Below are 72089 nucleotides of genomic sequence, written 5' to 3'. Positions count from 1 at the left end.
AGAAGAAGAAGAGGAAGAAGAAGAAGAAGAAGAAGAAGAAGAAGAAGAAGAAGAAGAAGAAGAAGAAGAAGAAGAAGAAAAGAAGGAGGAGGAGGAGGAGGAGGAGGAGGAGGAGGAGGAGGAGGAGGAGGAGGAGGAGGAGGAGGAGGAGGAGGAGGAGGAGGAGGAGGAAGAGGAGGAGGAGGAGGAAGAGGAGGAGGAAGAGGAAGAAGAAGCAGCAGCAGCAAAAAGCTGAGAGGAAGTGGGGAAGAGTGGAAGAAGAGTTAACAAGATCCAAATAAATTGTATAAAAATTTCAAAGAACTAATAAAAACAGAAAAATCTATACATATATACATGCATATACATACATGCATACCAAGAGCTGAGAATTTCCTAGGTTACATCTAATACGTGAACTTTTCATTTTAAAAATCTACTCACATAATGAGGTAGCTTGAACCAGTATGGCTTCCCTAGACTCGTGTGTTTGAATGCTTAGCCATAGGGAGTGGCACTTTAAAAGTGTGGCCTTGTTGGAGGAAGTGCGTCACTGTGGGGGAGGGTTTTGAGGTCCCCTGTGCTCAAGCTACACCCAGTGTGTCAAACAGTCCCCTTCTGCTGCCTGCAGATCAAATGTAGGGCTCTTAGTTCCTCCAGCACCATGTCTGCCTGCCGCTGCCATGCTTCCCACCATGACAATTACAGACTAAACCTCTGAAACTGTAAGCCAGCCCCAGATCAATGTTTTCCTTTATAAGAGTTGCCATGGTCATGGTGTCTCTTCACAGCAATAAAACCCAAAATAAGAACAATGGCATGTATTTTTAGATACTGTTCACTTATTGTTATAAATCATTATTTCCAACTGTCACTAAATTATGAGAAACTTAACCAAAATCATCTTGAATTTAGGATCCAAGACACATCTATTCTAAGTAAAATTTGAGAAAACAATAAACACTGGCTACTCTATATAGTTCTTATGACTAGGAACTAAATATCTGTAACCTCAGTACTAAAACTGAGACATAAGTCTCAGAACACGCCTTCAAAATAATACATGGTGGTGCACAGCTGCAACCCCAGCACCAGCGGGTTGAAGCTACAGAAGTCTGGGGTCAGACTGAGCTGTGTAGACAGGACTTAAATCAGAAAGTTATATGTGGTGCGCATATGCATGTGTGTGTGTATGTGTGTGTGTGTGTGTGTGTGTGTGTGTGAGTGCATGTATGATATATACATGTAACTGGCTTTACCCAAAGCTTAACTTTTATTGTGTACTCAGTGGATTCAAGTGTCATTTTGATGCCTTTAGAATTTGAAGGTAATGCCTATGATATGTGTAAACATTGTTTTCTCAAAGCAACACACTTTTGTTAAATGATTAGCTTCCTCATCGAGAATAGATTCTTTTTTGAAGCTACGGAAACAGGACAAAAACTATGATTTATTTATTTTTTTAATTCTGAGTGAATTCACATGACAACAGGTTCATATGTTTTTGATGGTTGATTAATGGCTTAAGTCTATGCAGAATTGTTTTCTACCTTGCAGGCAATATTGGGGGGAAAAAAGAGATGAAATCAATGTTCTCTTTTCAAATCAGCATACGAGAGAGAGAGAGAGAGAGAGAGAGAGAGAGAGAGAGAGAGAGAGAGAGAGAGAGAGAGAGAGAGAGAGACAGAGAGAGACAGAGAGAGACAGAGAGAGACAGAGACAGAGAAGAGACAGACAGAGAGAGAGAGACAGAGAGAGAGAGACAGAGAGACAGAGAGACAGAGAGCACTGTATTTCAGTTTTTAAAACAGCACTGGTAAATATACTCTTTTTAGTCTGGTGTAGCTGACAGCTAGACTGTTTAAGGTCAGGTATTTCTAAGGGCTCTCTGAAACTTAAAAAGCCAAAGATAGAAGAAGAGTGCTAAAGGACTGGGAGTGGGAAGGTGGCTCAATGATAAACGACTTGCCACACTGGCATGAAGACCAGAGTTCAGATTTCCAGGATTCACTCAAGAAGCCAGGTGGATGGTCCATCCAGAGTCCCAGAGCTCACTCATGAAGTGGAGCTGGGGTCCATAGGCAAGCTGACTAAGTGGACTAGTGGGATGAGCAAGCTCCGGGTTCAGCCAGAGACCCTGCCTCAGTGAACAAAGTGGAGAATGGCAGAGGAAGACACTCACCATCAACCTCTGGCTGCCACATGCACTTGCAAATATGTGCACACCCATCCACATGCACACACACACACACACACACACACACACACACACACACACACACAATTACAGAGGAGAAACTATTCACACGACAGGCAGAACAGAGGTATAAATATAGCTTTAAACATGTTAGAAAACCATGTGATGTGAGGTTTCAGATACTTTAGTTCATTATCTAATTTACTTCCTAATTTTCCCCTAGACTTTTCAGCTTAATGTTTACATGGTTTTTTATAGTGTGTGTCTGTGCAGACCGGAGCGTGGCCTGTGAAGCTGTTCTCTCCATCTTACATAGGCCCCATGAATTGAACCCAAGTCATCAGGCTTGGTGGGAAGCAGCCTTTCCTGCTGAGCCATCTTGCCAGGCCCCAGGTCATGTTATAGAAAAAAAAAAAAAAAACCCATATGGGACTGCATTTGTACCTTAGTGTGCAAGGTATACTTTGTGTTCATGAAGCCCTGGGTTTTATCCCAAGCAAAAAAGAAAAAGAAGGGGAGAGAGAGAGACAGAGAGAGAGAGAGAGAGAGAGAGAGAGAGAGAGAGAGAGAGAGAAGAGAGAGAAGGAAGAAGAAGAAGAAGAAGAAGAAGAAGAAGAAGAAGAAGAAGAAGAAGAAGAAGAAGAAGAAAAAGAGGAAGAGGAGGAGGAGGAGGACAAAGGTGTCCACTCAAAGAATACAAGAACTTCCATAATTTGTTCCTAAAGCCACAGCACTACGTAAATCCTCTCAGTAAAAAAAAGAAAAAAGAAAAAAGAGAGAAATATGGGGTAAGGAGCACAATACTTATTTCATTGATACATTTTTAAAAAGTATTTCCTTATATTACTTGATGAAAAGGTGACATGCGTGGACAGTTAGAACAGGCTTATAACATTCTGGCAACAGAGCACACACTCCTCTCAAGTATGCATGGAGCGTTCTTTAGGGTAGATCACACGGTTGACAAACCTAATGCCAGTCATTTGAAAGGACTAAAATCATACAAAGTATGCTCTCCAGCTACCACAACTAAACAAACTATAGCTATTAGCTAAAATTTTGAATTTTAACTCAAATTAAATGATGGGCTATTAAATAAATAATGGACCAAACAATCCATAGGAAAATTGAAAGCATTTTAAGATGAAAAAAAAAAAGCTATTATAGCACAATACATGAAATTCTATCCAAGTAGTGTTTAAAGGAAATTTTTTAGTCTTAAGTACCTACACTAAAAAAGAAAACAGCAGCCAGATGCAGTGGCACATGCTTGTAATCCTAGCACTTGAGTAGGCAGTTCTCTGTGAGTTCGAGGCCAGCCTGCTCTACAAAATGAGCTCCAGGACAGCCAAGGCTACACAGAGAAACCCTGTCTTGAAAAACAAAAACAAAAAACAGAAAACAGAAAACAAAAACAAAAACTCTTCCCTTAGACAGACTACTAAAACTCAACAAAGAATCAAAAAATACCCAGAAAAAGAACTTAAGACCAAATTGGCTTTTCTACAAAGATTTCAGAAAGAATTAATAGTAATTCTTGGTCAACTCTTCTAAAAACAGGACTGAGTTCCTAACCCAGCCTATAAGGTCAGTATTGGCTAAACACCAAAATTATAGACAAATACCACAAGAATGAAAATTATATCCTCAATAAAGTATTAACAAACTAAATTAATCTATGTATTAAAAAAGTGTTATGCAATGTAACAATGTGGATTTTATCCCAGAAATACAAGGTTTGTTTAACCTTGTATTTTATGTCAGTAGAATAAATAACAAAGTCTATACTATCACAAAAGGTGTAGAATGAGCATTTATTAAAAATTTAAAGTCACTTCACAATAAACACATAAACATATATACTTTGCAAACTAAGAATACAAAATACCATCAACATGGCAACGAACATCTATTCACAGCAAGCATCATGCTTAGTGGTAGGAAATATGAGTTGCTTACTCCAAAGAGCAGAAATACAAGGATGTCCACTCTGGCACTTTGTGAAACATTGTCCTAGCAGTTCTATCCAGGGCAATTAGGAAGGAAAATAGAACAAAAGACACAGATTTAGTAAAGTGGTTGGTGGTTTGTAGATTCTCCGCCAAGATCCACAATGTTATTAGCCCTGTATAGTTGGTTAGGTCTCTAGTACCAACCACGGTCTCTTTGTTACGTAAGTCTTAAGTCTAATTAGAGAGCGCTGGTTACCACCCAGGTATGTGTGCCACTACTACACCCTTAGGGTTGTCACACCATGCTGGTTGTTGCTGTGACTCGTAGCCAACATAGTTCCATAGGACTATTGGTTGTTTCCCATCTTTGGAAGCTTGATAGCACCTTCTGGTACCATGAAAGTTAGTCCTCAGGACTAGAGTTGGCATATTAGTTATATTGACCCTTACACTGTGATAGTGGGTGACTTCTATACCTCACTCTCACTAAAAGACAGATCATCCAGACAAAAACTAAACAGAGAAATGCTGGAGCTAACTGATGTCAAAAACCAAATGGGCCTAACTGATATTTACTGAGCATTTCACCCAAGCATAAAAGACTATACCTTCTTCTCAGCAGCTCATAGAACTTTCTCCAAAACTGACCGCATACTTATACACAAAGCAAGTCTCAATAGATACAAGAAAATTAAAATAACGCCCTACATCCTATCTGACCATCATGGGTTAAAGCTGGATATCAACAACAGAAAGCTTCAGAGTCATGGAAACTGAACAAGTGAAATAAGAACAACATATAATAAATCAATAAGTAAAGCAATATACCTCACCTCAATAAAAGTGGGATTTCTTATGACTTTCCCCCATAAGAATTAAAGTCTACAGAGGCAGATGGGCTCAAGGTAGCATACCTAGGGAGGGTGAAGCTGGGACACAGCCTCCCTCTTTCGTTCCCTCAAATTTTTATTCCTTTTAAAGAGCTAGTCATCAGCTTTATTATTTTAGTGTGGACCCACTTTTCAGATGAAATTTATTCTTGTCTTCACATTGGCAAACGCCATTTTTATTTACACATAAGTTCTGTTAGTTTGAACTTCAGTTGACAAGCTATTGTCCATCTGATGCAAGCCAATACACTTCAGAACATGAGAGCCCTTTAAAGCTCCATCCTACCTGGCTCTCAGCCCGCCAGCATCAGGCTTAACCAGCATCTGTATCATCTCTCCTCCCCATCAAGGCACTTCCTCTGAGTTACTTTGACCTATGAAAACGGAAGCATTTTTTTTTTTTTTTTTTTTTTTAGAATTTTGCCTAATCTAAAACTTAAAAGGTGATTATAAATTAAAAATATGGAAAATTTAAAAAACAAATTAAAACAAATCTGGAAGTCAGCCAGCTCCTGGGTGTGACCAAGTAATAGATTTAAATTATGACTTCCTAAGGATGAATCATCTTTTGGTCAGTCTCATTTGGAGACAACCAATGACAATACTTGAGAAAATTATAAGACTTGGCAAATTGCTCTCTACTTTAAAGTACAGGATGAAAAAGTGTTTTAATCTTCCATCACACATCTAATCAACAGTGTGACTGTTTTGGGCTGGCAGAAAAATGGCCCTGCATATTAACCGTCATATGTTAAACTGTCATGCTGTGCTCTACGAATTTGTAAGAATAGGAGCCACTTAAAAATAGCAGAAAAGAGCCCGTGACCTCACAGACATCAGTGGAAAGGTGTATCATTTACTGTGCTGTGGGGTAATGAAGCACCTGGTCACAAGGGGCACCACAGGCTTGACGGAACATCCCATCGTGACAGAGAAGGCATGATGGTGGAGCGGAGCTACCTGTGGTGGGATCATGAGGCAGCTGGCCACCGGCTATCCGATGAGCCACCATGTCTTGTCTTAGGTACATATCAAACAGTAATGCATAAATAGTCACCAAAGGGGCTGGAGAAGAATGTTGATAAGTGTGGTGGCTTGATTATGTAGGCATGACACATGTGAACGAACAGTAGCATGGATATTTATGACACATTCACATGAGATTCTTTACAAGGACTGCAACTGCATACAGCATGGATGAACTTCATAACTATTCAAAGAATGAATCCAGTCAACCTCCCAATCCCATTTTTAGCAGGGTTCAGAAACAGGCAAAACAGAAATCACAATAGTTTTAATTTGGGGGACAGATTCTACTAGGATGAACAGAGGGATTTCTGGGGCGCTGACCTGACCCTTTTTTTGGATCTCGATGGTAATGTGTTCATTTTGGAGAAATTCATCAAGTTGTCCACTTACTAATTGACCATATTTTCAAATTTATATTCTACATCAATAAAACACTTGACTCCTGAGTAACATTAGCAATGCACAGCTGCATACAGTTGGTTTACAAGTGTGTTCATCACCACCACTCGCTCATGCTCTACTGTAGAGAAGTGGCTACTCACTCTTAAGAGATGTAACAGTTACATTCCGCAAAATGATGTATTGGCAACGCCATAAATGTTTATCAAAGGCCGAGTAACACATATATGAGGGGGCACACACAGCTAGTACTTTGAGTTGAATACAGGTACTAATTTCATTTACTTACAGCAGACATTTAATTCAAAGAGCAGATGAGGGTCTGTCTAAGTTTTGCTCTCTTGCTGATCATCTGTTGGAGTCACTGTAATGTTCCTTTGGGGAAATTTCTTCTACTGCATGATGTGTGTTCCTGGTGCGATTATCAATTGTGTCTTTGCCTAGCCAGCAGGTAGGCATGCAAAGTAAACTGGACCAATTGGACTCTCTCCTCTTGGAACTTAGACTTTGTGGGACAAGGTCACAAAAGAGAGCTTAGCTGATTCACTTGCCAGCTGCTGTCTGAGGTGACACTCCACTAGTTTCTGCAACTTAGATCTTGTGGGGGATGGTCTGTTTTTTGGACTTTCCCAGTACCAGTCTGGCCATCTTTTCCACCTGTGAGATCCCTCCATTTCTGTTGAGGGTGGCTAAACAGCAACCATGATACAGCTCTGTGCACCCAGACTCAGCTTCCATTAGACTCCACATTAGTTTGGCCACATTCTGCTTCCAAAGCCCACAGTGTAAGCTGACCCTCTTCTCCCACTGACACACACCTGCAAACTCGCTTAGTGACACAACTTGTTTTCTCAAAGCATAAGACTATAATACATAGTAGAGTATACTACTAGAAAGGCTCCAAAGAAAATGGCAAGTAGAACCAAAGATGTGAAGAGGGTATAATATTCATATATATGGCAGAAATGTTACAAAAAAAAAAAAAAAGCCATAAAACAAACAACTCTGCAAGCTTAGCAATTCACATAATTTATTTAACAATAATTTTTAAAATGAGCATAATTACCTACTACAATGCCAATTTTAGGTAATAACATCCATTAAGTTGTCTTTATGTTCTAGTCATACTTTCCTGCGAGACATTACAGGTGTACCTATTTGTTTCTCCGCTTATTTTGTAGTAATGGAGATGGGATGAGCCAAGCTAGGCAAACACGCCACCATTGTGTTGTACTCCAGGCCTCTTATTGACTGACGTAAAATATGAATCACTTACTATTTTTTATACCAAAGATTACTCTGGCATATGCAAAATACTAGACTTTTCATTTAACATGTAGACTTCTTGTTCATCAATTTAAAGTGACTGAAGCATTGGACATGTAGAGCCAAGATGTCTCCTTTCCTCCTATCTATTCCCACCATGATCATAGATAGTACTGTATGTAACTGGTATTATAAATAGTAGAGGGGGGCAGATGTCCACAGAGGAGTGAGGGGGTAGTCCCTACAGGTGCCTCAGCAGGCAGGGAAATGAACTGCAGAGGGTGCGAATGAAAACTCAGTACAGATTTACCTTGTCAACCTGGATCCAAGTTTCTAGAGAGTCTGACAAGTGGTTTACTGTAGACACATTTAAACACAATAGAAATTGGGGAAAGATTTCCAGGCAACAGTCATTCCAATTCCAGGGGTGACTACATAGAAACTCCTTTACAAACGACAAGTGACCACGAGGATGGCTTCTATAGCTTCAGGGCCTAGGGTGTGGGGTCCCTGACCAAGATAGCATATAAACACATCTCCCCTACGGATGGCTTCTATTAACTGGGAGCTAAAGATAAAGGTCTAGGAAGAAAGAGTCTGGGACAAACATTCCGGGGGTTTTGGATGAGGCCTGACTCTATAGCAAAAGGTGGGTAAGTTCTACCTCTGCAGGTAGCAAAAAGGTCACCAGGTTCTGCTCTCCTGGACGGAAAGCAGCTCTTTCCCCCTGAGGAAACACCCCTGTGTGTTTAACATTCCTGGTTTCCCCAGTGATGTGTGGGCACAAGGACCTCCCCCAACAAGGGAGAAGGAAAAAGAAAATGTAACAAATTTAAATTGCCTTAGGGTTTACAGGACATTAAAATCTTTCTTCAAACGTTTCCTTGTATTTCTCTATCTATTTAACAATATTTGAAGTCTTCTATTTGTTAAAATGTATTTTTCATTTGCCAACCTCTCTCTCTGTCCCCCACCGTGTGTGTGTGTGTGTGTGTGTGTGTGTGTGTGTGTGTGTACACACACACGTGCCACTTAAGAGGACAAGAGCTCAAGAGCTGGATGGGATTGAACAGTGGCTGCCAGGCATATGAGCAGTGCCTCTGTCCACTGAGCACCTTGCTAGCCCCCAAAGGATTATTTCTCTTCCTCTGCATATGCTCAGATAAGATATTCAAACATATTCTCTATCTTTATGAGAATAAACTACAGCCTTATATCTAAGAAAAATTAAGTGAAAACACCAACTTCTTATTTAAGCGTCAATATTCACATGTTCCTTTTTGTGGCCAATTATGTTTCTAAACCTAGATTTCTCCAAGTACAGATGATTCTGTTCATTATTACATGAAAAATATAGTTATTAAAGAAATACTAATGACTCTCAATGCTTAGGTTAGAATATAAAAACAATGGGTTTGAAAAATAAACCTAAAAGCCTGTTGTAATTATTGCTCTGTTACTTTTTAAGCTTCTTAGGTTAAGTTGTATGACAAACGGGATTGCATCATCAGAGAGGCGAGTAGGTAGAAAGTGGAGGAAGCACACCAGAAGAATGCCTAAATCCGGTTGATGTGCCAGTGGGTGCTCAGGGTTTTCTTATCTTACTTTCTCCATGCTTGAAATTTTCTATAACAAAATTTCAGACTTCAAAGTAGTGCTGGACAGCAGCTGTGTGGTAAGGAGCTCCTTGCTCTTCCAGAGGCCCCAAGCTCAGTGCCAAGCAATCATGTTGGACAGCTCACAGCCATCTGTAATGATGCTGTCTTCTAGCTCTGTGGGTCCTGTTCAGGCAGTGCACCTGCACACTGTACACATAACACACATACCCAGGTGTACAAACGTAAACAAAAACATGTAAATATCCTTTAGACATCCAAAGAAACCCCTGATAGAATTTTTAAAAGCATCTTCCCTAAAACAAATCTCCAACACACAATTACTTTTGCTATTTCATTTTCAGTCAGTTGGGAAATCAACTCACCAATCTACAAGCATTGAAAAGGTATATGAAAGGCTACTGTCGCCACCTACTGGACACTGAGTTTGACTGCCTGATATAAAAACTTAAAAGTGTCTAGTTTTCACAAGTTATGAAGCTTGTCTCTCTTGTGTGTTACATTAGCATGCTAATTAATGTCATGCTACATTACCTTAACTACATGCCACTTGGTGAGAGGTGTACTGTTCAAAAGTGATCATCTTGTCATGTTCCTGTCTGTCTCACCTGACAACAGATGGTTCATAACTATCTGTAATTCCAGTTCCAATTCGACGCCCTCTTCTGGCCCAAACATGATGCAGACAAAAATACCCATATACATAAAATAAAATAAACATAAGTAATTTTTAAAAAAAATATTTTAAATTGACTTGTACTACAAACTTTGCAATCTTTTATAACTTGGTTAGTGAAATACAACATTGACTTTCAATCTGTTACTTGGGTTGGGATCACTTGTGGAACTTTAGAATAAACTGTTGTTGGTATGGAAATCAGAATTTCTTTTTAGTACAATCAGGGTTGACAGCCTTGGTAGTTGCCTGATGAGAAATGCAAAATTCCAAAATCAATCTCCTACTCCCAGGTGAAGACCAGTTATTTGTTCTATGCAAACCTTCTAAGTAATTGATATGTAAGCCAAAGTTGTGATTCATCAGTTTTAAAAAAACCAATGGGCTATCGGGCGTGGTGGCACACCCTTTAATCCCAGCTCTTGGGAGGCAGAGGCAGGCGAATCATTGTGAGTTTGAGGCCAGTCTGGTCTACAAAGTGAGTCTAGGACAGCCAAAGCTACACAGAGAAATCCTGTTTTGAAAAAACAAAAACCAAACAACAACAAAAACCCAAAAAACAGAAAAACAATGGGCAGGGGATCTTGAAACCATTTAAATGTTCAGCAATTGAGGGAATATTGCAATAAAGTAATGAAATGTTACTCATTTTCTGTGAGATTTGAATAACAGAAATGATTACTTTCAAACAGCATAAATGTGGGGCTAGAGAGATAGCTCAGCAGTTAAGAGCACTTGGAAAGGACGTGGGGTCAGTTCCTAGCACCCAAGTGGTGGCCCATAACCATCTGTAACTTCAGTTCCAGGAAATCAGATGCCCATCTCTGACCACCATGGGTACATGGTGTGTGTTTGTGTGTGTGTGTGTGTCTGTCTGTCTGTCTGTCTGAATCATACAATAAAGTAAGTAAATCTTAAAAATAAAATAAAATCCACCAGTATGTAGGTGTTCTTTCAATTTTCCCCTTTATCAACTGAAAATGTCAAAGGAATGTTGACAGGACAATTTTTTTTCTGGTCATCTCTAAGTGGTTTCTTTATGTTTATCAGTGTTCTAGATTTTTCCATACTAACATTAACACTTAGTCCATGACTCAGAAGGCAATTGGCAAAGCAAGAGGAGCTTTGGGCTCAGTACTAGAGCCCTTGCCTAGCATGCACACAGGCCTTGCATCCAGTCCCACATGTGATGGAAGTTTACAGGTGGACCAGGAGCTGCCCAGTTGGTAAAGAGCCTGTCGCACAAGCATGACCACAGAGATTTAATGCCAGCACCTGAAGGGGTTGTAGAGGCAGAAGGGGCCCTGGCTTGCTGGCCAGCCAGTCCGGTGAATCTATGAACTCCAGGATGAGACCCTGTCTCAAAAAATAAGGTAGAGGGCTACTGAGGAAGACACCTGGTGTTGACCTCTGCCCTAGACCCAAACACAGACACATGATTAAAAAAAAAAAAAATTACAGATCAAAACCAAACCAAACAAACAAACAAACAAAAAAAAAAAAATCAAAAGCCTGTGTTCTTTGTAAATTGAGACTTCAAATAATATTGAATCTTTGGGTTTCAGAATCCGCCAATTGTGGGAAATGGCTTCTCCGTCATGTACTATTTTTCACAATCCATTCCTCACCTTTCTCTTAGCTTTCACATCAGCAGTGCCCAAGAACCAAGAACCTTAAGTACTTTAATTCAATACTTCAAAAATGTGAAGCCTACACTACATGCTAAGTCTATCTCAGAACACATGAAAAAGCAGTGACTTAGCCTGATGGTTAAAACAGTGGCTAAGAAAGCGCAAGGCCAGGTGTGGCACACCTCTGTGGAGCTCGAGCAAGAAAGATCTCCAGCTCAGCAGACTGATCTCATTTGCCACGCTGGACCTCACACAAGTGCAGCTCCTTCTCCATGAGCATGCCATTTCCCTACTGAATGGCTATGAGGATGAAACGGGAGCTATAACACAGTCAATAAAAGATGGTCACTGTTAGTGTCTTGGCCTGCGCCTCTTATTTGGTAAATGGTGCCTAAACTTTGATTTTCCAGTGGGACAAAAGCTTTGTGAGGTGCAGAAGTTGTTCCTGGTTATTTGAGCTTCCCAGGGCACTAAAATTCTGGGGACTTGAAAGTTGCGGACAGCTGGGTTCCTGGAGCTCACTGGCCAGCCAGTCTAGCCACCTGGGGATCGCCACACTTAATATCCAAAAGTCACAGTAAAGAGTGGCTGAGGATGACACCCAACTTTCTACATGCCACAACCGCACCCCCCACCCCTCTGTCATACACACAGAAGCAAACAGCGTGATGGTGATCAGATGGGCAAGGAAGGAGGCTGCTTCGTTACCTCATATGGCCATGTCTCCCAAAGAAATGTTACAAAACTAGAAACTGCTTCTAGGCCTACCTTCTACCAAAATACAGACCACTAACGCTAAGGAAGAAAATGCAACAGGATCCAAGAGTAGAAAAATATAAACAACACCAACAAAAAATTAAAACAAAGGAAACATGACAAGATTTTTAGAAACTGACATTTCTTTCCTTATTTTTGAAACTGTTTTTTTAAAAAGTGTTAAAATTTACTTCTAAATGTACTGAACAAGAAAACACAGGAGCCAAACTAGAAATTATACAGTTTTATAGATTCCTCTGTTATTTCTTGATCCCACCCCCAATAATTTCACAGTACAACACTTCTAGGCAGCTTCTTTGGTTTCGGCTTCTTTGGGCAACAATGAGTCGGTCTTCAGGAGCAAACCTTCGCTGGTTGAACTACGAAGGAAGGCTCGCACCACAAACGGACCTAGAACAAAGACCAGAGCCGACTGTGACTTCCTCACTTAGATCCCTGCGGTCAGATACACACAGCCGGAAGAAAGCTTGCTGGACTCAGTTTCCCCTGCAGAGCGCTCGGCTGCTATCCCAGACAACTCTCTGCACGAGGGTGCTCCTGGAGACGCACGCTCACTGGTAACTCACTGCTCTCCTCCAGAGATGAGCACCTGGAATCTGTTCACTACAAAGCCCACAGTGAAGGGAGCAGGCGGTGACGTTCACACCGGACAGAAACGCTCTAAATAAAAGCAGTCAGCACACACGGTAACTCTGAGTTACCAAACAGCTGATAAAATTCTCCACAGATTACAAGACCCTTCCTAACAACAGTTAAGGGCTTCACCTAAAGTGGCAGCAAGAGAAAAACATGATTTTTAGAGAATTTATTGCCCATTATCCTTCTTTAGCTATCTCAGAAGAGCCAAGTTTCCTATGGAAGAAAAGGCTATATTCTGGATGAAAGAATTAACAAGTGGGCTATTCAATCACCAATGTGTTTACTTCTCAGAGATGGCAAACACAGCTCAGACGCGTGTCTTAGTTAACTTGATTATTACACTACTCACCTCTGGGCACCCAGTGTGCTTAGTGTGAGGAACACAGGCCTCGCTAAAGGCAGGGAAGTAGCTTGCGTTTCAGCCACCACACTGCTCAACTTAGTGACTCTCCCCATGGCAAAAATCACCCACTTGCAAAAGGTACCTCCTCCCATGACAAAAGCGCCTCCTTTTTCTTATAAAATAAATATTAAGAAGGCCAACTGGCTTCAAACTACTATTTCATACATGGCTTTCTCCCCAATTTAACACCATTGTACTTTAAAGCAATGAGTTTTCTTTTAAACCTTAGTATATTTAGCAGTAGAAATAATATGCAAATATACAAAAGCTTGGGGCATATTCTTTGTTACTGATAAAGAAGTCCTATTCTAAAACCTTATGGCTCATAAATAGGGTAATTAAAAATCCTTTGGGGGGAAATTTTATCTTACTTAAATAATCCCTGGAAACACTGTGGCTATAGTACTTGTACATTAACTCTTTGTCGTAATATTTCATATTTGTGAAGTATCACTGGGGTTCTAGAAAGCCTGCTCTCCCAAGCTACTCACCCAGATCCAGTGGTCTGTGTTTACAGACCTCCTTTATAATTGCTTGAAGATTGGCAGCTAACTGGTCACTTGGCATATCCAACTGAAAGAAATGGACACACAGACATCACAATTTAGTAACTGCATCCGCTTGTATTCTAGACAGTCTGTTTCATGTATTTACCTAATGCAATGACATATTAAGAAACTCTACTATAAAAGCAAACAAGAACTCTGTAAGCCTTTTAGAAGAATTTACACACCTTCATATATTTATATATCAAGAGTTGCTTTATAGAATGTACCATAGTGAGCCATTTTTAAGTTTCCTATGAGGATCTACAATTTTCAAGTAATTCCCCCAAATACATCACAAAGACACATACAATTCACTCATCCCTCAACTAGGGACTTCTCTCTTACTCACGTGTGTGTGTGGAGGGGGGTGGCGTGTAGTGCATCTGTGCACACGTGTGAGTGGAAGCCAGCGGTCAGTGTTGGACGTCCTCCTCCACTGTGCTCCATCTTGCTCTTTGAAACAAGCCTCTTGATGAACATGAAGCTCATCAGTTTGGCTAGGCTGGCTGGCCAGCAAGCTCCAGGGGTCCTCCTGTCTCTGTCTCCCCAGTGCCAGAGCTATAGACATGTGACGACAGGTGTGACAACAGGTGTGACAACAGGTGTGACAACAGGTGTGAGGACTATGTGTTATACTATTTATAGCATACAAAATATACTCTTAAACTTTGTAGATCATGAAAACTTGCTCAAGAAAAATGCCTACCAGTACACAAAAAACTGGAACCTCTGCTTTCAGGGTCTTCGGGGATTTCTGACTTAAGAAAAAAAGTGACGAGAGAAGAAAGACTTCCGAAGAAACAGGACCCCTGGGCCAGTGTGAGACTCACTTGACTAAGCTTGTCTGGATATTTTGTAGGATTATGGATTGCAGTGGCAAAAACTATTTCTACCTCTTACAGAGAATAAAAAATTTAAAAACAAAACACACAAAAGTGAGCTTTAAACAATGCATAATCCTTCCACTACAGCCCGTTACTGTACTCTACGTGTGATATGAGCAAACTAAAGACAGAGTCTGTTCAGAACGGTGACTTTACACTACTCCTCAGAGTCACTCTCTGAGAGGCTTTCAGTTTCTAGTTTTTGAAGTGAATCACTAGACAAGAAAAGCTTTGACGCCCCATTTTGCTGGCTCAGTTTTCAGTCTTTTTAAATTTGTGTGTATAAAGCAAAGTCTCTGGGCTAAAAATTATCACAGACAAAAGAACAAAATGTTCCACATACACATGGCACACACTGTAAGTAAATAGTATGTATCTTTAAAAGAACAAAAATCATAAGCAGTTTTCCAGAGTGACAGTTTTACATAAAGCACTTTTAAGGCAATAGAAAGCATACAGTATCATACCTGATACCAATGTATATCATTGAGTTTAAGGCAGTTTTACCTCTGTGAAACCTTTTAGAGGTCAACTTATTATTTTTAAAGATTTATTTATTTATTATGTATACAGTGCACATTAGATCACATTATAGATGGTTGTGAACCACCATGTGGTTGCTGGGAATTGAACTCAGGACCTCTTACCGCTGAGCCAGCTCTCCAGCCCTCTGAACTTATTTTTTTAATGAGTAAAGACTGAATGAATATAGCTACAGTATAAATGTATTAGGTACCTAAATCCTGCTAAGGGAAACGATAGCACGCCAATCTGAAAAGCTCCTTGATGTATGCTGATGCCTTTCTGGTGAAAACATACTGAATAGTGTTTTTGTGATGCTGTCTAGAGTCATCACGTCATGATATAAGCACTACAGTGAGGTATATGACCATTCTACATTTTACAGGGAAATTAAGATGGTATAATTTTTAACTAATTTAATATCCCATTTGAAAGTATTATGACCAGTTATTTATTATCTGATTATTTCACAGTGTGTTGCATCCATGTAGCTTCTCCTCTCCTTCTCTCTCTCCATGTATGCTACAAATCTGGGTCTGTGAGATGACTCAGCAGATAGACACTTAACCCCCAAATCTAATGACCTGAGTCCAATCCCCAGATCCCACATTGAAGAAGAAGAAAGCTGACTCCAACATACTGTTCTATGACCTCCACAAGTATGCTGTGGCATGTTTGTGCATGTGCACATACACAAACACACACATATAATACATAAGTAAGTATAATAAAATTTATAGATTTTTAATGCACCTTAAACAAAAGGGAACAAAATCAAACAAAAGTTTGGCTGCATTTTCACTTAAAAGTAGCTTAGCAGTTAAAGCACTGGCCACTCTTCCAGAGGACCCAGCTTCAATTCCCAGCACCCACATGGTGGTGTACATGCAGCTGTGACCACAGGTCAGGGAATCTGATGCCCTTCTGGCCTCCGGAGCACTGCAGACATGTTGTACAAAAGCCTACCCAAATATAAAGTAGGAATAAGTATTTTTAGAGTGGCCAGCTTCTGTGACTAAAATGTTATACTGCAGTTCTGACAACAATCTGTAGTCTTCAGGTGACTGATCACCTGTAACTGGGAACTGCAGGGGACCAATGCCTTAGCTAAGCACTTTTAACCATCTGACCTCCCAAACCCCTCCACATACAATACTGTAAAATTAAATCAAGTGTGGCTTAACAGAACGCTTTTGCTTTCTGTGACCCCTGACAGGGTAAACTGAGGAAAGGAAGGTTGATACATGTTTCTACAGTAAAGCTGTTAGAACAGTAATTGATTGCTTAACTCCAGTGAACGGGATCTTACTTTGGGTTAAGCTCTTAAGCCTCTACATAGAGAGACTCATTCATTTCTTCTAAGAACTCTATGAAACATATGATTATTATTATCCCTGAGACTCAAGAAACCAATCATTTTATCCAAGAGTATGTACAAGTCAGGATTGAAGGCACATTACACAGTGCCAGCCCTGGGGAGGCTGAGGCTACAGCATCATTAGTTTGTCCTACACAGGGATTCTAGGCCATCCTATACTACGTAGTGGAGCCCCAGTTTCAAAAACAAAGTAAAACCAAACACCACAAGCACACACATGTGAAGGGGGCCCCGAAGCCACATGTCTTAGTCTATATGGCAGGCAAGTATTGAGGAAAACCCCCTCAACCCCATCACTTATTGGCTTGTGATCCCAGCACGGTTATCATGTGCTAGTGATCTGCAAAGCAGATGAGTCTGCTGTAAGCCAAGGAGGGAATAGGGAACTACGTGTGCAGCACCCAAAGGAAAAGACCGTGCATTTAAGAGGGACAGTATTAAGTCTGTCTCATCCATCCTTTACTGTCTTCCAACTGTTCCGATGTTATCACCATACAATTGAGAGAATTCATGTAGCCTCCACTCTTGTCAAGCACCATGCTAGGAAGTAGGAACAGGAGGTGACAAGGATACAAATGGCGCTGAAAAGGGACTTACAGTTCAGTCACTATGTGTCTCCCTAATTAGGTGAGTAAGTACCACAAGGGCAGAGAGGAAGATGTGACTGATATACATCACAACAAAGCTGAGTCTTAATGGATGAGGAGTTTTGAAGGACAAAAGGGATGCTCTAGGCAGAGGGACCGACAGGAGGTGGATCACGTGACAAGATCTAGAGGCCAACATGACTGAAGAGTGGGTATAAGCGCTGATGTTCATGCCACTTAATTCAGGGTGTGCAGAAGTGGAGGACTGTCATTCTAAAGGCACAAGCTAACACTTAACACAAGAGCTGTGGGACTGCTGCCACTCCAAGTCTTTATTTGTCAACAACAAGTACCAACTTGGACTTGCATGTGAGAGATAGTTTCTAGCTTTAAAACTCCAGCAAACCCAAAGAAACCACTATTTGGGCTCAACAAAGTAAGTCTGGGCGTGGTAGTGCACGCCTTTAATCCCAGCACTCGGGAGGCAGAGGCAGGTGGATCACTGTGAGTTCGAGGCCAGCCTGGTCTATAGAATGAGTCCAGGACAGCCAAGACTACACAGAGAAACCCTGTCTCAAAAAACAAAAAACAAAACAAAACAAAACAAAAACCCAAAGTAAGTCCAAGGGCCAAACGTTAAAACTGGTCTTCAGGCTATACGTGGAAAAGTTAGGAAATAGAGAATTAGATATTAATACAGTGGTTTGAGATTGCTTGCAAGGAGAGTTCAAATCAAAGACTTTGGGATTTATCTTACCAACAGTGAGTGGGAATTTAATACTGCTAAGCAAATGAGTCACATACCTTATCTGCTTTAGAAGGAATTCTGGAGGACGCATATAAAAAACCAGACTTGGCGTACTCTCTCTGTAAATGGTAAGACAGTAAATATGTACGGCTTTGTAGGCCATATGGGCTCTGTTACAACTGCCCAGGGCTGCTTCTGGGGCAGAACAGAAGTTAAAACAATACATAAATGAGTGCAGCTGTGTCCCAACAAAACTTTCCATATAGAAACAGGTGGAGAGCTGGGCTTTGCCCAGAGTCCACTTTGCTGGTCTATGGCACTGACCACAGAACTGAGAGACACTGAAGAAGTGATTGAGCAAAAGCGACCATTGCTTTCTTCCAGAGCAAGAAAGAGTTTTGTTTGTGTCGTTTTATTTAAAAGAACACTAGACTAATTTTTAATTTATATTTTTAGAACACTTTTTAGGCTTTTTATCCAGTAGACTTTTAGTTTATTATTATGTGTCTGTTTTGTAGATGAAGCAAAATATGTTTTGTTTGGCTAAGAATTGCATTGCAATTTAAAAATGACAGTAGAAAAAATTCCTAGCAACAGTTTCAACAGCTGTTATAAATTTTATGCATGCATTTAAAACAGGTTCTTTGGGGTTGATGACAGGGCCCAAATCTAGAAACAAAAATAGAAATGTAGTATCATACGTTCTACATTTAAGAAATATACCAATAGTTAAGGCCGCCCTACTGTCTTCTCTATCAATTCCAAGTAGAATCAGAAGCCAGGAGAGATGGCTAAGGCTCCAGACACCTCACTTGTAGAGATTGGGGACCCCTGCAAGAAGAGGACGCTGCTGGTAGCATGTGATATGTGGACTTCAAACCATTAAGAGATGTTCAGAAAGCACCGACAATCCAACAGTAAATACTCCCAGGTACACAGAAGGCTCCAGCCTTCCCCTTCACACACTCTGCCAGGTCTAGCTATACCCAGAGCCCAGAGGAATTAGGCCTGAAAGAGGCACTGTAGCCAAAGGGAGCTTAGGCCCATGTACTCCAGGAGAAGGCTGAGAACCCAGGAACTCCCTATTTCAGGTCACTAACATCACAGAAGCCTGGCATTAGACCGGCATTTGAGCCTGGACTAACTGCTCTTTCAGCTAGTAACAGCCATTAGAGCCTTGATGGCTGCTTGTGCCTAAAGAGAGGAAGTTGTCCTGAACACAGCTGGAAGCAGTGAATGGGAAAAATATTTCACGTTTTCATTTCAGTAAATGCAGACTTCTTTTCAATAAACTACTCATTTGTACACAGACACAGAATATGTTCTGTGTGTATGAGAAATGAAAATTTATGTTCATAGAGGCAATTTCATAGCAAGGAGACATTAGCAGCAATCTAGTACCCAACAAAATGAGTAAGGCTGAATAAATTATGATATATCTATCATAAGAGACAATAAAACAGCTACTAAAATTCTATGCAAGAATTTTTATGACATAGAAAAGAGCTTAAGCCACAGTGTTAAGGATACCAAACTCAGTACGTAACAGGAATACAGAAACCAAAATAGTGCATGCATGGAGAAAGGACAATAATGAAAAGTGTTAAAGTGTTTGTTACCATTGATCACAGGAATTTTGAGTTTTCTTTGTATTCTTGCCTAGGCGATAATTTTCTAAATACCTTCCTATATACATATATTCCCACAACAAACAACTGGCTTTTATTCAGTATTTGAAATCATAAAACTCAGGGGCTACAGAGGTAGCTCAGCAATTAAAAGCACTTGTCCTTCAGAGGAGCTTGGTTCTGTTCCAAGAACCCACACAGCAGCTTCCATCCTCACCTGGTCTCATACACACAGTTTCTCTCCTATGACCACATTTCTAGAATCAGAAGTGCATAATGTGCTAATTCTATGTAGCCGTTCAAGGAACTGACTTATCATTTTGGTAGTGATTGAAGCATTTCAAATTCTCAATTCTCACTAGCAACATGGAAGACTTGCAGTTTCTATACATTTTCACCATTTATTTTACACACTTAAACACACACATACACTAACAATAGCTATCCTAAAAGTGGTGAATTGGTGTCCCACTGTGATTTTAACCAGTACTTTCCTGATAGCCTGAATGTGTCTTCATTGGCTTTGGTCATTTATATAGCTCACTTTAAAATGGAGTCACTTAGAACTCTATTATTTAGTTGCGAATTTTTCTCTATATGTTTTAGAGACAAACACTGTATACATGGAGGTTGCAAATACTTTCTCCTTTGCACTAAGCTGGTAGTGCCAAGCATTAATCTTTATAAAATCAAATTTACTCTTCTTTTTTTGTTTGTATTTTTTTGTATCTGTCATGTAAGCTTTTGAGATTTATCTGAATGTTTGTGTATACCAACAGTTTCTAACTTTTGATTACTGAATAGTGTTGTACTGTATGAAATTACCTGAAGGTTTTAGTCCATCTCAACAGGACATGGGTTTACAGTTACAGGCTGAGCACCGCTGATCATAAAACCTCAAGTGTGGAGCTGGGTTTGTAGCTCAGTGGTGGAGGTAAGTCTCAACAATCATACACAAGGCCATGAATGAAATCTGAGGCCCTACCTAAACCCATCATGGCGGTCCCTCTCTCACAAGGGTGAGTCCCAGCATTCACAAGATGGAAGCAGGAGAGAGAAACAGGAGCTCATAAACAATTTCAGATGAAAAGTTGTTTTTAGGCCACTCTGACTACATACAAAAGACTCTGTCTCAAAAACAGTAAAATAAAATACATTCTCCTTTTGAGACAGAGACAGACATGCACAGCAGCCATGGACTCAGCATGTGGCCTAGGCTGGCCTTCGGCTCTCAGAGACTCTTGCACAGCGCTGTCTCTTGAGCGCTAGGATTGCAGGTCAGACACCTTCACACCCAGCTAAGAGATTAGAAACCTTGGAGCACAAAATGATGATGCTTTCCATTTTGCATTTTGGAACATTCTAGATCTTCAGGTTACGGAAACTCATCTAGTAAAGTCTCCAAACACTCCTAACTTGTTAAAAACAAACAAACAAATAAATCCTGCTGGTTGTTAAGTATTTCAGGTTAGTGTTAAGATATCTGTGAACTGAGTTTTGCGCTCATTTTAGAAGGCTTATTTCTGTGGGTAAACCCCTGTGGAGACCAGCTGTGCAGCACTGCCTGCACGTGGCTGGCTCTGGAACACAGCGCCACGCTGCTCTCCAGAGTGGCTGCCCTCTGCTGTGAGCCCAGCACAGGCGCTCTTACTACTCCATAATCATGTTAATTTCTTCGAGATGCTTCCTCCTTTCCTTCTGGGACCCCACTGACAGGAAACTTCCATCTTTTGTCATTGTCCCACAAGCTCTCCTTTTTCTTCTTTTTTCTTTTTTTTTTTTTGGGAGGGGGGAGGGGGTCTTTCATCTGTAGTCCCCATTTTTATCTTCAGGAGTTCGTATAAGCTTAGGCCACACTCATGTCCACTGCCTGGAGTCAGGCTCTGCTGAGAGCTGGCCTGACAGGCATGGGAGGAGACAAGGAAGGCCACTGTCAGCTTGGTGCTCCTCCAAACTGCTCCTGTGCACGCAGCACTCACTGTCCAGGTGTCCTCGTAGCTGCACCCAGTGGGAAAGGCAGTGTGTACTACAAGATGAGACCCTCGCAGGCTTATGTGCACGTACCTAATATTTTGGGGTGGCAAGCTTTTTCAGTAAAGGGCTGGATCATATTTCAGTCCCAGACCTTCAGTTTTAAGGGTCATATATGATTATTATTTTTGAATTTGTTAAGAGACCACTTTTTAGATTGTTTTATTTTTTAGGTTATGCATCAATTTGTGTGGCTGTGCGGCTATGTGCACATGAGTAGGGGCGCTCCTGCAGACGAGAAGCATTAGCTCCCCGAGAGCTGAAGTTACGAGAGCTGTGACTACCCAAAGTGGATGCCGGCATCTTAGGGGAATATAGCCTCTCCTCTGTCTTAGCAGCACACCCTTGGAGAGCTCAGATCTACTGCCGACATGCTCTGCCTCCTGTACTTTACATTCTAGGATACATTTTCTTCTCTTTATAATCTCATTTATGATGCATACACTGTACTCCACTAAAAACAGTACAAGGAAAAGCTAATTGGCCAGAGAGAGTGAGGGGAAAGAAGAGGATGTGGCAGTGACCTGTGAGCCAATGGCTTGCTCCCTTTCACTGAGACACTGATTGTATCTGACAAACAATATTCCTTGCTATCTATCTGCTAGTTTAATGTATGGACCTAGTTTCTGTAAAAATAAACCTTCAAATTCCAAATCCTACAACATTCACACTGTGTTGAACTGAACTCCAACACGTTAACTTTTCCTGTTTAACCAGTTCACTGCCCTGAGAGCTCTCGTTTCAATAGGAGATCTGACCGTGTTTATGTCCCTACCTTACACTTGTTTATTTTTGTTATAGTACACTTCAGCTTTTATCAGATGCCAGAACAAGAATGTTCTTGCCTCAAGACATCTCACTATTATATAAACAAGCAGAGCAATGCCCATGAACAGATCATGTCTACAACTTCAAACATGTCTTTTGCTTTAAAAAGAAAGTAAAAAATAGCACATCAAAGGTGCTACCTCTATACTACACAGTTCAAAGCTCCAGATACATTTGAAACTCAGACAAGACATATACTAGTTAAACCAGGGCTCGACATCCTCTGGGTAAACAGATTTCAGTCGTCTGCCCTCTTTCTTTTTTCACAGAAAACAAGCTTAGGTTTGATTATAATCCATTATATAAATACATTAAAAGCATATTCTTCATAATTTCATCCATTTCTAATAAAGTTTTTGCAATTTATTCTTAAATATTCTAGATTTGATTACTAATTCTATAACAATAAATCAAATAAATATAACTTTTGCAGTAAAAACACAATTGCATTCATATTTTTAAAATCCTTTCCTTTTGTTCTTTTCAATTTTTTGAGGCCGAGCTTCATTCTGTAGCTTTGGCCGTGCAGAAGCCTCTGATTCTCCTCCATCGACCATCTAAGCATGGGATTACAGGCATGCACCAGCATGCCCAGCTCAGGTAATTTCTTAATAATATTTTATTTTCTATTATAGACAATTTTATGTGCATATGTGCGTATATGTTCAGGGGTGTGTGTACATATGGGCTTCTGTGTGGAGGCAGTCAATGTTGACTGTCTCTTTTAATCCTGAGCCTGAAGTTCAACACTTTGGCAAGACAAGGTAGCCAGAGCCCCAGGAGTCACCAGAGTCTCCAGCTCCCTGCACTACAATTACAGGCATGCATCACTATGTCAGTCGGCTCTATGGTACTGGGGAACTAAACTCAGGTCTTCATGCCTGTACAGAAAATGTTTACCAACTGAGCCATCTTCAGATCCCCAACTTAACTCAACTGTAGTCCACTAGTAAGAATCTGTCTAGCGATATAAGAAAACAATGGAAAACTGTGACTTGCTACAGGAGTAAACAGGCATGGCGTCACTGTAATCAAAGCTGGCTAAATGGCACATCACCCAGAAGGCAAGATCTACTGTAAACTATGAAGTAATACAAACTTTATACTCTTTCACATGCATTTCCCCATAAATTTAATTCTTTCATGTCTTTTTAGCATGCTGTTGGACAACCAGAAAAGAGAACAGTACAAGTGGAAAAAAGTAGACAAAATTCAGAAGGTTATTAAAAGTGAAAAAAATGATTGAGAAGAAGAAAGCTAAATTTAATATAAAGCTAAATAATATAGAGCTAAAATAAATACAAAAATTTATAAATTATAACAATTATATTTAATGTCAAATAATTCTCAGAGTACCAGAAAGAGCAACTATCTCTTCTCTGGAGATAAAAGTTACAAAGAGAGCCAGTATAAAGCTGGTTCTTTTAGTCTCCTCTGAGCCAGAGGATGAGGCCTCGCTACCCATCTTGAGAACTAAAGACAAAGGGAAAGGGTACAGGGGAAAGGAAAAGGAACCTCTCAGCCTTTCCTATATGTGATATGCGTATGGGGGCCACAGTCAAGGTTCATACGTTCTAAATATATGGGACATGCACTTGGGGGGCCATAGTGAGGGTCATACATTCCACATATATGGAATATGCATGTGAGGATTAGTTATGGGACCTACATACTATAAAGACAGAGGGTTTTTTTAATCTATTTTATTGATGAATTTGCCTCTATTGTGTAAACACTGATATACAGTAGGCATGCAGTATGTAGTAAGTTAATGGCTAACACAACCACTTGGTCAAGAGAAATGCGTGTACAAATACTCTGCATGCATTCTACGGTCTACTGTAGTCCCAAAGGCATTCACTGAGGTTTACTGAGCATTTCCTATTAAGAGCCAAGGCTTTTACTATATAGAACTGTCTGGGGACATATCCTAAACATATTCACAACTCCAGTGTCAAAACAGTTCCTTGCTTTGTGTCCTAAATAGCTTCTCAGAACATCTGAGCACGTCTCCTTTATGGATTCTGTATCACCCAAGCCTTTTCTTCCTCAGAGCCTTCATATCTGTTCCCTCACCCAAGAACACCTTTTCCCATGACTTCATAATCTCCTCTTTTAAATCAGCTTCCATGAAAATGCCACCTCTGAGGGATGGATGCCTTTCCTAACCAAACCCATCTGAATAACACACCACACATGCATACATACCACACACAACACACATACCACACATACACCACACACACACTCACACACCACACACTCACACACCACACACACTACACACACACACACCACACACTCACACACCACACACACTACACACACACACACCACACACTCACACACCACACACACTACACACACACACACTCACACACCACACACTCACACACCACACACACTACACGCACACACACCACACACTCACATACCACACACACTACACGCACACACACACACCACCACCACATACCACACACACTACACGCACACACACTCACACACACACACACACACCACACCCACACACACACTACACGCACACACACCACACACCACTCACACACCACACACTCACACACCACACACTCACACACCACACCACTACACACACACACCACACACTCACACACACACACACTACACACACCACACCACACACTCACACACCACACACACTACACACACACACCAACACTCACACACCACACACCTACACACACACACCACACACTCACACACCACACACACTACACACACACACCACACACTCACACACCACACACACTACACACACACACACCACACACTCACACACCACACACACCACACACTCACACACCACACACTCACACACCACACACTCACACACCACACACACTACACACACACACACCACACACTCACACACCACACACACTACACACACACCACCACACACCACACCACACACTACACGCACACACCCACACACTCACATACACACACACTACACGCACACACACTCACACACCACACACTCACACACCACACACACTACACGCACACACACCACACACTCACATACCACACACACTACACGCACACACACCACACACTCACATACCACACACACTACACGCACACACACTCACACACCACACACTCACACACCACACACACTACACGCACACACACCACACACTCACACACCACACACTCACACACCACACACTCACACACCACACACACTACACACACACACACCACACACTCACACACCACACACACTACACACACACACCACACACTCACACACCACACACACTACACACACACACACTCACACACCACACACACTACACGCACACACACTACACACACACACTCACACACCACACACACACTCACACCACCACCACCACCCCTGCTGCTGCTGCTTAAGCACACACATATTTTATGTAGTATCGATAGTCTCAGCATACTGTACCCACAGTTAGGAAGTTGTTAAAACTCAGGAGAATTGATGGATAGCTCTGTGTGCTTTGTGGTGGGGGAAGGAGCAAACACTGAAGGGCCAAAGAATCAAAGTGGCACCAGCCCACGTAGCGGCCACTAAAAAGGTCCTTTTATCTGTACTAGTATTCCTGAGCTACTAACACATGAGAGGAATGGAAGGAAAACAGGCATAATGGAGGGATGAGAGCAAAACAACAGGGAGGGAATAAAGTTAGTTTTGGACATAACATAATATGTGCTCCTAACAGAAGCCAGACTCCCTGAATCTGCATATCAACTTCTTGCTCAAAGCACACCCAGGTGAAGAATTCTCTCTGCTCAGCAGTCTCCTTTTGGAACAGAAAGAAATTCACTAGCGTTAAGGTTTTATAAAGCAACAGATTCCAAGAAATGTAGGGTGTTTCATTTTACTCCATTATCTGAAATGTTGTGAGTAGGGGTTCTTTCTAAAGAATTGCCGGTAGTCTGAGATAAATGTAACAAACATGAATATTCTGATCTTCTATGTTAGAAAACAGTCCAGTGAAAAATCTTATTAAAAATTGCATTTGTGTGGAAACTCACATTTGTAAAGAAATTAGAGGTTGACTGTAATAAAAACAATATGACATTGGCATAAACACAGACCAAATAATACAGGACTAAAGACCAAAACATGAGTATACATAATTTCTGCCATTTAATATTCCACAAAGATGCCAAAAACATAGACTGAAGAAAAGAAGTCATGTAGCTATCCTCAAGTAGACCTTTCAGCGATTAAAAGTGCACATGGGGCTCAGTATGTTATTTAGAAGGGGAAAGAAAGAACATGAAGCTGAGCGGGGAAGACCTGGGGGAGTGAGAAGGGGAGGAATATAATCAAGGTTATTATGTACATGCATAAACATGTCAAAGAATAAAGCAGAGTTTAAAAGTATATGTGACTATTTTACTTATCTGGTATCTTCTAAAAAAAAAAAAAAAAAAGCAATGACCAGTTACTATTAATGATAAGCCATCTGCTCATTATAAATGTGAGAGTTAACAAGTAACTAATACATAGAACATGTATTCAAGTGTCTTTTTCCTTAATTGTTACTTGCTAGATTATTGAATGCCTGGTCTATTTTCCACAGTGCTGTAGAGTAACTCTTTAAGTAAATTTGAACTTTAATTGTGAGGCAAACTAACATTTGAGTATGATTTGGTAGCTTTCTGACCAGGGAAGCAAAGACATGTTAATTTATTTAAAACATTTTTTTTATACAAGCTATATTTTTTTAAAATAAAATACAGTGTCGTTTATTCTAGAAAGGCTAGAAAATTGGGTTTTGCTTGTACACTGTGTGTGCGTGGGGGTGATTTTATTTTTTTGAGACTATATGATAAGTTATGCCTTGTATTTTTAAAGATAAAGACAAACATGAATTTATACCCATATCAATCACACATAACCTACAAAACTGGCACAAATGTTTAAGTCTGTTAATATCCAACAGCCATGAGAAAAAGAAAAGAAGTGCAACTGCATTGTTGTATGGCTTATATTATTTAGTGTGTGCATTCCAGATCACTATATGGAACAATTATAACATCTTATGTGCATATGCTACACTTCAAGAAATTTTGGCAACATTTGTTTGCAAGAATTTCATAACAGTGTCATCCATATAGCAAATACTGAAGACACATGAAAGGCCCACCAACAGGAACTGGTTATGGTGCATAATGGAAAATACCAATACAGGTATTAAAAAAGAACACAGTATGGGTTGGTCCCCAACACCACTAAGGAAGTGGCAACTGGTACTTTCAGCCATACCAAAAAAGTTACAGGACAGCGTTGTGTGGCACAGTAACATAAAAATTAATTTTATAAGAGGGTATTTATGTTGTATACCTAAATACTGCCAGGATAAAAAAAAATACACGTGTCCATGGGTTGGCTCGGGAATTCCTGTTTTTTTCCCCTGTAGCACTTTCTTTCTAGTGTTATGCCTTAAGACCTTCTCCTGAATTGTGGTATTTTTATTTCCAACCAAGTAAGCTTTATGCCAAGGCATAAATAGGTGGTGATCACAGGACAGCTATGAAACCACTCACACAGCTCAGGGAGGAGAGGCTGAGTTTATGACACTACCCTGTAAGAAAATATAACTATGACACTAACCTGTAAGAGAGTAAAGACAAGGCATTCAGCTGGTTGTATTTATCACTTTGATACAGAAGAAAAACTAGTTAAAACTAATTTAAACTACTCAAGCTGCACTCCACGTGACAGTTCTAGACCTGGCTCTTGGAGCAGTGTGCCCCTGCGGACCTCTCCAGATCCTTACAAGGGGCATTAAGATGGCTGAGCTCATGACATAGCCTCATTCCAGCTAATAGAAACAAAATAAATTCCCTCCTCTCACACCCATCACACCTAATAAATAAAAACATCTTTCTAGATGGAAGTCAGAATTTTTTTCTGTAACAAAACAAAAAAGTATTTTCGGTTTAGCAGGCTACAACCAATTTCTATTTCTTTGTGTAACTGTCTAACACTGAAAAGACCATTATTAACTCTCAGACTATATAAAAACAAGCCTTAGTCATGAGCAAATTTGGCATACTGGCTATTCTTTATTGCTACCCTGCTTTTATCCAAAGTGAGGAGGCTCCCAGACATGTGTTATGTGATGCTGCTAGTGTCCTTTATTCTGCACTCATTCTAAATCATATTCTCATTAGGATACAGGATGGGGGGGCGGGGAAAGAAGCCACATCTTCAGTATTCTCAACCATATAGTAAAAATAACACCATGCATGAAAACTCTATTACATTAGTTTGATTTTTTTTAAAATATTAATGTTATCTCTGATAATTAAAATAATTTTTACTAAATTGTTTTGTAATCAAATATAGTAGTAAATAGTTGAAAATCTTTAAAACAATTTGTAACTCCTACTTCCTGCCCTCCCATCTCTGTATCCAAGGTAACCTCTAGTTGTCTATCAATCTAAATTAGCTAACATTTGCTAGAATTTTATATAAATAGAATCATATATTATATACTCTCTCTTCCTGGCTTCTTTCACTCAGCATACATTAGCATATATGGAGTTCATATATTACTTTTGCTTATATGGATCCTGTGATGGATGTTTAGAATGTTTCTAACTAGGGAATATTATAAACATATCTGTTTCAGAATCTCTGTTTGAACATATGCTTCCATTTCAAAATACATGGCTAAAAGTGGAATAGCAGAACTGGGCAATAAAAGGAAGCTCAGCTTCTTCACAAAGTATCAAACTGCTTGCCAATAAGGCTGTATCATTAAAAAAAAACAATTTTCCCATGAATAGTGTGTGCGTGGTCCAGTCCGCTATGTCTGCTCCGCATGGGGGAGCAGTTTCATTCATCCAGTAGATATGTGCTTTAACTTATACTGCCCTGATGACTAAAGATACTTCATGTTTTGTTTTTCATCTGTCCTATCTCTTTTAAGTGTTCAAATTTCCTGCCAATGTAAAAGTAGTGGGTAGTTTACTGAGTATAGAAAGCTTTTTTATGTATTCAGGACTTACCAGACATGATTTGCAATTTTATTTTACAATCCATAGTCTTTGCATTTTCTTTCCTTTGTCTTTTAAAGGTCGGGAGTTTTCAGTTTCTCTACAGAACCACATATCAAGTTCTTCTATGAGTCACATTTTTGATGTCACATCTTTAAAAAAATCATTTCATAACCCAACTTTTTCTTCTAAAGCAATCAATATTAGGGTTCATATTTAAATGTTTGCATTTAGCATTTTTATACACATTGAGGCATTATATGTGCCTTGATATGAGGTTGATGGTGATTTACTGCAGACAACTATCCAAATGTTTCAGTGACTTTCCTTGGGAAAAGTACGGTTTATCCACTCAAAGTGTTTTAGTTGACTGAAAATCAGTTGTTCACACACTTCTATCTTTTTCAACTCTCTATTCTTTCTATTGTTTTATTTCTTAATATCAATACCATAATGTCAAAAGAGCTTTTTAAGTAAATTCAATTTGTTATTTGAGATGTTATCATTCTGCAGCCTGGCTTACCTGAAGCTCACAGGGATCCACTGGCCTCCTGAGTGTTGGGATTAAAGACGTGTGAACACGACCAGCAAATTCTGTAAATCGTCAGCTTTGTTCTTAATTCTAAGCTGTTCTGACTACTTTAGGTTCTTTCTATGTTTGTGTGTGCACGTGTGTAGCGTGTGATATGTATACACTTGTGCATGTAAGCTATGTGCATGCATATGGAGGGCAGAAGTCAATGTTAGGTGGCTGCCTCAATCACTCTCTGTCTAATGTTTTGAGACAAGATCTCTCACTGAAACTAGAGCTCAGCAACTGGGTGAGGCAGATGGCCCAGCAAGCTCTGGGGGTCTCCCAGCCTCTGCCTCTAGAGCACTGGGGAAGAGACATATGCCACCATGCCAACCTTGTATGTGGACACTGGGGATGCAAACTCAGGTCCTTGTGCTGTGCAACAAGCAATCCATCAACAGAGTCACCTCTCCAATATTAGTTCTTGTATGTCTATATGAATTTTGAATTAGTTAACTAATTTTAAAAAATCTGACTGGGCCAGGACAGCCAAGGCTACACAAAGAAACACATATCTCGGGGGAAAAAAATCTGACTGGGATTTTGAAAGCGTGACGAGTCAAGCAAGCTTATTTTCAGTAGGACTGTTATTGCAATTCATTCTACACTTGCACAAAGTATACTTCACCATTTATTTCATCATTGATTTCTCTCAACTATTGATGTTTTCAGTATATGGACTACTCACATCTTTAGATTTATTCTTAATTACTCCTTTTGATATTATAATTCAAGTTATATATTTAAAATTTTAAATTTAGAATGTTTATTGTTATACAGAAGCACAGTTGAGTTTTATACTTTAAACTTGCATCTCCAACCACATATAACCGCTTTCTTTGTTTTACTAGCTAGATCATAGTAGCTGTAAATAATGAGTCGCACTTTCTATTCTAGATGACTTTAACTCTGTGCCTTGCCTTACTGTACTGCCTACAATATTCATCAATGTTGAAGGAAAGCAGATCTCAGGAAGAAAGTAGGATTCAGTTGTTTATCGCTAAGTATGATCTCAGCTGTGCGTTTGTCTGAGATATCTTTGTGAAGTTAAGGACACTGAGCTCAATGTTAGGACCTGAGTTTGGGTCTCAGCACCCACACTGAACAGCTTACAACTACCTGTAACTCTAACTCCAGGGTGTCTGACGCCTCTAGCCTCTGCAGGCACCTGCACTCATATGCACATACCCCTTCACACATATACATATAAGTAAGAATAAAATCATTGCAAAAACTTAGAAAATTAAGAACACTGCCTTTTCGGTGGGGAGCTTCTGGGACTGAGCACAGGACCTTGCATATGGTAAGCATGTTCTACCACCACATAACACACTGGCTCCAGCTGATTTATTTATTTATTTGTTTATTTATTTTTTTCCCAGCTGGTTTCTATCCCTGGCATGCTGACACTTTTTAACCAGCATTTTGATTCTAGATTCTATGAAATGACATTTGTGTTTCAGTTCATTAATATAGTGAGTTATAATAACTATTAAAGGTTAATCCAACCTTGAATTCCTATAATAACTATTTGGCCAATACCACAAGTTAAAAAGGGTTAGTCCCCGCCAAAACTCCTGTTGAAATTTGACTGCCCCAGTGGCAGTGTTGGGCGCTGGCTCCCATGAAGTTACACTGGGGTAAGAGGGTAACTGTCTTACAGGAGTGGATTCATTCTCCAGACAATGAGTTGCCAAAAGGCAAGGCCCCTCTCATGCCTTGCCTCTTCAGCACAGCTAGCACAGCCTTCCATTCTTGTGCTGTGCTGTAGTGTGAGGTCCTCACCATGTATCAACACTGTGCACTTGGAGCCCACCACCTCTAGAGTCACGTGCTCGCAGAGTCTCAGGCACTCTCTTACAGCAGTAGAAACGAACTTTCTGTGTATCACTCGGTCTCAGGCACTCTCTTACAGCAGTAGAAACGGACTTTGGCAACCAAAAGATTTGTTAGAAGTAGGTTAATTTTTTTTACGTCTGTGTTCATAAATGACATTACACTATAGTTTTCTTTGTGTAGTTTTGATTTCAAGGAGCTTCCCAGTGTTGTGGGAAGGTAAATCATATCTGCTACTCCATCTTGGCCAAAAGTATCTGCCCCAGAGTTGTTGTCCTTGTCACATCCAATCCTTCCTAGTCAAGTAGTTCCTACTATTATTATCACTCTACATATGAAGAAACAGGAAGTGGGGGAAACAGAGGCCCAGAATGCACTGAGAAACAGTTGCTGTTGTTTCAAAAGAACGAAACTAGATTTGAATCACAACAATAGGAATCTAAGTTCCACTCCACTAATCTTCCACTATAGCAAAGGATGTCAATAGCATTTAGCACATTTTCTTTAAACAATAAACATCTTTTTTTAGATCATGACAGAAAGTCTGCGAAAGAGTTACATAATATGATCAGAGTCTATATTTTAATCACAATGATATCTGTTAGAGAAAAAAAGAGACACTGGTTTCTTATACTTTACAACCTATTAAACTATTAACTACAGAATATACTAAAAATATTCCTTAAGAAAAAGCATATTTAATTTAGCTAGGAAGAGTTTTATAAGGTTATTCTATGATCCTTGAAGACAAAAACAAAATAATAGCAGCTATGATAGATGTTACCATTTAAAAACTGTATCTAACCCGCAAAAATACACTGTGAAATAGGCATTTTATACTATATGGACAAAGACATTTTGAACCTCAGCATTGAGAAACTTGCCTAAAGTCCGCCACCCTTTACACAGAATGACAGCTATCAAACAAGTCTCTACAGATCCAGGAGGATCTCGGGAGCTTTGCATTTGGGCTTTTGTTTGTTGTTTGGATTACAACACTGTCAACCTTAAGAAACAAGAAGCTCTGCCAAGGACCTTTGGGAAGAAGGAATTTCAACATTGGAGTCTAGCAGAGCTCAGGCCAAATAAGTGAGAGCTGAGCCTTGAGGATACTGAGACAAGTGGGACTTGGCCATGGCTGCGGAGACCCGCTCTGCTGCCTTTCCAAGGCACAGGTTCCCACAGCAAGACTAGTGGAGCACTTCGTCTAGATTTCTGATAAGCTACAGCAGATGTGGTTTGGTTAGCCTGGACTACCAACTGCTGGCTATGATGAGCACTTCCTCTTGAGAGTAAAACAAGAGGGAAGAAACAAAACCTAACAGCTATTCAACATATTTTAACTCTGTGAGCAGAGTAGTAAGCCTACATGCTTGAAGACATTGCCACGGCTCAGATACCTACACTTCCCCTCATTTTAGCTGCCAGACCTCAAAAGTTTTCAACCCTGTGGCCTTCTGTACTTTTATCTATAAAATGGAGGTGATGGTTGTACCTCGTCTGTGCTCGAGTCCCATCTGATACACAGACAGCACAACTGCTGCGCCTGAGGCTCACGAGTCATTGTGGAAGACAGGGTGGAAGGACTGTAAGAGGCAGAACAGGAAGTCTGCGGTGAAATTGTGTTTCCTAGAAATGTCACGGAAGCAACAGCCACGAAGTCTCACCAATATAGCTGCCTAAACATGACCTGAAGAAAGGATGACATCAGCAGACATGCTAGTGTGGAATGGCAAAAGCCATGAGGCCCCAACACATACAAAGAACTAAAGGCAACCAATGCTGAGGGTGAGAGAACAGTCCTCCCCAGAGAGGAGCAGGCCAACCGCACAGTCAATAACCAACAGTCAGCCCTAAAAACACACACACAGGTAACAGTGTATGGACTGAGCAGGTTGTATTCATGTATTTAGGAATACATACACACACGCACACACACACACACACATACACACACACAAAGAGGCCATGAATTTGGGGAAGAGTGGGGGTAGGGGAACAGTGCATGGGAGGGCATGAGAAAGGAAAGGGGAGAGGAAAATGATGTAACTTCATTATAATTTCAAAAAATTAAAAAGTTATTAAAAATAAAACTCAACAAATGACTTAAGAAACAAAAATCATTTAGAATAGCACCAGACACTTGGAAGGCATTGTTGAAGCCTGTTATCAGTAAGTTACTGCTATTCCTACAGTAATAAACAGGGAAATTTTATATAAATAGGTACTTTTGGAAATTCTTCAGTACAAGGAACTGAATGTTTCCCAATGTTTATTCAGTTAAAAACAGTTCTGTAATTCTAACACACCTATATTAATGTCCTATAAAGGTATTAGAAACTGACACCAAGCAACTTCTATAAGTATGCAAATAACTTATAAAATATTAACAGAAATAATCGAACACAATTAATTATACAGGACTAAACATGTTACATACTCAACAACATGCAATGTTCTTCACACGATCCAAGCCTCACAACTCTTTGTGTGAGTTGTAGGTATAAACATACACATACGTGCGCATGCATGCACCTGTGCTACAGCATACTCTGGAGGCTAGCGGTGGCCTGCAGTTGATTCCCCCGGGAAGGAAGCCACTCTCAAGCCACTGAGCTCGGTAAGCTCCACCTACAGGGTAAGGGTCTTCATGTGTGCATTTGATGTCGGGGCATCTGAACAAAAGAAGCAGCTCTGACTTACTGTTGCTATTTTGGTGCTGAGGAAGTTCGGCCTTTCTTCATCTACCATAATTTCATGTCCAGTTTTAAATAATTCAAGCATTTTGGGGATGTCACGACCAATGGAATCTGGTTAGAAAAATCAGGGAAATCTAAAATTATTACATTATATAAACAAGTAGCAAAAATTAATGACTGAAATAAACACGGATCCCATGTGAAGAAACAGTGAATACTCCATACAGAGACGCTATGGTAGTTGCTATGGGCCCCATTTCTAGTTCATGACCTCAGGTACTCTTCTCCCGCTAGGTGTGGATGAGGCCTGCAACTTGCTTTCTACCCAAGAGACAGAACGCTATGCACATGAGGTTGCGTCATATAGCGCCACAATGCCTGTCTTGGAGGAGACACTTCCTTATTGGCCTTGAAGAAGCTGCAAGACTGTGCCAACATGCAGCGAGAACAACAGAGCAAGGAAGTCTGAATCCAGCAAGGACAATGGAAGCTTCAGTGCGACAAAGAACAGACTTTTTGCCAATAACCATGTGAATCTGGAAGTAGCTTCTCAGTCAATCTGGAAGGAGAGAAGCAACTCTTCAGAGATGTCCGCTGATGTCCACACACACACACACACACACACACACACACACACACACACACACGAGCTCCCTTATATCACCCACACATGTACAATGATTAAAAACAAAGTGAGCAACTAGTAAACAAAAAGAAACTAAGAAAAAGGCAGGAGAAATACATACCCTTGAGTACATTTTGCTTCTGGGCCTCGGGCCTGCTCTTATGTGGTCTATATAAACCTGGAGAAACTGTTCCTTCCTCTCTGAGAGGCTGTTAATTGAAGATAGCTTCTTGACTGGGGATGGGGCTCATGTCTACTTTGGCATCTCAGCACTGGGACCCGATCTGTTTTGGATATGCACAGGCCCTGTGCATGCCACCACAGTGTCTGTGAGTTCATGTGTGGCAGGCCCTGTGCATACTGTCACAGTGTCTATGAGTTCATGTGTGGCAGCCCTTTCATGTCAAGAAGACGCTGTTTTCTTGATATCCTCCATCCCCTATGGCTCTTTTGACCTGTCTGCCTCCTCTTGTGCATAATTCCCCCAGCTCTGAGTGGGGGGTTTCATAGGCATCCCATTTAGGACTGACGTTCTGAGGTCCCTCGCTCTCTGCACACTGTCAGTCGTGGGTCTCTGTGTTAGCGCCCATCTGCTGCAGGAGGGAGCACCTGTGACGATGGCTGAATGAGACACTTCTCTATGGGTAGAACAGCATCCTGTGAAGAGTCATTCTATTCCTCCTTTTAATTCTTTCTGATACTGTCTCATATATTTTGGGGCTCTGTTTATAGATGAGTGCGTGCCTTTATTGTTATAGATTATCCAACTTCTCCAATATCAGGTCTCATCTTAAAGATCTAGTTTTTCTGGCATTAATACAGCCAATGACATTCTCTTACTCTTGTCTGCACAATTTATAATTATCCACAATTTTACTTTAGTCTATGTGTTTAAAGTGTTTCCTCTATAGACATAGTGCAATTAGCTTGCTTTCTCACTACTTCATAAATCACCTTTTGGTTGGAGTATGTAGTCCATTTGCAACTGTCGTAACACATGGCTGGCTGGATCAGAAACGTGTGTTTCCTACTAGCTCATCATGTTTGTTCCTCCGTCCCTCCTATACAACCATTTTTTTTTTTATCTTAAACAAAATCACATCTCTTTTATGCCACTATATTTAGGCTATGTGCCTTTTCAAGGTGCTCTGTGGATTACAATGATCACCTTTTTTATATCATAAACTACTCTACATTAATACATGTACCAGCTAACCTTCCTTCCTCTGCCATCTTTACTTCATAATCACTGTCATGTTGAAACCTAGTTGACTTCCTGTAGATTTGTTTTTAAGACAATATCCACTAAGCTACTTAACCAAAATTAGAGAATCATTCCAGATTCCTTTAAACTTCATATTTAATCAGTATTCTACCTCTTCTCCATCCCATAATAACCTTCTTTGTCTTCACTGCCATTCTAACATTTACTGTCCTCCTGTTTCTGGCCCACTACAACAGCCTTTACAATGTCCTCCATTTAAGTTTCCACATCCTTGCATGTCTGCCCATGACTTACATACCCCTAGGGCATTCATCTGATAAGAAAACCATAGCTCATGGTTCTGAACATGGTTTTCAAGGGGTCTCTTCTACAAAGAGGATAAAATCTAATCTCAGTGGAATGGCACAAAAAGACCCAGCACCACTGCCTATCACTGTCTAGCCCCATTAACCACCACTATCTGATAACACTCCACATCCACATTACAGAAAGCAACTTAAAACTTCCTGAATACACTCACTCTTGACTGACTTTTTTACATTACTGGAACCATTTCTCAGGCCTAGAATGACGTCTACACGTTAGGAAAGCAAACACCTATTCACGATTAACCTTTCAACTGCTATCTTCTTTACACAATGTGATTCTAAGAAGTAGTTACTCACCCCGATAAACAGGCTGCACATTTCCCAACACCCCAGGCACTGTAAGGCTTCAGTTTATTCTTTGCTGTCTCTTCTATTAACATGTATATTCTGAAAAATGTGACCTGTCTTTTAATCTTTCAATTTTCAGAACATAGTGGGCACTGAATAATTACCCACATATTTAACAAACGGGCTCTAATAGTAGACCTGACATATGGAAGCACATATAAGTTCTCCTAAAGCAACTGTGCAAATGCAGAACCACTTTTAGGAATCTTAGGAAGTTGGTCTACACATAGTATGAACTTTTTGTATACCCAGTTTGTGCTAAGCTCTGCTTTCGTGGTGTGTGTGTGTGTGTGTGTGTGTGTGTGTGTGTGTGTGTGTGTGTGTGTGTGTGCATTTGTTGACATGAAATACAGCTTGTAGATAAGAATTGATGGTCCTCAGTGATTTGATGCCTCCATTTCCTTGTTGCAAAGTTCACTTAGGGTCACAGTAAGGGATACAGCCAAGGCTGAGAGGCGTATGCTTTCTGTTACTCTATTTTGGTTTTCAATAGGAGCAAACATCAGGTTCCCGTGGCTTTGGTCTGTACAACTGACCTATACTTGCTCTCCATTTTCTTTTCTCTGTGTGTTTCTACATCTTCCATGCTGTCCTCTCCCTTGAATACTCTGCCCTGTTTCCATAATGAGCATGAGTCAGTCCTTCACTGTAATGGAGCTTTTCTTTTTTTCCTTTACTACAGAAAACAAAGAAGCAAGGAAGGAAGGAAGGAAAGAAGTTAGGAAGGAAGGGAGGAGGAAAATTGGAAGGAAGCTAGGAAGGAAGGGGTGAGTTAGAATTGAACATGGTTAAGTTTTAGGAAACTGTGAAAACTAAGAGCTAACATTTGAGTGTGGGGGAGACAGGATCTGTGACTACAAACGGGAGCACTAGCTTAGATAACTAGGAGAGGTGGCTCCAAGTACAAATAACGTTTGGTAAGCTAATTTTAAAGACTAATTTTAAGGACTGGTATAAAGACAAAGAACTAAAATTGTACAAGGCCAGCTCAACCAAATGAAGGCTTGAATGGCAGGTGCACACTCCATTTGATGAGACAAATCTGCGTGTAATGACGTGCTGAAGTTAGCTGCTAGTTCCAGGACATCAAAGACTTTCCCCCTGTGTTCAAAGCCATCACCCATCCAGTTAGGCATATACCAGGTGTTTAATTAGCATAAACACAATTATATTTTAAATGTATAAATTATACTTAATCCATGGTTCAATCGAGTTAGTAACTTTGTATCTTCTTTCAACTGAATCCTGCATTAAATGGTGATTAGGAGTGCACACATTTGCAGAGTGACTATCCTGGGCCAGATACTATTCTAGGACACAAGACAATAGCAACAGAAAAAATATTGAGATGTCTTTAGTCTAATAGTAGGAATTGAACACATATTGCAGATAGACACAAAAAGTTAATTCAAAGACCCAAGAAAGTAAAACACTCAGCATATATATGTGTGAGAAACAGCACAGCAGGCCCTAGGGCTGAAATAAAGAAAACAAAGTTCACAGGAGGATTATCCATAACACACTCATAATTAATCTACTAGTATAATAGTACCTACTTCTTAATGACTCTCCCACATATGAATAGTTTTAAAACTAGTATGGGAGGGGGTAGAAACTTGTTTTTGCATTTTTTCTCATATACTTCAACTTCAGTAATAGAAGTAATACTTGGAAGCATAGAATGTTATTTCAAGACCTAAAGAGTACTTTAAATTTTTACAACTTTAGCATTTATGATACTTGCTTTGCTTTACAGGAAGCAGACACAGGAGGGTGTGTGGAGTTCACTGCCCAGCCACCTAGCCAGTCTTGGTGAAAGACCATGGCTCAAAACGTAAGGTGGATAGTGACTGAGGAAGACGCAAGACATTTACCTCTGGCTTCCATATGCATACACATATATGTACACACACACACCTGAATATAGGTACACATGAACACACACATGCATCACATAAAAGGAAGCATGTCTATATTGACAATGAAGGAGATTCACAGAGTTCTTGGCGAAAAGGGGCAGCAAAACCAAGCCAAATTCTTTTCAAGCAGGTTTTAAATATTTTTCATAAAAACAAAAAAAAAAAAGTATTGAGACAACAAGCAAACAAAAATTTGAAAAAGTGAAATTGCCTATAGTTATATAAGAAATTAAAATAAAATATGCTATGAAAAGTGCACACTGAACCCAGCCAAGATGGTCACACCCACTCCTGTTAGCAAAACTGAGACAACACGTGAACTAGTGAGCTGCAGTGGCTGGTTCTTGCTGTAGCTTCCTAACTCCTATTTTCCCTTAGTGGGTGTTGTTGGATCTAAGAGAAATCAAACACTCTGAAACGAGCATCTGAACAGCCTCTACCAATGCACAGTACAAGCCCCATCTGCTCTCACGCACATCTGGTGTGTTCATTTTGAACACTGACAGGCTAATAGTTTGTTTTCATGCTTAAAGAACACAAATGTTTTGCTGGTTCTGTTAAGCAGACGCTGTGGGGGTGAAGTAAAACATCAGAAAAAGGGATGCTGCCATTCTTCCTGGTGCTGTGTTAAAGCACACAGTTGGAGGAGGGGGACACACACACTAAAGGCACACAAAAATGGACAGTAGAAAGGATGGCTCATTATGAAAGTAGAAATAAAGTAACTCTCCCTGGTAAAAATAAAGACTTAGACAGGAAACTTGCTATTTGGAATAACAAGGTTATTTGAAAACCTTCTAGAATTAGAAAAAACAAAAAACAACACCAGAAATGCTAATGAAAAGAGTAAGAGAAATGGAGCCAGTGAGTTACAGAGAGCTACAAAGGCAGCAGCTAGTGCCTGAAGCCTAGCTGAGCGGGACAGCTGTGGTTGAGCTGCACAGGCGCAGGTGGCCTGTGCTCTTCACCTCTCACTGCCCCCACTAGTGCTACTGGCTGAGACTGGAACTTAATTAGAAATAAAAACTGTTTTGGTGAAATACTTTCTCTAAGTTTGACTGCAAATCTGCCCCCCTACCAGCCCCAATAATATTAAATTTCAGGCCTGACTTAGGAAAAATGTGAGTCTGATTCCTTAATAACAAAGGTAGCTGTGATGGAAATCTCTATCAAAAATGCCAAGTCGCCGCCTACATCTAATATGGGTGTGACTTAAGGTAGGCTACAAAAATAACAAAGCCGTCCTACAGTGAAGACCTTGAGTCCATTTGAATCACTTCAGTTAGACCATGACTAGATGATATCTTGGCGGCTAACATGGATGAAGAATCGCAGTTAAGCTTTGTTTTTCTTTAGCTCTCCTAGAGTTGAAACTTTAAAAATTACCAAAACAAATTTAAAATAATTGTTTTGTTTGCAACACCTAATAGGAAGCACCACCCACAACAAGTAAGCCTGTTCTGCGAGTGTGCTCAGAAATGCACTGCTGGTTCATTCAGGACACTTGCCAGGGGAAGCCTTGTGTTCAGACCTCAACGCAGCTCCGCTCTTCATCTCCTCAGCCACTCCCCTCCTATTCAGTCACAAAATGGAACTGTCTTTAACACCGTACTCTTCCTCGGTTCTCATCACACAGCAGTACGTGAATGAAACATTACCTGATTAGTCTCTTGTCACTGCAGCCTGACTGGGGTCCTGTCACTGCAGCCTGACTGGGGTCCTGTCACTGCAGCCTGACTGGCCTCCCTACCTGTAGTTTCAATCCAAATCCACTCTAGAGAGCAGATGATGTCACAGCATCTGAATGACTCATGCTCACTAACTCCTAATTCAAAGACTTCCTCAGAACAGCATCGATCCACCCCAGCATCATTTCCATCACCCACTTCCATATCAACACAGGGTACCATCTCTACAGCCAAAAAGGGCCTGCCTGACACATCTTGGAGCCAGCCTACTTTAGTGCCCGTGGTTAATATATTCTGTCTACTTATTTTTCAATCAGGTCATCCAATTAAACTGGTAACAGCTTAAATGTCTCCTCAGTCATAATGCATTGCTTTGCCCCCATCTATATTGTAAATAACCCCCAGTGAATATCCATAGTACCTTAGGAGCTGATAAGCCATGTCTCTCATTATATAACATTTATGGCACTTTATGTAACAACATTACTTCCCTTACTATATTTCTTTTCTTATAGTGATTCTGGGTTTTGTTTGCTTGCTTATTTGTTTATCAAGACAGGGTCTCTCTGTGTAGCCCTGGCTGTCACGGAACTACATTTATAGACCAGGCTGACCTCAAACTCAGAGATCTACCTGCCTCTGCCTCCCTAGTACTGGGATTAAAGGTGTGTATCACCACCACCCAGCTTCTCTTACTGTATTTGTTAAGAAGTACATATTCAAAAAGAAAAATTCAACTAAGCAGGAATACTTATAGAGCCAAGCATCATATGTGTGCATTTATGTACAAGCTGAATGCTTATATGAGCCTATATATTATATTGTAAAAGTAGCTTTTATTCTCCTGGCTCAATTGTTATCTAGAAGGCCAACTGCCTCCTTCTGCTAATTGTGGTTTAGTCTTGGAAGCTTCTAGCCTCCATACAATCTAACCTAGGACTAGAATGTTTTTAGCCTCTGAGACTTACCACTTAAATAAGCCCATCCTTTTTTGTTCTTACTGTGTCTGGGCTGGCTGTTTCAACTCAGCTGTTCTGGCTCAAACTCTTCTCCCAGCTGACTTATTTAATCTGGTTTCTCTCAGCCCAGAATTGCTCTGCTTGGCCTCAAACTAACTCAGCAATCTGCTCTATTCTGGCTTCTTCTCATTTTCTGGCTCATTCCATCTTCACCTGAGTTCTCTCTCTGCAACCCATCTCTCTATTGCTGTCCTGGTAAAACCGCCTCCTTTCTCTGTAAAACTGCCTCTTAAGTAGCTTCCCTTTCCTCTCTCTTCTCATGAGAGTTAGGCGTATCCTATTCTGTTAAATCTTCTCTGATTTGTCACCTTTTCTGCCACTCAATTAGACAACATTTTCAAACATTGGCGCTTTCTTCTACAAACTAACTTTACCTTTGTTTGGTATTAAAGGCATGCACCACCACACTTGGACCTAAGCTTTTCTTTATCTGAAGCTTGCTCTATACCAGGCTGGCCTTGAACTCAGATCTGTTTGCCTCTGTCTCCTGGAGTAAAGGCATGTTTGTATTCCAGCAGGATGGCACAGACCTAGAAGGTCTTTGAATGTGATCTCTTGCCAGAAGAGCCATGTTCTGAATTGACATTCTCTACATTATTTAGTTAAAGTATAAAAGTCAACCAAATGGTGCGATGACAACATCCTCAATAGCTATTACATTTCACTAACATACAGCTGAACTACACTCTAGCAACAGCCAAATGGGAAAATAAAGTCTACATGTTCTTAAAACGCCCATCTCAAATAGCAGCCGTACTGTTGGCCTACAGACACGCTAGCAGCTTTGCTTTCTTACAAACAACTCTATGAAGAAAGTTGTTGAGAAGATATTGAAATAACAAAAATTCTCCCTTACTTCTAGTAGCCTTTGGAAATCTTTTCTTCAGTTTCTTCCTTAATGGGTTAAGCTCAGTCATTATTTCTGGAACAGCTACATAGAAGTCTGCAACAACTTCATCATCCAAGATCTGACAACCAAAGGGAAAAAAACGTGAAGCAACGTTACCCTTTTGGACGTAAGTAAGTTTTATCATGATTCGAGAAAGAACTATTTTTAGAATGTTTTTTTTCAAACACATATTTTTCTTTAAACACAGAATTATATAAATACAGTCACCAGTTATGAAAAACATCAGAAGCAAAACACTTTGTTATGTTTTTTAAAATAGCTGCATGTATTTTTACACAAAATTAATGGTTTTAATTCTATCATGAGATTATGCTAGGCAAAATAGAATTATAAGCTAGAACACAACATTGATATGTGTCCAACTGACACAAACCTCCCACAGCCACATTCATATCTATTAAAACTGAAGAGAAATGAACACTTCTCAATAGGTCATATGCTCCTAGCTGCCAAACTCACTAGCAAACCACTAATTTTCTAAATTTAGTGCATCAGAAGAACTGAATTTATTATTATTTGTACAAAGATTTGAGTTAAAAGTCTGCTTGTTAACATTAACTAAAACCAAGAGGAGCGAGGACAATGCTCTCTTACAGTTCACTTACGGTTTATCAGACATACCCTATCCCTTTCTCAGAACAAAAGGATTAATAATCAGGCTTTAAAGGATTTGTTGATAAATCCAGGCTGGCACCCAAAATATTTAGCATACCACTATACTATACTCCACTTAAATATTTAATTGATGTTATAGTAAAATAATTTAAAAAAAACATTGCCAAGATACAAATCTTTCACCAGTAACATTTACTGTTTACATGAAGTATTAGGCATTGAAAGTCTTGAGTGGGGTTAATGAATTCAGAAAAGCTATAAAGTCTGGTAAAATTAGGTAATATTCTGGGATCTTGTCTTCCTGCTAATAGTGTTTCATTTTTAAAATTCTTCGATCTTTAAATAACATTTTGTGTTCCTCTTAAAAATAATGACATATTAAGTGAGGACTTCTTATTTATGTATCGTGAATTCTGCAAATATTTTATACAGTTTAATTCATCCAATGCTCACAGCAATCCTACAAGGCAGGTATTAAAATTAACTTCAGATGAGGAGCTCAGGGCCTCAGTGAGAAGCGTCAGCATTAAAGCCCCGGCAGTAGGGCTCTGGAGCCAGGGTTCCACCCAAAGAACAAGGAGGGGAGACAGACAACGTCCAAAACACCTGAGTTCAATCCCCAGCACCCACATGCCGAACAACTGTACCTAAGGCTTCCATCAGCAGCTTCCTAGACTAACTCTGCAGCATGTTCCTTTAAGTTAAAAATCACCCTGTGAATATAATGCTACAGTTCGCTTAGCAACACATCATAGCAGCTCACAACTGTCTGTAACTCCAGTCCCAAGGGATCTGACACCTACGTACCAATGCACATAAAATAAAACGAAATAAAAAATACTAAAAAAAAAAAAAAAAAAAAAGAAAGAAAGAAAGAAAGAAAAAGAAAAAAGGTTTGGTTGGCTTTTTCTTAGATTTGAAACTTAAGAAAGTACAAAAAAAATTCCTGGTTTTATAAAGCCTGCTAACTGATTTGGGGATGACACAGCCCTAGTGATCATGTGCAAATGTAATCAATTAATGTATAGGGTTGAGAGATGATTCAGCAGCTAAGAGCACTGGTTGCTCTTCAAGAAGATCTGGATTCAATTCCCAGCACCCACATGGCAGATCATAGCTGTCTGTATGTAGTTACCTACATAGCTGTATGTAACTCTGGTCCCAGTGAACCCCACACCTCTTTCTGGCCTCCAAGGGCACCAGGCATGCACAAGAGGCACAGACATGCATGCAGACAAAAAACACATAAACAAAACCCAATAAATTAATTATGGACAGCCAAGCTATCAGAACAATCTTTATAACCAATAAAAATAAATGTAGTACCTTCTTAACCAGCTCTGCTCCTCCTGCAAACACAGCTCCATTGTCTTCTGCTATTTTAATCTCTGATGCATTCTACCAAAACATAACAGTTTGAACATTACTTTTAAACAAATTCATTATGCTGTTAATAACTGTCAGAAGTATCAATTCAAAATCAAAATTGTTTTATTTTTAATTGAAAATAGACTGATTTTCAATTATCTACACCAGATATATTACATTCTGAAAAAAACCTTCAGTGTATGCCACTGGAGTATTTGACTGACAGAAGAAATATATCTTGATGTCATATAAAGAATCTAGCAAGTTCTGGGAGTGGTGGTGCACATTTTTTTTTTTAAAGATTTATTTATTTATTCTGTACACAGTGCTCTGCCTGCATGTATACCTGCATGCCAGAAGAGGGCATTAGATCATATTAGATAGTTGTGACTACCATGTGGTTGCTGGGAATTGAACTCAGGACCTCAGAAGAGTATTAATCCCAGTATTCAGGAGGCAGAGACAAGAGGATCTCTGTAAGTTCAAGGCCAGCTTGGTCTATGTAGAAAATTCCCTGACTGCCAGGACTATGTAGAGCTACTCTGTCTCAACAAACAGAAAGACAGAACCTAGCAAGTGACAAGTAGCTGGTTCTATCAATATACACACCTTCTAAAAGTAAAAACTTAAAACATGGTTAGTTATACTAACCTACACTTTATGAAACCAATATGAGGGGGAAATTTTAATTTAAGAGATCAAAAAGTTAAAATTCAACCACACCTGAAAACTTCAAAAGAAAAACAGTATTTGTGCTTTTCCTCCCCTGTGTCTCATCTCTGTCCCTTAGTTACTGCAGTACTGTGGCACCCCAACAGCTATAATCCCCACGTACTGCAAAGAACACAGCTTCTTCCTCCAGGGGAAGCAGAGATTTAAAAAGCCTCAGGGAGGAGATTCAGATGGTCGAGAAGGGGAAACTAAGCACAGGAATGCTTTATAAACAAATGTCAACAACACAGAAGTCTGCCCAGCTGGGCTCCACGCCTGCTGTGGCCTTGCCTGCTGGCTCTGTGACCAGGCATTTGATTAAGCTGTGCTCTTGGAGACACAGCACTGGTCACTGCCGTGTAAAATAAGCCTGGTGCTTCTGAGGAGCCTGAGGAGGCTGGAGAGCCATGATGCAGCTCATGTCTCTCTTCAGGTTCTTTCGAACAACACCACTGTGATGGGTGGCAAGGACGGCAGGAATGCTGTGTATCGCTTTCTCAGACTAGTGGCACAACCACAAATAAGTGATCTTCTCTGAGCTTTCAAAGACTGGTGTGAATTCTGAACTTTTCTCCAATTACATTCTATTGCTCTTTATTGGCTAGTGTAATTTCTTAATTATAAAATTATTAACAAAGTTACTTACCCCTGTAAACACAGCAACTTTGTTGACTTCTGAAGCAAAAGGGTAAGGTAAACCAATAACACTAGAAAATGGCTCCACTTTTTTCTAAACATATAAAGGGAAAAATAATTACAAAAAGTTCGTATTTTCTATTATTTTCTGGATTCTATAAAACACAGAACTGACATGTTTTTAATCTCTGAGGTTCATTGGCTGGATACGTATGGCCTTTTTCCTAGCTTCAAAATCAAGATCCTCCTGCCTCAGCTTCCTGAGCGCATCACCATACTCAATTCTTGCTTTTAATTCTTTCAATCTACAATAGGTACCCCCAGTGATTCCAAACTATTCTCTGATTATAATTTAAAGCTCAGGAGATTATATATTTCTTTTTTTGAAAAATAAAATAAGAATCTAAACCTCTCTTGTTAGCTCCACACCCTATTGCACGTGGTTTTATCTAAATCATTTATCACAGTTTCTCAAATACTGCAATATACATTCATATCTGTAACTCCCTAGCACTTAGTGCAACAGTTTCCATTTTCTGGGTGTCAATAGATGTTTGCTAATTTGAATTAAAATTTTAAATTAATTTTCAGACTCAAGGAAGATGATGAAAATTGCTAGATGTCTTAAACAAAGAGAGTAACCAATGCTCTGCTCAGTAGTTCATCATGGCTCGGGGCAATTGTAAATATGAGCCCGTGATCTAGACAGAACGCCAGGTTGGAAAGGGTCTGCTCAGTGCGCCTATTTTAGTGCAATCAAGAGCCCCATCACTTTCATATATTTGGGCAGTAAATTGAAAAATCCAAAATAAATAATGTATCATTTAACCCACATACACAAGCACAAACCCCATAAGACCTCAGAATTCATCTCTTCAGTCACTTTGGTGAATAACCTACCTAGATCTGAGGATCAGATCTGAGTGAGACTTCATATGGAATGGGTTCTGGGCCCTCCATGAGCTTGGCAGAAGAGAAAAGGGACTGTTCCTCTGATAAAACTAATTAAAACATTATATTTTTAGAAAAGTTTTGTTTCTGTTTTCGTTTTTCCGGGTAGCAGCAGCCTCCAAGGATTTTTCAGACCAGAAGGCATCAATTCTTGAGTCCTCTTTATACTATGCATCCAACTTAGTTTTATTGGCATTCCTTTTTTATTAACGTGCCACAATCGATTCCAGCAAGGTTTCTAATACAAGCCCCATACTAGCACCCCTGGGGAGTACTGCCGGAACATTAAATGAGAAGCATTAACAACAAGCACAGATTGCTTGCCCACAGTGCTCAAGGCCCTGGGCTCAGTTCCCAGCACAGAGGCAACCAAAACAGAGCAAATTAAGAGAAGTACCACAGCACTCATACTATTAGTGTGCCAGTAAATCCTACGTTCAGAGTGGCACCCACGGCCCTACAAAGGCCTTGCTGTGAACTACGTCAATGACGAGCTAAGAGCCTCCTGAGATTACTACAGATTTAATGAAACCGCGAATGCCAAGTACTGCTAACTAAAGTGGCTGACCTGCAAGAAGTTTCCAGTACTATTGACTGTTATTATTATACACCTACTAAGCTTTTGTATGTATTGGCATATTTAATCTTGAATGGAGATTTATAAACTAAACAACAAAAGTGAGCATGCTGTAATGTAAAAAAGCAGAGCAAGGGGTCCAAGGAGAGAAGCCCACTCCCCAGCACGCTTTCAACACATTTTATACTTAGGAAATACACATTTTCATGCTGGACTACAAAGACCATCAGATTTTCTAAAAAGTATCAAAATGGAATTTTTAGCGGGGCAATGGTGACACACACCTCTCATCCCAGCACTCAGGAGGCAGAGGCAGGCAGATCAAGGCCAGCCTGATCTACAGAGAATTCCAGGACAGCCAAGCTACATAGAGAAACCCTGTCTCTAAAAAACAAAACAAAAAACAACAACAACAAAAAAAGGGGAGGTGGATTTTTAAATGTTACTTATAAATTAACTTACATGAATTAGCTCATAACGCATAGCTGGTTTCCTTATAGCTTTTGACATATCCTTAGTTTTTTTGTTCTTCTCCACTCACCCCAACTTTTCCCTTCACCAACCTCCATCTTTATATAAACTACTGTTCTCAATCTTTCCAATGCTACAACCCTTTAACACAGGTTCCTCGTGTTGTGGTGACCCCCAACCATAAGACTATCTTTGTTGCTATTTCATAACTGCAAGTGTGTTACTGTTATGATTTGTAATGTAAATATTTGTGTTTTCTGACAGTCTTCTGTGAAAGGGTCATTCAATCACAGAAGGTCTCGACCCACAGGTTGAGAAGCTGGTGTAGAGCTTCTCACTTCAGCATCTGCACTTCCACTTTCAAATCCCATGTGCTCTCTACCCCTCCCCTGCCTAGAATTTTAAAAATTAAAAACATCAACAACAACAAAAAAATCAATTCATGTATCTACTTTAATAAACACAAGTCTACATACCTTTTTCCCCAATGCCATATCTAATGTTAAATCAAGATAAACACCTTGCTTTGGATTGGTAAAGTCCAGAACTTGAAATTTCTTAAGTAAGTGAATAGCTTTCTCCACTTCATAGATCCGCCTCGGGTATAAGCGTTTTAAGTAGACATCATCTTCAGGCTCACTTTCCATGTAGGTATATGACTTTATTTTCTCTATATCATCTGCTTTTTCATCTGCTGTCTTTTCCTTGGCATCTTTTTTATTTTTTCTTGCAGGCCTTAAACAAGATACATTAATGTCAGTTAAGTCAGAATATATTCAAGGAGAGCTTTTCTAAAAAGCCTTTTTACATAAGACAGAAAACTAAGAGAAGATAGTTTAACTCAAAAGCGCTCACAGTTTTACAGTTTTCCAACTCAACAAAAACCAACGAATATATACTGCTTCCAGTCAGTACAAGGCGACTGAAGCAGTGTTGCTAGTCTCCAAAAGCTTACACAGGAGCAAGAGGAGTATAGATGTAAAGCAATAGCTTCCTTTTGTCGTTTTGTTTTTGAGACAGGGTTTCTACGTGTAGCCTTGGCTGCCCTGGACTCACTGTGTAGACCAGGCTGGCCTCGAACTAACTAACAGCAATCTGCCTGCCTCTGTCTCCCGAGTGCTGGGATTATTAGAGATACTTAGCAGGGTCTTATGAAGACCCTTAGCTCCACCTAGGGAGTTAGGAAAGAGTGGTGGAAGACAAGACTGAAAGATAAGAAAGATAATCTTGAGATAAACCTAAAAGAATTGTTCATACAGCCAGGCATGGTGGTGCACATATTTAGTTCCAGCACTCTGGGGGCAGAGGCAGAAACAGGCAGATCACTGTGATTTCAAGGCCAGCCTAGTCTACAGAGCTAGTTCTAGGACAGCCAGGACTGCACAAAGAAACTTTGTTCAAAAAACAAAAAACAAACAAAAAACGAAAAAAAGAAAAAGAAGAGGAGGAGGAGGAAGAAGAGAAGAGGAGAAAGAGGAAGAAGAGAAGAGGAGGAGGAGGAAGAGCAGGACGAAAGGAAGGTTGGAGGAGGAGAAAAAAGAAAATTCTCCATACACAAACCAGTACATAAATATTCCTAATGGCAGTGTTCATAACAGCCCAAAGGTAAAAATAACTCAAAGACTCATCTGTCAATGATCAAAACATAAGATATGACATTACACTATATGGGATGCTTCTTTTCATTTTGAGTTTCAATGTCACTTTCACACAGATATACCACTATATTTTCCTTTTAGTCATCACCTTCCTACACTGCCCAGGTACTCCGCTTTGCCCCCTTTGCTGGTCTCCATTCCTCCTGCAGTCTCCCTACCCCCCAAACATAGTAATTTTATTAATTATTTGGGAACTTCATATAATGAACCCAGATCACACCTGCTTCCCATTTGTCCCAGGTCACCCGCTCACTCTTGCACCCTCTCCAAAACCCAAAGAGTCCAATTTGTGGTGCCCATATACTCAGGCCCTTAAAGAAAACTGAGTATTCCACCATTCCACCCCACCCCCTCTGCACCAGAAGCCATCAAATTTCTGCTTTTGTGTCACATGTGTTCCATTGCCCTCTCTTAACACAATAATCTCCAGTTTCATCATATTCCTGCAGGTGTCATGATACCTTTTTTTTTTCTTAATGGCTGAAAAAAATTCCACTATGGATATGTGCCAGATTTTGTTTTATGCATTCATCTGTTGATAGACAAGCAGGCTGATGTTATAGCTTAGCTATAGTCAAATCTCTAGTGTGTTGATTTAAGATCCCTTTGGGTAAATATCCAGGAGCAGTATAGCTAGGTCTACTAAAAGAAGTTCTAAATTTCTTGTTATATTTTTTTCTGTGTGTGTGTGTGTGTGTGTGTGTGTGTGTGTGTGTGTGTGTGTGTGTTGGTGTGTATGTCACACATATGGAGGTTAGAGGACAACTTTTGATAGCTGTGTTTTTCCACCATGTGGATTCCAGGAACTCCAGTTGTCAGACTTCATGGCAGGGACCTTTACCCGCTGAGCCATCTTGCCAGCCCTCAAAGTAGTTTTAATTTGTTCTTTCCTGATGGCCAAGAAAGTTGAACACTTTTTCACTTTTTCAAGTATTGGCTCTATATATTTCTTTTGAAAACTGTCTGGTCAATTCACTAGCCCACTTGTTGATTATATGATCTTTTTGTATGTTTTATTTTATTTTTTAAATTCTTTATAGATTCTAGATATTGATTCCCCTGTCTGATATTTAGCTGAAAAATACTTTTGTCCTATTCTATAGGCTGTCTTGTCACTCTGGTGATATTTTTGTTCCTTTGCAATGTACACAGAAGTTTTTAAATTTCATGTAACCTCATATGTCAACTCTTGGATTAATTTCCTATGCTACTGGAGTCCTTTCCAGGAAGTCCTTGTCTGCATGTTGAAGTATATAATAGAATATTAATCAACAACAAAAAGAACCAAATACTTGGTTCATGCTACAACATATATTAATTTTTAAAAATATTATACATAGTGTGGAGTTGCCTTATTACATAATGAGAGAAAACTCACAAAACAACATAAATGACTTCATTTATATGAATTAGGATGGAGAGAAAATTAGTAAAGTCCTTCTGCACAAGCTTGAGGACCAGAGCTCAGTCCCCAGAACACACATTAAAAAGCCAGGTGTAGTGCCTGGCTCTTCTAGTCTCAATGCAGTGCCAAGGAAGCAGACCAGAGGACCCCTGGGGCTCACCGGCTAGCCAGCCTAACGAATCAGCTCACTCTAAATAGGGCTTATTCTGGGACCAATGAGACATTCTGTCTCAAAAAACAAGAAAGATGGCTCCTGAGGAATGACACCTGATAGTGATCATACACAAACTAAAATAAGTAAAACAGAAACCCCATTAGCTGCATAAACTATGCAAAAATAGATAGTAAATCAGATCTGTCCCACTGGCCACCATTTGATGATTCTGGAACTCAAGACATAAAATAGAAAGCTGGAAGTTGGAAAGTAGGGATGGAAACTCCAAGTCACAATGAGCCTGATTTAAAGGCAAAGAGAATCCAGAGAGCAAGAATGATAGGTGGATGTCAAATTGTAAAGTATCGCAGCTACAACAGAAGACACGGACCTGAAGGAAATGAGGTGAGAAGCAAAAGTGTATTCCTTCCCTTTCTTAAGGAGGTAGGCCTAGGCCGAATAAATAATGATAAGGCATAAAAGATGACAGAATAGAAAAAATGTTTACAAGGTCAACACAAAAGATAGGAAACGCCTCTTGTGGTTTAGCCAGGGGAACCAGGTGTGGAAGGAATAGTATATCATTAACTAGGACCAGGAAGGAAAAGAGAGTTCTCTGGAGAAACAAGTAGTCAAAGGGACGTTGAGCTCAGTGGCCAACAGTTTAAGTGTTCTTTAGCTGCCTTCTCTCTACTCAAGTCCCCAAGCAACAGAATGCATCCCCCACTTGGCAATGTCACTAGTTTGCACTGATAGAATAAAGAAGTGACAGTTTCCCTACTCTTAAGTTTAGGCCAGAAGAGGTTTGATATGTCTCCATTCATGTTTTTATTTGTCATTTTTTTATAAACACAAGCCCAAGCTAAAAACATGACAGACACATGGACCAGAGCTGGCCCCACAGAGCCCCAGGCTAGATGAGACGATGCTCAGCTGACTTGCAAACTTGGCAGCACAGCAAGTCTGGGTCATCAGACACCCAGCCTCAGTCAGCTCACCCACAGATGTGTATGCAGTAATGGATGATTGTGGGGAGGTTTGCTGCATGCAAAAACCAATGAGGGCTTACAAAGCACTTAAGAAATAGTCCAAAAGGGAAGTGCAGATAAGAGTTTAAAGCTAAGAAAACAAAACTAGAGGTAATATAATTTTTCAACATTTATTCAAATCACAAGTCTTAAATTAGTAAAACACTATTTTAGGAAGCTATTTGGGTTCTGTGGCAGACAGAATAGCATCCACTGATGTGGCTTGTGTGTCAGACCTCCTACAGGCTCATGTGCTCCCAGCTGGTGGCCCTGTTGGAGAACACTGGGGACCTGCCAGGAGCTGGGACCCAGCTGGATTAAGTGGTTCCCCAGGAACAGGTCTTGGGGTTTATAGCTCAGCTCTGCTTCTTGTTCTTTTGAAGCTTCCTAATCAATCCAGATGTGAGCAAAGCAACCACATCCTCCTCCCAGCAGTCAAAGGCTGCTCCTCCCATCATGGCTCCCTACCAGGCTGTACTGCACTCAAACCATAAGCCAAAATAAGCCTCCCCACACACTTAGGCTGCCTTCTGTAAGGTATTTTGTAACTGAGAAGAGAAAAACAATTAAACCCCCCCCCACAGACACTCACGTCATGATATGTGACAAAAAAGATTCTGCATGTGATCTAAGGTTAAAGACCTTGAAGTGGAGTCCTAGATTATCAGTGTGCACCCAAGCACATAACCCCTTCAAAGTGAGACCTTCCCCTCTTCCCAACTAAATCAGATGGTGCTAAGAAGCTGACAGCAGGAACCCCAGCATGAGCGGAATGCGACCTGCCACTGCGCTGAGAGAGAGAGGAGGCACACAGGTCAGGGGGTGTCAGTGTTGTCTCAGAGATGGGAGGGACTAAGAAACTGAGTCTCCTTACAATCTCCAGAAGACACTCACCAACATCCTCAGCCTGGCCAACGTGCTCCAATCAAATTCTGAATCTAGAGAACCATAAAACAGAAAATTGTGCCATTTTAAGCCTCAAAGTCTGCACTTATCTGCTAGGGTAGTAACAAAATAAATATGAAGCCTCATAAACCATATGCAAAAGAAGTAACAGCAGTTTTTAAAATGTTTTAAGTCTCAAAACCAATCTAATATAAAATTTCATTCTTGCTCTTAGCGCTCAACAAATGCTATTATCACCACTAATAATAGTATCCACCCCACTAATAAGCAGCTGAGCACACTAGCAAACAATGATAATCTTCATTTTAATGGTGAAGGCATCCTTTCAGACTGCTGACAGCAATCTAATAATCAAGTGCCCAAGTGGAAGGATGTGCTGTGTCTCAGTAGCTCTCCCAGTACCTACCAAATTCTCAAGCTTCCCAAACTGAATAAACCATATTTTAATCTTATATTTATCAATGGAGTAACAAAGCCAATAGAAGACCAGAAAGCCAGTTTAGGAAGAGAGTGCTCTATTTAACATACACAAAGGCTATAGCTATGGCTATCAAACTTACATTAAATAAAACCTTGATTTTACAGGTAAAATTTCAATCATTTAATATTCAATTAATATGGCATATCCAGTGGATGAAATGACTTCTTTTTATGTAATTACAAATATCTGTGAATGAGATCATGATGGTTAAAGAACAATGTATTTACCTATGGTTGGGACTTAACTTCAGAAAATATTTGAGTTGTTCAATGAAAACATTTTTAGGTTTCAAATGGAAGCATGCTATAGGAAAAACTAAAGTCTAGATTGACATCAGCATAGTATAGACCAAATGAGAATCCCAGGACACTGGCACCATAGAATATAAGCTTACAATGCCAGCCCTTGGTGGGCAGGTGGATGGGGGAACAAGGGAAGGTCTTAAGTTCAAAGCCAACCTAAGTAAGCTACACAGCCAGGTCCAGCCCAGCCTAAGCCACACAAGATGGTACAGTCTCATTTGTTCTGAGGGTAAAGTACTTGGGCACCCAAGGTCCTGAATTTCATCTCTACCACAACAAAAGGGAGGTGTGTTAGGAAAATGCATTAATCAAAAAAAGTAGAATTGCAATTCCTTCAGCAATATGGTATAAACTAATCTCACAAACCCACTGCTTTATTCCCACAACCCTCTAAAACCCATGAGTCTTTACTCAAAAGAGTCACATTAAGATGTTTTGTTGTTCAAGAAATTAGGTAAAACTGTAGGAAGTGCTTAAGAGCTGTGATTTTCAGACCAATATAAATCATGTTGGAAGGGGTTCCAGGAGGGGGAGGGAGAGAACACCTGGCAGGTTGCACCAAGAGAACAAAATTATCTGTAGTTACCTGGGTAACTAAACCACACAGACTAAATGAGTAACCAGAGACTGTATTTAGCTAATAACTTTCACCCTGCCACATCTGTCCTCTAACTACAAAAACATGAAAGGAAAGGTAACCCACAGTTAGCCCCAATAAAACAAGACAAGAGAAAACAGTGCTATAATGAAGTTCACCTCAGGACTTGAACATCTGGGACCCCAAGAGAGCAATGCAAGTATTTCAAAAGCAAAGAATCTTTTACATTGAGGTGAGGTTTTCTTGTTTTGTTAAAACTAAGCTGAACTAAATAATTATGTTTAAGGCTAAAATGAGATAAACTCATTAACATCTGATTGTGATTTATTCATTGCTTTTTAAACTAAGCACAGTTCTGCTCCACTTAAAATATAAAAGCTGGAAAGAGCACTAACAAGGAGGAAGAGAGGTACTGAAAATTTTCCAGCTTTTATTGATCCCACCATACAGCTGAGCCCACCACTGAGCTGAGAACACAAAGCTGAAGACACAGGCAACCCAGTAGCTCAAACCAGGGAGACCAGCCCCTCCATATTGTCACCATTCACCATGGCTCCCCAGGGTCAGAGTTTGAGATAAAGACAAGCAAGTAAGAGAAAACTGAGGCTAGTCGGTATGGCACTGTTAATGCCTCTGGAATTCCACACATGGAGTTGGTACTTTGATAGGCCTTTCCACACACCTCCATGTACTCCCAGGAGAGGCGCCGCACGCTGGAGACCAGAGAGCCTCCCTAGAGGCGCAGGCAGGAGGACAAGGCAGAGGGAAACACTGTTTCTGGTAGAGAGGAAGAAACCTCATTAAAACTTCAGCCACTAGAGTCCAGGCAGGAGACAGTACAGGCCCGCCTGCTCTCTATTCAGAGGGAGGCCCAGAGCTTCCCCACATCCTGCAGTAGATGCAGACACAGGGAGAAAGGAAAGGTGTGTTCAAAAAGCCCTCTCTGCAAAGCCCAGCCTTAGTGGGCCTACCAAACCTAACTTGGGAATCTATACTGCAGAGACTGCCTCATGCCACCTATTTCCAGCCAGGCAAGCACTGAGTAATAACATAGCCTACTGAAAGGGTAGGGTAAGCGCCTTCCCACCCCCTCATCCCCCACCCCTTCCCCTGCTGAGATGCAGCTGCACAGCAGGACACAGCACCAAGCACAGCACCAAGCAAAACCCAGAAACCCAGCCCCACACTGAGCTCAAAGTGACTGCAGGGATTTCTGCTGGTGGTAACCATGGAAACTACGAAACCAAAACCTAGCTCAGCCCTTGACTACATTGGCTCAACATGACACATTAAAAGGTAAACCTATTTGCTATATAAAAACTATGTGCTTCAGTCTTGACTATTCTATGCAGGACGTTTTAGAAGTTAATAATTAATAAAACAGAACAAAACATGAAGAAGCAAGAAAAGACCTCATTGTTAAGAGAAAAACAGAACCAGACTCAGATGACCAAGTTGGGGAAGAAGGAGGAGGAGGAAGAGGAGGAAGATGAAGAGGAGAAGAAAGTAGCAGCAGCGGCAGCAAGATCTGCTATGGGAAGCAGCGCATGCTATTTCAAGTATGGATGTCCCAGCGTTGAGAAAGCAGAGGCCTCTGTGAACTCAAGCCAGCCTGGTTTACACAGCATGTTCCAGACCACCTAGGACTACACAGAGGGACCCTACCTAAAACAAAAGAAAACAAGGAACTGCAAAGAGGGTGGTGGGAGGTGGGGATGGGAACAGGAGGGATCAGGGTGGGGAGGACAAGCTAGAAACCTAGGGCGATGAGAACTCCCAGGAATTGATGAGGGTGACTAGCTCTGACTCCTTGTGATGGAGGATACAGAACCTAAACCAGCTATCTCCTGTAACCAGGCAAAACTTCCAGTGGAAGGATTGGGACACCAACCCACCCACAAAACATTCGACTTATAATCTGTCCTGCTTACAAGATGCGCTGGGTAAAGGGGGCGCAGAAATTGTGGGAGTGACCAAACAATGACTGGTCCAGCTTGAGACTCATGCCATGAGAGGAAGTCTACTCCTGACAACTTCCCAGAGGCCAACAGGCAGAGGCTGGATAGCCCAGAGAACCACGATAGAACCAAACGTAAGTGGCAAAAGAAAAAGGAAGAGAAAAGAGGAAAAAAGTTAGTGAAATGATTCCTAATGGTATGCTACTATTCTCATAGATTAGTGTCTAGCCCAACTGTCATCAAAGAGGCTTCACCCAGCAAATGATGGAAACAGATGCAAAGACCCACAGCCCAACAGTAGGCAGAGCCTGGGGAATCCTGAGAAGAGGAGGAGAAAGGATTGTAGGAGTGAGAGGGGTCAAGGACACCACAAGAAAACCCACAGAATCAACTAACCTGGGTTCACAGGGGCTCACAGAGACTGAACCACCAACCAGGGAGCCTGCATGGGACTGCCCTAAGCCCTCTGTACATATTTTACATGGGAGGCTGGCCCTCTTCTGAAGAGGAGTGGAGTGGGGGGTGCCAGGAAGAGAGAAGGAACGGGGTACTGCAGTCAGAAAGTAAAATAATAAAATTAAATTTAAAAAAAAATGGGAAAAAAGAACAACTAAGAGAAGCAAGCACTACCATGCCTCAGATCTTGACTCCACGAACTATTTTTAGTAGATTCTGATGTCAATGCATTAAAAATAAAGATTACAACTAAAATTATACACATCTCATCAAGTTACTAAATAATCTTAGGACAAACTTTTATAACTTTCTAAAGTGGGTGTATTTCTTATGTTATAATTTTTAGGGTAGTAAAAAACTTCAAACTGCATACAGTAAACTTGGGGATATAAGAATTTTCTAGAGGATAAATAAAAATGTTTTAAAGGTGTTCTTAAAATAATTACTACACCTAATAAATACTTGCATATAACAGAAATAAAAAGACAATCAGCCCAATAGAAGAATAGGCAAAAGATGTAAACAAGAAATAAAGAAACGTACCTATTGGTCACCTCTACTGTGGAAAACTGAGCACTCTCCATTCACTGCTGGGTAGGATGTACACTGATACAACCTGTGCTCCCCAACTTCTCCACGACAGATCAGAAATCAGGAACCATCCACACCCAGAGGAGGGGGCAGGGACACAGCTCAGTGACAGAGCAACTGCCTAGCTTGTGGAAGGCCCTAGATTCCATCTCCTGCACCAAGAGGAGCGACAGCAACAGCAACAGCTGCCGCTCCTTGTCTGTCACACCCAAAAAAGCCTCCTTTCTGTCTGTGTGCATCCATATTAAACTATTAAGCTGCAGTTATGTTCATATCTTTTGCCCTAATACCATTGACACACCTTTCCCCCTAATTCTCCTGCAAAACTCTAACTTTCAAGATCCAGTTCAAATACTCTTGCTCTACTGTCCTCCCCCCCCCCCCCCCCCGGTAGAACTTAACTTCCACCAGCAATCCTATCACACCTGTGCCATTCCTCTAGTACTGTGTCATAACATTAAAAGGAAGATATAGCTCAAATCTATGCTAATTTATGCTATATTAAGAACTCCTGGGGCTGGAGAGATGGCTCAGAGGTTAAGAGCACTAGCTGCTCTTCCAAAGGTCCTGAGTTCAATTCCCAGCAACCACATGGTGGCTCACAACCATCTATAATGAGATCTGGTGCCCTCTTCTGGCCTGCATGTAAGGCAGAACATTGTATACATAATAAGTAAATAAATCTTAAAAAAAAAAAAAAAAGTCCTACTCATCAACAACAAAACCCATGAACAAAAAAGTGCTTAGTTAAACATGTCAAAAATCACAATTCCGTTTATTACCTATGAAACTGGAAAAGAGAGAGTTGACTATTCCACACATTCTAATAACACTTGCTAGTAAGGACACAAATTGGAAAGTTGTTTCTTTCTTGTTTTCCTTTTGGCAGCAGGCACTGAATCCAGGGCCTTCCACATGCTAGACAAATGCTCTAGCCAATACAAACTGTAAATATAAACATCTTCACCAAAGAATTCACTTCTTAGAGCTTACACTTCAAATACTACAATTACATATGACAAGATATATGATTATCCAGCAGGGTCATTTACGTCAATGAGATACTAGAAAGTTACATAAATTATAGTATATTTATATAGCTAAATATTATAGAGTTAAAATAATAAGACAACACCATACCAACAACATAGATGCTTCTTTATGTACTACCACTTACACAAATAACAAGAAACACGTAGTTAAAAACGCACACACTGTGACAACTGAATGGCTAAAGAGCAGACGCAGAACAGCCGCCTGCTTCTCACCTCTAAACTTCATACATGTTTAACTGTTTATCATGAACTAATTCATTTTAAAGTGTCCTTAATTTTGTCTTTAAGAGTTTTAAAGGCAAAAAGCAACTAATTGTGTTGCTTCCAGTTCATTTCTAAATGCTCAAGGACAGAACAAGGAAATAGGGAGACTGCACATCTTGCCATCACCAATACCTTGTGTAGTGCCTGACATAGAGAGGACACAGACTATGCTGGCCAAGTCTATAAAAGCAAGAATATGTTAAACAACTAGGAATTTACAAATTCCCCTAAAATTTCCTACACTTCAGTTTTCATTTTGGATACCCCATAATCTAAGGGCTGTATTCTGATTCTGTAGTTTGATTCTGATAGACCCTACCCTCCAAAGCCGCTGATGCTACTTTTTAAGGCCAGTCATGACGGATAAGTTCTGAAGGCAGACAGTAAGTCCCCAACACACTCACACTGCCTAGCTCTGGGTTACGTTGTACTTAATTATTCCTGGAGTATGCTGTTCAAGAATACTGAAAATACTGAAATACTGAAATTTAGATTCCTAGCACCCATGTAAAATTTAATCTTTAGCCTTCCATTCCTCCATCTGAAAAATGTTTATCACAAGATCCATACTTCATAACTGTTATAAAGATTAAATGAACAAGTATATGAACTGTGCTCAATTATAATAATAATTATGATATAGCACATAAAAATTCTATAAATTTTAACTGTTAATGTTCTATAGCTCTTTGGCGTTTAATTATTACTCCCTCAGCCATTTCTTTTAACTACAGAAATGGTGACATTAGGGAAAAAGACGTTCAGAAAAAGATGATACTCTGTTTTACACTTCATTAATGTCAATGTCCTTGGGAAAAATAACAATTAGTGTTATGCTCAACAAGCAGATGGCACAAGCCTTAAGTCCGAGAGCTCAGCCAATATTTGCTTTTCAATCCCTTCTCTGATTCGGTTCAATGGCAGCAGCATCAATGGAGAAAAACACTGGGTTCTAACTCCATACAAAACCAGCTTTTAACAAATTTTATCCCTTTATGCTTTCATATGTTGAAGCTATACATAAAAGTTATAAACATGTGTGTGTGTGTGTGTGTGTGTGTATTTCTACATAACACAATAAACACTGAAATTCTGAAATCCTAATATCTAATCCAAGTACTGGCATTCCTGTAACATCTAACTATAAAGAGTGCCTTGGAGAAAAGAAAATAATTTAAAGAGCAGAAAGAAAAAAAAAAAACAAAACAGTTTCAGAACTAAACTCCCTGAATCCAAATCCTTATTCTGATATGTACTGGTCCTCTGAGCTGGACTGGTTCTATAACCTTATTTTGATGGTTAGTTTTAATTGTCAACTCAAAACCATTTAAAGTCTCCTGGGAGGAGTCTCAGGCAGGTCACGCTGGCCTGTGCTTGTCATACTTGTGCGAGCCTCTGAGCAGGTTAGATGGGGTGGACAGACTACCCATGACATGGGCCTACAGCTGACTGAAAGGAGCAGCAGATTTGCACAGGAAGGAAGAACTCACCCTCTGCCCCACAGCGATGGGCTGTAGCTTGCAACTGTCAGCCAAGTAAGCCCTTTCTTCCCAAGTTGCTTCTGCCAGGGCATTTTATAGCAATGAGAAACAAAGCTGAGACATTACTGATACCCCGATTTCTTCTCTTAAAATGAACATAATAAAACAGCTTAAAATGACAGTGGTGAGTAATTAGCTCAAGGTGTTCCTAAATGCTGCTATTATTAAGTCTGATCTTTCTTTCAAAACACTAAGATAAAACACTTTTACAACTTTGGGTCTTTATAGAAATGTGTTTTTTAATATGAACTTTACAGTAAATGAAGTAACTAAAGAAAAATAAAGTAAAATAAAATACTTACCTTGTAGCAGCAGCAGCAAAATGTCTGCTAGGTAAGAGACTGTTTCCAGAACAAGGGTAAAGAGATGTCTGGTAAGCCATCTTGGAAAGATTATGTCTTTGATGCTGTACCAAGACTTGAAAAGAAAAGCAGAATATTAACATTAAATAATCATCAGATTCATACATTTTTACATTCTAAAAATCAGTCTTTTTAAACAAAAGCAACCAATATTTTTGACTCTTAACCACTTTTTAGAAGTGTAATAATGGGGGCTGAGATTTTTTTACAGGTAATAATCAGGGCTGCCTCAAAGCAAGAGAGTCTGAGTTTGAATCTTCCCAGAATATGTGAGAAAAGCCGGGTGTGATGGCACATGCCTGCAACTCCAGGAATAGTGAGGGGCCAGGAAGAACAAGCAGATCTCTGGAAGCTTCTGAACGAGTTAGCCTGGCCTACCTGGTGAGGTTCCAGACCAATAAGAGACCATGTCTCAAACAAAAGATGGCAGGTGTTTGAAGAACAGCCCAAGGTTGTCCTCTGACTTCTACATGCAATGCACACACTCACCTAAACCCACACACACACACACACACACACACACACACACACACACACACAATCTAACAATAGAGATAAGGTGTAGTTCAGAGATAGAGTTCCTGACCTAGCACATGCAAGGCCCTGTGCTCCATAAGCAACATAACTAAAAAGAAAGATAGAATACAAAAGTCACACTTAGAGAAGCTAAAAGCAAGGAGAGGCATCTAATATCTAATAACTTTTTCCATTCCCTTGTTTTGTTTTGAGACAGACACTCACTGTAGACTGGTCTGACCTGGAACTCACTAAGTAGGCCAGGTGGACTGAGCCACAGGGAACATGTGATTACAGGCATGAATGAGCCCTTACACCCTCTTCACCTATTTTTACCTTAATCTGACTTAAGTTCAACATATTATTTTTATTAATAGAATATATACATGTGCCCCCTAGATTTCTAAAAATAACTTCTATTTTATTTATTTTTAAGGATGATATATTTACAGAGTTGTCTGGTTCTTCTAAAGGCAGAAGGTAAGAACCTTGCCCTACCAGATCAAGACTTGTTATAAGAAGGGATGGGGCAGGCAGAAGGTAGTGTAGAGGATGAAAAGAAAGTCAAGTGGGAATATCTCAGTGAAACCCACTTCTGTGTATGATAAATTTAAAAAATCATTTAAAAAGACATTATAAAGTTATGGTGGTTCTGCATGTTGGTAGTGGTATACAGAAAGACAGATTAGTAAAAAAAAAAAAAAAAAATGGCTTAGCAATAAACTCATCCAAAGGCCCCACTACAGAAGCGGGGAAACCGACTCACAGGTGAATGGTAAGACTTAAAAGTCTTTCAGTATAGAGGAAATTGTCCTTATAGCCTTTAGGGGAGAAGTGGTTTCACAAACAAGATCCAAAAGCACTAACTAAAACGTGGCTGTGCTGCGCCCAGGACAGCCAAGGCTACACAGGGAAACCCTGTCTCCAAAAACAAACAAACAAAAAGTGGCTGTACTAAGTGTTAAAACTTCTACTTACCAAACATATTTTTTTTAATTAAAGAATTAACAATTTAAAGATTTTTTAAAAATTAAAAATCAAATTGGTTTTTCACAAAACATAAGAAAGTAGTGTTTTGTTTTATTGTGGAGATAAAGTTTATAAATTGGATAATCTAAGTATCATTGTTTTACATCCCCCAGATTAAGAAACCTCTAGAAAATGAAGTCACTGACAATGTCAAATACAGGTGAATTTTACGTATTGCAGATAAGAATGTGAACTAAGCAGGGCATGGGCGGCGCACACCTTTAATCCCAGTACTCAGGACCCAGAGGCAGGCAGATTGCTGTGAGTTCAAGGCCAGCAAGGTCACAATGTCAGCCAAGGCTACACAGAGAAACCCTATCTTGAAAAACACAAACAAAACAAAGAGAGTGTAAACTAGGCTACCACTCTGGGAAACAATATGGAATTACCCAGTGCTGCCTAGCAAGCACACCATCTACTTTTGATAAGGATTACTTTTAAATAACCATGATGCACAGCCTTGAAAAACCAGGTGAATGCCTTAACCTTGAGAACTCCATGAGCTATTTCTAACCCTACCTAGTGAGTCCTATTCATGTAACTCTAGTCTTCCACACGCTTACCATAGTTCAGATACCCTTAGCGTCTTTCAGTGACCTGAGCACATTGTGTTCCTTACGACCTTAGGATTTTCATATAGGAAAAAGTCTTGGTACATGAACCTTAAGGTGAAAAGGTGTAAAGAACAGCAAAGCTACCCTTATTGGAGAGGTATTTGGTTTTTTTTTTTTTTTTTTTTTTAATGATCCATCACTTAGTCATTCAACAATGACTGTACCAATGAAATATGCACTGACAATGCTTGTAATTATTTAGGACACATCAGTGAACACAACACAAAACTCCCTCTCCTTATGCAGCTTATGTTTCTGGTTAGTGAGGAGACAAGACCAATAAATATAGGAAGGAGAAGGATTGCAGGATAAAGAAGAAAAAGAGTCATTTGTATTTTTAAAGTTAAGATAGATTTCATATGAAAGATAGGCGGGGGGGGGGGGGGGGGGCGGACAGCTAGCACATAGAGCTTTTGCCATGCAAGCATTAGTGGTAAAATTCAGATTCCTAGCACCCATATAAAATCCGAGTAAGCACAGTGCAACACCTCCTACGTCCAGGGACTTCTCTGGATATGGTGAGAACCCACAAGCTCCAGGTCCAGTGAGACTCTGCCTCAGTAAAGAGACTGGACAGTCACTGGCAGAAGACAGCCAACATCAACCTCTGACCTCCATGTGTAAGCACACAGGTACACTCACACACATGTGAACACAAATACATTTACTATGTACACATACACATGAAAAAAATGTTATAGTGTATATGACATTCTGAATTCATATTGGCCATATTTAAAGTACTCAATTGTGAGTAAACAAAATGGACAGTGCAGTCACAGACCATTGTAAAGACGTGAGGGTAGGAGTAATGTGATTAAGCTGTTTTGTAAATATTTATTTATTTATTTATTTATAGCCTACTGATAAGGTCTGAGTTTGCAATCCTGCATGGCCTAAAACTCACTATGTAGTCTAGGCTGGCCTCAGCTTGCATCCATCCTTCTGACTTTGCCTCCCAAGTGCTGACATTAGAAGCATGTACCACCACAATCTGCTTAAGTGGTTTTTTTCTTTGATTTTATTTATTAAGTTTTAATTTATGTATATGGATATTTTGCCTGGGACTGGAACAGTAATGAGCTCCCTTGTGGGTGCTAGAAATCAAACGCAGGTCCTCTAGAAAAGCAACAAATTCTTTTAACTGCTGAGTCATCTACACACACACACACACACACACATACACACACACACACACACACACATATACCAGCTTAAGTTCTTAAATGGCCAATTTAGCCCTTATTTAAGGGTAGGCCACAGAGAATTCCAGGTAAGAGATAGTGCTGGCTTAGAGCAAGATAGTTGGAGTGTTACCATAAGCAGTCGAGAGTTTAGGTTAACAGCATTTAGGAAACTGAGGCAAAAGGACTTTCTCAAGTTCAAAGCCAGCCTGTGCTAGTTAGTGAACACAAGACCAAGCCATCAGGACCACAAAGCAAGACCTTGTCTCCAAAAATTCTCACCACACACACCACCGCCAACAATAAAACATTTGGATCAAGTTGGAAGTAAAGCAAGCAGGATTTGCTAACAATTTAATTCGAAGTGAGAGCAGCTTTTATAAAATGAGGTGAAGAAAGCTGCAAGCTATGCTAGGGTTGGTTTAATACGTGAGTGAAGTATCCATACGCTACGCTCATGTAGCTCTAGAATTTGAGCATGAGCATAAGACTGAACTTCAGGAAAGAGGTCCCTACTGCACGTAAATATTTGATAGCTATTAAAATATACAAGCAACAGCAGGTGAAGCCACTAAAGGAGTGAATTCACGCCACAAGGAAAAAAATGTTGGCGGATACAGATGAAGAATGAGATCCTGGGACAGTACAAGGAAACAGACGGGGGCAAAGATGAACCAGCCAATTAATATGAGAAGGGATGACAGGTGGAATAGTAAGAAAATTAGTAAGCGTCCTGGAGAAGAAAAAGTAACAACAACAACAAAAAAAATCAAATCCTCAGTTCTCTTCTTGGCTTCTTCAACTTTTCCTAATGTGATTTCTATCAAACATGAGGGCAATACCCTCAATTTGTCTTCAGTAATAACATATTCCGGTTTGCTTATTCCGTACTAATCAGGGTGTGCCGTGATCTCGGGTCACCCTTAACTTTCAAAGAATTATCCTAAATAAGGAAGCTGATCTTGACTCTAACCTCGATCCTGAAAGAAGTTCAAAGAGAACGTGGGTCATTTGTTAGGAAGATTCGAACTCTACTGGCATAGATTTACCTAGCACATTTGAGGCCCTAGATCACAAGCTTCAGTCCCTGCCATTTCATAGTTAGATGAATTTAGTCACACGCCAAATGGGTTGGCTCCTTCCTCTTAAAATGGAGTGGTGCAGGCTGTTCCATCCACTTAACCTGATTTAACTAGATAACTATATTTATAACCATCGTCCTTAAAAAAAATAAAAAGGCATGGCACTAAAGGGACTGTCACTCTGACCAACTGGATTTGACTTGTTAACTGAAAAGAGAAACGCTCCAGTCTCCAACTTCATGGCCTAAATTAGATCATTTCGGTAAACTTAAGAACTGAAATCATCGTTATTCATAAAGTGGCAACAAGCACTCAAATGTTTACAGACGTAAACCACTTCACACACCACCTTTCAGGACTCACTTATCAAACTGAACCCACTCGCCATCCCACACACAGGACAGAATCCTGTCTTGCGTTCCTCACCCCTCCCATTTCATCCGCAGAAACCTTGCGCTAAGGATCGCTGTGGAGCCCAGAAGGAACATGGAGCCATTTCGATTGCCTAAAACTGAGCCGTGCCCACGAGATTCTGGTGTGCACGCGGCTGCAACAAGAGAGTGAGCTCTAGGTTTACTTTCCATGCAAGAACACTGCCTGTCTTACCTCTATTGAGGCACCTTACGGCGGCCGCCATGTTGACCGTCCCGGATTGTGCTGACGAAGTCGGTCCGGCGGTTCAACTGCAGCAAAAAGCGAAAAAACGTTCCGCTCGGACGCAGGCAAAGGGGGAAGGTGTTGTAGGAGCAGAGGAACAGGGCGAGGGCCAACCGGCATTAGTTCCCTCCTGGCCGGATTCCTGTGGTTTCCCCCTCCCAGGACTCTTTTCGTTGGCCCAGTACAAAAGCTTATCAGTCTTCAGGGGGAAAGTAGCTTTGTTGAAAACGTTGCAGTTATTCCTTCCTCCTCCTCCTTCTTTCTTTTCTTTTCTTTCTTTCTTTCTTTCTTTTTTTTTCCATTTTGATCCTGCAGCCCTATTCAGAACCCTCATTTAAATAGAAGGAACCTAGTTCTCTGCCTAATGTCTTGAAAATCTTGACGTATCCCCAGCTTCCTCTGCTACATTTTCAAGTTTTGTTAAGATTTTTTTTTTCTTCTTTAAACGACCATTGCTCCAAGCTAGCACGTGCGAGGCCCTGAGTTCGATGCCCTTGACAGCAAAGAGAAAATAGAATCCGCCAAACTTCCGCCACCATGCAAGGCAGGCCAGGAGGTCTCACTCACTCACCCGCTTTCAGCACAACGCCAGACAAACGTTAATCTTTCATCAATCTGCTTTACAGTTTGCGGCTGCTGGCAAGCTGTGCTGTTAGGACCTGGGGAGCAGTACAGTGCTTGGTATTTTGGAAACGCGCCTAGGGTTTTATTTGTGTTTGTTTGTTTGTTTTTACATCAAGGATCAGAGCCGATCAGAGACCGATGCACAGGTTATTCTCACCCCACCCCAAAAAGACTTATCCATTATGTCACAGCTGCCCATGTGGCTTCTCTAGAACAAATCTGATCACGAATTAAATCAACTTACTAAAATAAACCCCTCCAGTGATTGGCCATTTCCAAAGACTCACTTAAAGCCTCTGCCTACCTCCTATAACCATCCTATTGCGCATGCACGTGTTCGTGTTTTTGTTTACGCGCGCGTGCGCGCGCGCGCGCGCGTGTGTGTGTGTGTGTGTGTGTGTGTGTGTGTGTGTCGGAGTGGAGGGGGTGGCTAGGAGAAGCCACATATTTCTCACCTCTGTGACATTGTTCCTCTGTTGCTTCTGCTTGAATTATCTTGTACCACAGTGACAGTAATTTTTTTTTAATGTCATAATAGTCATATTTTAATGAACTTCCACAGATTCAACCAGCTTCGAAAGCCTGTCTTGACTCTGGGTGTTTTCTCTTCTCCCTGGCTACTGTCAATTGGGTTTTCATCTGTGGTTTCTTTCACTTCTATGGAAGCCTCATACATTTTCTGGACTCTGATAATTACTTTCTGGGCATCAAAATGGACTTTCTGCCTGGTCAGAATGGGGACAATCAAGTTGAAATCGCTAATTCGCTTGTTTAGCTTTTGGATGTTTTCTTGAAACTTCTCACACGTTTGGCTCCACTGTGTCTGTTCCCCTGGTGTCAGTGGGTTCCCAAGCCTCTTCCTGCACACTAACAGTGCTTCTTGAAGCTGCTCAATGGTATCCTTAATTTCCTTCTGCATCAGAATCCACTCTGGTTGGTACCCATTATCGATCAATATCCTGTTCAGGTCGTGAGTCATGGGATCGATATACGATATACGAACAGCCAGAAAACTTGGTCAGAGGCTTTCCTTTCCCACTGAGGTTGTCAAAGTCTCCTTTTGCCATCGATTCCTGGATGAGGTCCTCCACCAGGTGCTCTATGGCTTGGGTTATCTTCTGTTCTTTGCTCTGTCTTAACATCTCTGACTGCTATGCTATCAGCAAAATGCTCCCTCTCAAGCTTCTGTCTTTGATAATCTATCACCTGCTCCACCGCGCGGTCTGCCCTAAACTGCCTGTATTGTTTCTCTCGCTGACTTGGTGTCCCAACGCCAATGCCTTCGAAGCTTAAATAGTGTCAGTGCTGTGGTGTATTATATTTGAATTTCTCTTCCTCTTCTTCTGCTCCTTCAGCTTTATTTCGTCTGGCATGTGTTTGTTTTATCACGTGGGAAAGCACGTTCCTATATGCCTCTTCAATCTTTATAAATGTTGCGGAGTCGGCGTTATTAGAGCCGCTGTCTGGATGGTATTGCTTGGCAAGCTTATGAAAAGACTCCCTGACATCGTCGGCTGAGCATCCTTCATCTAGATTCAGCAGCCTATAATATTCTCTGATCTTCTTCTTGGACTTATGGGTTGTTATCATCCTAAATCCGGGATCTGAAAGCATTTCTGCCCCATGAGGAGTCAATGACTTGTTTATCAGATGCAGTCTGAAGACTCGAGCCATCTTCACGCACCTCGTGTTTATCATGGTGTCTGAAATTCTTCCTATCAGTGATCTCACTGCGTCAGGCGGCCTCCCTCACCAGGGACACCGGTCTCTCTTTTACAGACTCATACCCCAGGGACCAGACAGTAATGTTTTTCCCTTCAGATTTAAATTCAGACTTCACACATTGTTGGTAGTCTCTTTCTATACTTCCAGGAATGAGTTATGGCCACTTCTCCCTGTTTTTGTGTAATAAACAAGAATTGTATTTGTTTATTTGAAACAATTCCAAGACATGTTTTATATATAAATACAATTAACCAAACTAAATTGTACAATTTGATGGGTTTTAGAGAATTCAGAGTTGTGCAACTGTCCTAAAGTATCTGCCTTCCCCAACACTTTGAGCTCTGTGGGCAGCAATCATATTATCCATTTTTTTTTAAACCCTTACACATACTAAACACAGCATCAGGCAAGAACAAAGCTGCAGTAAATGTTTGTTGGGAAAAATGAATATATGCTCACATGAATTAGTGACTTGATAAGAACGCCAAGCCTGCAAAACTTTACTCGGTCTCATGAAGCTACTCGCAGAAGATGGACTGGACCAAAGCTGGGTTTCCCAGAAGCTTTATTTTATAAGCATGTGTAGTAGCCATCTAAATGAAGAATAAGATTCTGACATGTTGACCTTTCTTGTTAACATCTAAGCAGTTCCGCTGTGACTGTTAAATAAATAAATAAATAACTAGAAGAACTTGGATCTAATTTTGATAACTTTTTTGGTCCTCTTTTCCCTCTGTGCTCATTTTTTTCACACACAGACAAGCAACTGCTATGTATCAAGCGCTGTCCTTACATGCATAGATGACAGAGGGGGAAGTGGCAGGTGTCTCAAGATAGTTAAAAAGATAATCCAGTCGAAGGAAATATGCAAGCCCACCTATTGCTCTGCCTTCAATTCATCGCCTCTTGTCTCCACAGCTGGATTCAGTCGGCCCTCACCGGAAAATACCTACCATGAGAACATAACCATCCAGTCAGGCCTCAATAAAATGTAGTATGTCTACAGCAGCATTATTATTAAAGCAATGTCCTATGTAAGCTCAATGTGCCTGATTGCCTTGTTTGTTCATCAGAATCTGATGGCCTAAGTCAAGTAGGATCCAGAGTTCCGCTATTTGCAGATGGATAGATAGATAGATAGATAGATAGATAGATAGATAGATAGATATTCTTTTGCATAAGACTTTATAAAAGTATAAAATAACTTAATTAAAAGACATACTCTGAAGCTGAGCTTGGTGGCACATGCCTTTAATCCCAGCACTTGGGAGGCAGAGGCAGGCGGATCACTGTGAGTTTGAGGCCAGCCTGGTCTACAGAGTGAGTGAGTCTGGGACAGCCAAGGCTACACAAAGAGAACCTGTCTCCAAAAATCAAAATAATACGATATACTCTGAAATGGGCAATCCATTAAAATGATAATGACTTCATTATCATTTTGACTAGAATTAGAATTACGTAGGAGATTGAGGCATTCTTCTGGGTATTTCTGTGAAGCTATTTCTAGAGAGAATTAATGGATGGGGAAAACCCATCCTGAACGTGGGTACCACTATCCTGTGGGCTGCAAGCTCTGGCAGAACAAAGGGGAGACGAGAGAAAGACAACTGAGTGCTGGCTTCTTTCTGCTTCCCTTTGGTTGTGCACAAGCGATTCTGCTATGTCTTCCACAGCTGTGATGGGCAGAATCCTGTAAAACAATGAGTCAAACTAAATCCTTTTGTTTTAAGACATGTGTGCCAGGTATTTTGGTCACGGTGAGGAAGAGTTAACATATACCAAACCTCTGAATATGCAATACGTAAGAGTTTCTTCTTACTGAAGAAAGGTATTTTGGTTAAGTGGAAGATATGCTGGACTCAAACTTCCTGCCTGTGCAATATGGAGCAAGCAGCTATAACCCACTGGGCCTACTTCCTGATTTGTGACATGGAGCTAATAATGAGATCATTTTCAGAGAAGAGTGCTATAGTATCTGTCACAGAGGCAATCCTCGGCAAACACTAAATGTCATTACTAAAGAACCAGATAAAGCTCTTAATCAGAAAGAAAAAAGCAAAGCATCTGCTTATTAAAACTACACCCAACATTTTTGTCCCCACACATGCTAGGATAGTGCTTTTATTAGAATCTGCAAAGTCACTTGTCTATGTAGTTGATCTTCAAATGCAAGCTTTGCCAGTTGGTTTCTAGGAAGGTTTAGCCACTCCAGGAGTCTTGGCAAAATGCCAACAGCCTCCCTACTTGGCCAGCTTCCCTGGGGGAAAAACAATGTTTAACCATGCGCTCAAGCCTGCAGTTGTTTTGAGCCACGTCCCCGGACTTCTTCAAGTGTTTCCCAGTTGATCTGGAAATTTGTACTTCAAGAATAGTCACTTCCTGTTTGAGGTCAGAGTTGAGAAAAAGGTTCTTTCATCAGACAAAAATAAGGAAATCTAAGATATTTTTATTTTGCTAGTGTGTGAGAATCACTAAGAAGGTCTTATCAATCGGCGGCTTTCTACCCCACAACGCTCTGATCCATCAGCCCTGGTAGGAACCTGGGAATTTACATTTACAATAGGTTTTGAGGTGATGCTAATATAGTGACCTAGGGAAGCACACATAGAAAACTCCCTAAGGAACTCAGAAACATTTGCACACGTGTTCGTTAACTTGGAAAGGAATGGATATTCTGTATAAAACTATGAAATCCTCCCATGCACAATCGCATCAAAGACCAGGATCTGCCCACTTTTATCTTTTCTAACTCTGCACAGACGTCTGCATTTCAGCATCAAAACTCTGCTGCCAATGCTGCCTATGCACAGGTCCCAGTGCTTGCCTGCCTACCTTGATTCTAAGCGTTACCAATGCTCATGTTCCCTGCCCACATTGTGGTCCTTTCAGACTCAGGTTACGGTCAAAATTTTTACCACCTCACATAATAGCATCTCGGTGTAAAGGCTGAAAGTTCTGTGAGTGGCAGATTGAAATTTATATTACCTGGTTCCTTATATGGAGGATGCCGTCTCTCAGGAGACTAGTTTACTTACAGATTGAATTAGGAGATTCAGGGCTGTGCAGTGGTATGCTAGGAAAAGCCTAACAACTGGTCCCACAGTACAAAGGAATGAATCTGCAGCACTTGCACATTTCCATGTGGTAACTTCTCTCACAACAATTAGTTTCAAGCTGTTAAACTTAAAGTCAATCACCTCCCCAAACCTTTGATAATTCAGAACATGGTTCTCATATGGCTATTCCACACCGTAAGAAGTTTCTTAGTAAGACGCTTTTAAAGACCTCTAAATCAAACCAATTTTTCTTAACCCACACTTATCAAGATTTATGAATACAAGTCTCTGGGAAATCTGATTAAAATGTAGGTTCTGAGTTGATAAATCTTGAGCAGGATCGAGATGCTGATTTCTAGGAAATAACCTTGTGGCTAGTCTGTGGATTGTACTTGAAGTATCAAGGTTCCACAACACCCAAACAATGAAATCTGTATTTCTTCGGGTTTATTTGCTTGTTTGTTCGTTTTTGTGTTTCTGAGAAAGGGTTTCACAGTATAGATTAGGCCGGCCTGAAACTGACCACGTAGCCTAGACTGAGCTCCATTTTATAGAAACGCTCCTGCCTCAGCCTCCTAAGTGCTGGGACAAAATCTACATTGTTGTGACTAATTCTAAACCATATTGTTTTGCATAGATTCTCTCTCCTAA

General features: G+C 40.4%; 1 protein-coding gene and 1 pseudogene across 1 annotated transcript; both read right to left on the bottom strand.

Moving 5' to 3' along the window:
* Positions 1–12653: 12653 nt before the first annotated feature.
* Mrpl1 (mitochondrial ribosomal protein L1) lies at positions 12654–66013 on the bottom strand. Its single transcript, XM_051170180.1, has 9 exons — positions 65983–66013; positions 60892–61006; positions 48669–48927; positions 46204–46287; positions 44805–44876; positions 42810–42921; positions 34766–34872; positions 13946–14027; positions 12654–12802 (listed from the first exon to the last, which is right to left on the bottom strand). The coding sequence occupies exons 1-9, from the start codon at positions 66011–66013 to the stop codon at positions 12696–12698; spliced, it is 969 nt and encodes a 322-aa protein (XP_051026137.1). The 3' UTR covers positions 12654–12695.
* A 1175-nt stretch (positions 66014–67188) lies between these two features.
* Positions 67189–68379, bottom strand: LOC127210659 (dnaJ homolog subfamily C member 28-like; annotated as a pseudogene).
* Between the last annotated feature and the right edge of the window lie 3710 nt (positions 68380–72089).

Source organism: Acomys russatus, chromosome 28, assembly GCF_903995435.1.
Source record: "Acomys russatus chromosome 28, mAcoRus1.1, whole genome shotgun sequence".
Taxonomy (NCBI): domain Eukaryota; kingdom Metazoa; phylum Chordata; class Mammalia; order Rodentia; family Muridae; genus Acomys; species Acomys russatus.
This window is presented reverse-complemented; position numbering and strand designations above follow the sequence as displayed.

Excerpts from the sequence above, each read along its gene's own strand:
- Mrpl1 (XM_051170180.1), bottom strand. The coding sequence starts at position 66,013 with ATGGCGGCCGCCGTAAGGTGCCTCAATAGAG. Across the intron at positions 46,288-48,668 it reads ATATGGCATTGGGGAAAAAG|AAAAAAGTGGAGCCATTTTC; the intron begins GTATGTAGACTT and ends TTATATGTTTAG. Across the intron at positions 34,873-42,809 it reads ATTTCCAAAGGCTACTAGAA|ATTCCATTGGTCGTGACATC; the intron begins GTAAGGGAGAAT and ends TTTTCTAACCAG.